The sequence below is a fragment of the Anastrepha ludens genome, chromosome 3 (genome assembly GCF_028408465.1).
Source record: "Anastrepha ludens isolate Willacy chromosome 3, idAnaLude1.1, whole genome shotgun sequence".
Lineage (NCBI taxonomy): Eukaryota > Metazoa > Arthropoda > Insecta > Diptera > Tephritidae > Anastrepha > Anastrepha ludens.
In genome coordinates, this window is record NC_071499.1 from 50,389,079 (window position 1) to 50,459,314 (window position 70,236).

The 70,236-nt window shown below is 38.6% G+C and overlaps 8 protein-coding genes across 11 annotated transcripts; 4 read left to right on the plus strand and 4 right to left on the minus strand.

Annotated features, from left to right (window-relative positions):
- Positions 1-22,542: 22,542 nt before the first annotated feature.
- On the minus strand, positions 22,543-26,515 carry LOC128856432 (uncharacterized protein CG1552). Of its 2 annotated transcripts, none has more exons than XM_054091735.1 (3): positions 26,248-26,515; positions 23,056-23,170; positions 22,543-22,908 (listed from the first exon to the last, which is right to left on the minus strand). In XM_054091735.1, exons 1-3 carry the CDS (start codon positions 26,378-26,380, stop codon positions 22,683-22,685), a joined length of 474 nt encoding a protein of 157 aa, XP_053947710.1. In that variant the 5' UTR covers positions 26,381-26,515; the 3' UTR covers positions 22,543-22,682. The 2 variants fall into 2 exon arrangements, with proteins under 2 accessions (XP_053947710.1, XP_053947709.1); XM_054091734.1 differs by having other exon boundaries at positions 23,017-23,170.
- A 15,532-nt stretch (positions 26,516-42,047) lies between these two features.
- On the plus strand, positions 42,048-44,179 carry LOC128857917 (coiled-coil-helix-coiled-coil-helix domain-containing protein 10, mitochondrial). Its single transcript, XM_054093761.1, has 3 exons — positions 42,048-42,279; positions 42,646-42,823; positions 43,212-44,179. The coding sequence occupies exons 1-3, from the start codon at positions 42,233-42,235 to the stop codon at positions 43,470-43,472; spliced, it is 486 nt and encodes a 161-aa protein (XP_053949736.1). The 5' UTR covers positions 42,048-42,232; the 3' UTR covers positions 43,473-44,179.
- A 7,470-nt stretch (positions 44,180-51,649) lies between these two features.
- On the minus strand, positions 51,650-57,225 carry LOC128857918 (protein xmas). Its single transcript, XM_054093762.1, has 4 exons — positions 57,001-57,225; positions 56,360-56,943; positions 55,324-56,297; positions 51,650-55,258 (listed from the first exon to the last, which is right to left on the minus strand). The coding sequence occupies exons 1-4, from the start codon at positions 57,054-57,056 to the stop codon at positions 51,821-51,823; spliced, it is 5,052 nt and encodes a 1,683-aa protein (XP_053949737.1). The 5' UTR covers positions 57,057-57,225; the 3' UTR covers positions 51,650-51,820.
- A 2,355-nt stretch (positions 57,226-59,580) lies between these two features.
- On the plus strand, positions 59,581-61,475 carry LOC128857920 (la-related protein 7). The gene is made up of 2 exons (XM_054093767.1): positions 59,581-59,907; positions 59,966-61,475. The coding sequence occupies exons 1-2, from the start codon at positions 59,673-59,675 to the stop codon at positions 61,375-61,377; spliced, it is 1,647 nt and encodes a 548-aa protein (XP_053949742.1). The 5' UTR covers positions 59,581-59,672; the 3' UTR covers positions 61,378-61,475.
- LOC128857921 (TM2 domain-containing protein almondex) lies at positions 61,438-62,354 on the minus strand. The gene has a single exon (XM_054093768.1). It carries the CDS (start codon positions 62,264-62,266, stop codon positions 61,529-61,531), a length of 738 nt encoding a protein of 245 aa, XP_053949743.1. The 5' UTR covers positions 62,267-62,354; the 3' UTR covers positions 61,438-61,528.
- Positions 62,355-62,639: 285 nt separating this feature from the next.
- On the plus strand, positions 62,640-63,124 carry LOC128857923 (migration and invasion enhancer 1). The gene is made up of 2 exons (XM_054093770.1): positions 62,640-62,792; positions 62,852-63,124. Exons 1-2 carry the CDS (start codon positions 62,767-62,769, stop codon positions 63,111-63,113), a joined length of 288 nt encoding a protein of 95 aa, XP_053949745.1. The 5' UTR covers positions 62,640-62,766; the 3' UTR covers positions 63,114-63,124.
- Positions 63,125-63,321: 197 nt separating this feature from the next.
- LOC128857922 (uncharacterized) lies at positions 63,322-63,737 on the plus strand. The gene is made up of 2 exons (XM_054093769.1): positions 63,322-63,408; positions 63,466-63,737. The coding sequence occupies exons 1-2, from the start codon at positions 63,374-63,376 to the stop codon at positions 63,722-63,724; spliced, it is 294 nt and encodes a 97-aa protein (XP_053949744.1). The 5' UTR covers positions 63,322-63,373; the 3' UTR covers positions 63,725-63,737.
- Positions 63,738-64,131: 394 nt separating this feature from the next.
- On the minus strand, positions 64,132-68,079 carry LOC128857919 (molybdenum cofactor sulfurase). Of its 3 annotated transcripts, XM_054093765.1 has the most exons (5): positions 67,974-68,079; positions 67,499-67,739; positions 66,555-66,699; positions 65,935-66,486; positions 64,132-65,766 (listed from the first exon to the last, which is right to left on the minus strand). In XM_054093765.1, exons 2-5 carry the CDS (start codon positions 67,569-67,571, stop codon positions 64,134-64,136), a joined length of 2,403 nt encoding a protein of 800 aa, XP_053949740.1. In that variant the 5' UTR covers positions 67,572-67,739; positions 67,974-68,079; the 3' UTR covers positions 64,132-64,133. The 3 variants fall into 3 exon arrangements, with proteins under 3 accessions (XP_053949740.1, XP_053949739.1, XP_053949741.1); XM_054093764.1 differs by lacking the exon at positions 67,974-68,079 and having other exon boundaries at positions 67,499-67,772; XM_054093766.1 differs by lacking the exons at positions 67,499-67,739; positions 67,974-68,079 and adding an exon at positions 67,168-67,253.
- Between the last annotated feature and the right edge of the window lie 2,157 nt (positions 68,080-70,236).

Below are 70,236 nucleotides of genomic sequence, written 5' to 3' on the forward strand. Positions count from 1 at the left end.
GGATCCAGAGGTCATTTTCGGGAGAGGATTTTTTTTTTCAGAAACAAAGTTATAACAATATAATGTAGTTTTTTTTATTAATGTTTATTTATTGAATTCTGAACTTTTGTTTTGAATAAACATTCTACGTGAAATTATTTTATAAAACCAATCGGTCTTTCTTGTAGCATCGTTGACCTTAGCCACGTTTTCATGCAGCGGAGGGTAGAAAAAGAGCGCTCGGAGCTTGGATTCGTCAGCATGAATAGTCCGGAATATTTCCACATCACAGTTCTCCAAAGCTTGCAATGCAGTGGTTGGAAATTTATTAGTTGGAATTTTCCTCTTCTGCTGCCAATAACATTTCCAGTGGTTCAACTCGCCTTTGAACTTTAAACGTTATACGATGTCATTAGATATGAGTCCTTTGAATCTTTCCATCAAACAGCTGATAAGATTTTCAACCTCAGTCGTATCAAGCGCATATACTTTTAGAGGAATATTGATTTAAGATCTTCGCAGATGGTATCCAACTAAGGAATGTACACCGAAACCCTGTAGTAATCTTTGCAAGTGCTGACGCTGTAAGTCTCGCGTTTCGTTTGTCGTCCATAAGTTCTTGGTTTCTGTTCGGGAATATTAAGTTTCTATGCCCGTCCTTTTGAATCTGAATAAATACTTCTGAAGTTTGCATCTGCTTCTTCTCTTCGATTTTGAAAAGTTGCAAGCAGCGTATCTATCATTGCCGATGCTTTTGCATTATTGATGGAAACTTTCTGAAGCAGTACGCTGAGTGAATGAGTCATAGATAAAATATATTACACAAATAGAAAAGCCCTACGATAAATTCAAATTTGCACAAAGCTGCTATGACAACTGTTGCTTTCCCTGCTGTTTCCTTGTTTATTCACTCATTTATTTTTGTCAAAGCTTTAACAATTAACAACATTTTTGCGGCAAATTGAATAACAGCATCATGCCGTTGAACCCATCTTGTTTCGCATAACTGAATAAGTTGTTCTCCAACTATTTTTGCTAGCGCAGTTAAACGTTTACGAAACGATTTCTTGAAGAACTTGTCAACTTCGTGTATAATGTTGCAAACCATTTCAATCACTCGAATTTTTGCATACTTAGAGATAGTGCTGTTTAGTTTTTGAGAAAAACAGGGTGTTACTACCGCGTTTTCTGCTCCTTTTCGAATTTCGTTAACAGCGCCACGTGCATAACAGCACAGGCATCAGTCCCTATTACGGCGCACAGTCTTAAGTCAAGATTCATCTTTTTCAGCTCCGCCAGAACAATTTTCCCAAGAACTACCCCCGTGAGAGATAATTCCACATCAGTTTGGCTTTCTTCTTCAGTGGTCTCAGTAGAGGGATCTTCATTTTCCACTTCAGAGTCATCGGAGTCACTATCTTCTGCGGTGTCATTCTTTGACAGTTCACCAAAAGCATTAATGTATGTCATAAAATCTTCTCTGATGCAAGGTCCGTTTGCAGTTAAATCAACACATTGTAGGATAAGGCTTACCTGCAACAATGCAAAGTACCAAATTTCTACATTATAAAGATAACATTCTACAAAGAATAATGAGGAATTTTATGGATGTTTAATTATTTCTCCCCTTGGATCCGCCCCTGTTCCAGCCAAGTACTGAATCGCAATATTAGATCATTTGCCTCATTCGCCGTTCGACTTATATTTTTTGACGTGATAACGTCTTATAATTCGATTTAACAGGCTGCACGCACGAAAAAATGTGTCGTTACCTTGCTCATATGTAGTTACCTTGCTCATTAGTGTTACCTTGCTCATATGTAGTTACCTTGCTCATTAGTGTTACCTTGCTCATATTAGTGTTACCTTGCTCATTAGTGTTACCTTTCTCATATTAGTGTTACCTTGCTCATTGCCGTTACCTTGCTCATTGCATTGAATGAACTGCAAGCGAAAGGGCGGAACGAACGACAAAGCAAACAAAGCAAACGAACGGCAACGTTCGACATCTTGCTCTCTCCTACTTAAGTGAGCGTATATATGTATGTATGTATATGCGCAAATGTACATATATAAATTCACGTATTTGTATTTGCATATGCCTTCTTATTGATTATTATTAATTTGATTCACTTGAAGAATTTAAAATAAAACCAAGTTTGTTAATAATACCTGTTGTTTTAATGTTATAATTATTAATTTTTTTATTATATATGAAGGAAAAAATGTATGGTATATTAATATTTACCATATACCTTATAAGATATGTTGTCTATACTAATATTATAAAGAGGAAACTTTGTTTGTTTGTAATGAATAGGCTCAAAACTACTGGACCGATTTTAAAAATTCTTTCAACATTCGAAAGCTACATCATCCACGAGTAACATGGATTATATTTTATTTTGGAAATAGGGCTCGAGATATAGGTCAAAACGTGGACCCGGGTAACCTTCGGATGTGTATGTACAATATGGGTATCAAATGGAAGCTGTTGGTGAATGCTTTAGTCCAGAGTATTTTTCATGCTGCTCCGTGACTAGGGTCTCGAGATAGAGACCAAAACGTGGACCCTAGAATGTGTTTGTACAATATGGATATCAAATTGAAGCTGTTGGTGAATGCTTTAGTACAGAGTATTTTTCATGCCGCTCCGTGACTGGGGTCTCGAGATATAGGTCAAAACGTGGACCTGGGTAACCTTTGGTTGTGTATGTACAATATGGGTATCAAATGAAAGCTGTTGATAAGTGCTTTAATACGGGGTAGTTTTCATACCTATTGATGACTAGGGTCTCGAAATATATGCCAAAACGTGGACCCGCCGTGTCTTTGAACCGAATTAAACCAAACTTACACACATTGTTAAGTAGGTATTGAAGATGATTTCCGTATAGTTTGAATACCTATTGGTAGATAGGGTCTCAAGATATAGGTCAAAACGTGGACCCGGGTAACCTTCGGACGTGTATGTACAATATGGGTATCAAATGAAAGCTGTTGGTGAATGCTTTAGTACAGAGTATTTTTCATGCCGCTACGTGACTGGGGTCTCGAGATATAGGTCAAAACGTGGATTCGGCTAACCTTTGGTTGTGTATGTACAATATGGGTATCAAATGAAAGCTGTTGATAGGTGCTTTAATACGGGGTAATTTTCATACCTATTGATGACTAGGGTCTCGAAATATATGCCCAAACGTGGACCCGCCACGTCTTTGCACCGAATTCAACCAAACTTACGCACATTGTTAAGTAAGTATTGAAAATGGGTTTCGTAAAGTTTGGTTGTAATTCGGAACACTGGCAACGGGTACAGCGTTCTTTTGAACCAGCCATAATGTCGCTTACTTTTTTAACGCTTGGGGCGGAACTGAACTGTCAAATTGACAGTGTGAGTTACAATGTGTCAATATTTCTTTCTGATTTGGATGCCATAAGGAAAAAACGTAAGTGCAACATGTAAAAATTGTTTGTGAATTTTTTTGGAGTGGATTTTGGAACAGTGAATAATTTCTTACGAAATTTGAGAATTTAATGTGAAATCCGAATGAAATTATGTGTTCGTGGAAAAAACAATTTTTTTCGTTTTTTTTTTTTTTGAAAAATATAAATGGATAATGGTTAAAAAAGCTCCAATGCTTAATAAAACATATAAATTGAAACGAAAAATGCATGGATGATCAGGAAAAAAGGCGATTGTTTATTCATATGCGTTGATTTGAAATTTAAAAACAATCTTCTTTTTTCCTGATTTTCAATTTATATTTTATATTTACTCAAAAACAAATAGAAAAACAAAAAATATTGTTTATGCTAAAGCGCTTGAATAAAGAATAAAGAAGTAAATAATATGCAAACCATATATTTTCTGTTCTAAACCATATCTATTCTATTTTAGTGTGCCCAGCGAAGGGGGCCGGGTTTGCTAGTTCTTCATATAAAAAAAATTACGCATTTATTACATGGAGAAAAGGTAACACCGTTAAGAAAAAAACTACAAAAAACCAACAGAATTGTTTAGCAACTTGAAACTTACACTTTATTATACTAAAATTTCATAAGCTATAAAACTGTATACAAAATATCTTTCTAGAAATTTAATTAACTTAATTAATTATTTTTTATTTGCGGCCGCCGTAACCGAATGGTAGTCATGCACCAACCCATTCGGCTACGGTGGCCGCCAATGAACAATACTTTCACGAAAAAAACTAAATAGATATTGATATCTATCTATTTAAATAAATAACAAAATAATTAAAATATGTTTTGTGAACCAAAATCTCGACGGTACTGTCCCAAAATGGCATAGTCCTATGCTAGTCGAGGCAGTCCAATTATCTGCAAGGTGAGAATGATGCTGAAGGAAAAGTCGCATAGTAGATAGCACTTTGAATATTTGACAATGAGTACGCAAATGGTTGAACAGAAGAAACAATAACAACTTAAACTCATATATGCATATACATATGTATACGTAAACTTATAATAGCCATAATGTAAAGTGTCTCTTACAACGGACAGTTTCATGAGTGAGCACTCGACTCAGTGGAAACAAGCAAAATAATTGACCAGCGGACATGGGCAGCCCATTTGAATACAAACTTGAGCAAATAAATAAGAAAAAAAAAATTTTAATGAAAACAATTATTTACAAAGTACCAAACACTGCATATCCCATACTTTGTCAGTCGTAAGTTGAAAAAAATTAGAGAATTACCAAACAGTGGTATTGCTGGCCATTGCATCTATGCGTTGTAAGTTTTTAAATGTTTCTGTTATTTTTTTTTTAAGTGTTCGTGCTGTACATTTGAAAGTATGTACTAAATAATATTTGAATATATGTATGTATACTTGAAGGAAGAAAATGAATGAGTCACAGCCAAGTACTGACGTTCACAAGCTTTTGAACGATTTTTTCTTCCGTGCACACCAGAAATAAGGTTAGCCCTGCCTTTTCCAAACTGGATAAAGAAGCAAAGCGAATGGATCTGGTGGTGAACGAGCAAAAAACGAAGTACCTCCTGTCATCAAATAAACAGTTGCCGCACTCGGGTATCGACACCCACGTCATTGTTGACAATTATGATTTCGAGGTTGTAAGAGACTTCGTCACCCTTGAAATCCAAGGTAGATTCTCTCTTGCCAACAAGTGCTAATTTGAACTAAGTAGGCAATTGAGTAGTAAAGCCCTCTCTCGACGAACGAAAATAATACTCTGCAATGCTCTCTCATGGCGCAGAAACGGGGACGATGACAACATCCGATTAAGCGACGCTTGGAGTGTTTGAGAGAAAGATTCTGCGTAAGATTTTTGGACCTTTGCTCGTCAGCGACGGCGTATATCGCAGGCGATGGAACGATGGGCTTTACGACGACATAGACATAGCGCAACGAATAATGATCCAGCGGCTACATTTGCTGAAAGTATTCGATCCGGTACCAGCTGATGGTAGCAGATGAAGAGGAAAGATCAGGTGAAGAAGGACTTGGTTTTATTTGGTGTTTCCTACTAGCGCCAGTTAGCTCGAGAAAGAAACTCGGCCAAAATCGAGTAAGCGGTTATCGCGTCAATCAAAAAGGAGAAAAATTATTACATCCAGGCTGAACTATGTCGGTAGACATAATAGCCTAATGCTAGCATGGGTCTCGGGACACGTGGGTATCGTGGGTAACTACACCTCTGACTCCTTAGCTAAGATGGGCTCTGAGCTCAACTTCTTCGGCCCAGAGCCCGTTTTGCCACTTCCTTCTGCGGCCATCAAAGCCACGGTTAGCAAATGGGTAACAACAACTCACAAGCGAACTTGGCAAGCTGAGACAGGCTGCAGGTGGACTAAACTGATGTTACCTGTCATGTCCGATCGACTGTCGCAAACCCTTCTGTCATTAAGCAGAGGGGAGTGCAGACGGCTGGTTGTACTGATGACGGGCCACTTTCTGTGGGCGAAGCACATGGAAAGGAAAGTTTGGGCATCTCAGACAGTGTACTCTGCCAAGCTTGGGAAGAGGAGGATGAGACGGCGGACCACTTTTGGGCGTCTGCCCCGCCTTCGCTCGAATCAGGTTTGAGGTCTTTGGCACTGATGTGTTAAGAAGCGACCATCTTGGCTCCTTGGCACTACAAGATCTACTCTGAGATCTTTGGAGATCGGGTAGATTTAAAGAAAATTAAAAGGGAATCCAAGTGTAGTACAATGGACTCAATTAATGTCTGAGTGCTGCACTTGCTAGTTGTCCCGACAAGAATTTTAAAATATACAAAGAATATAACTATAAAAATTAAGATTTATTATTTATTATTTTAAATTCTAATGCATTCTGCATTAGTTCTTATTCTTATAAAGGTCGAAACTATTTTCGCTAAAAAGTCAAACCCGCTTTTCGTTACCAGGTCGAGACTAAGGTTAGGTTAGGTTGAAGCGGTTGTTCACTATGGGACACATTCAGGCAGATACCGCGTAGTGAACTTGTCATCGTCTCTCCTAAAACTAGTGTGAATTTTTCAAAAATTCTAGGAGATCCCTGATTTCCACAGTGCTGAGATCTTCCTTTCATTAAAATTTTCTACCTAAAGTGATGAATCTACGTCTGGATAAAGGAGGACAGAATGTGGGAGATCGTTCCTCATTTAGACAGCTTCGAAGGAATTCATGTGCTTGCACGCCCATCCTCTGGGCGTGTCTGTCTATTAGGCAGTGGCAAATTATAAGGGTATCAATACTATAAAACTAGGCTCAGATTCTTTTCGACGAACACTGAGAGTTGCTGCTCTTACATACTTCTCAAAAATAAGTAGCTTAGCAGTCTAGTCTGTGTACTCATCGGTCGACTTGGTGCCAAGGTTCACTAGTTCATCGGTCCTGTAGTTCCATTCTGATAGAAATGTTGACGAGTCGTGACAAGACTGATAGAAACTGACTGATTTGAGTTCACATATTCAATAACGGCCTCTCGACGTATGTATTACTGAACGGCAACGTTCCGAGAGGAACAACCGTTCGGACAAGAAGAGGTTTTAGTTCGGGTTCTAGGCTTTCGATGCTTTACTCCTACTAAAAAAGACAAAGACTCTGTAGTTTTCTCAATGTCAAAATGGACAGGAACCGAAGTTGTCTTTGGCTGAAATGAATCAGCCATCTCGTTAAGAGATGTGTGGAATTTCATGGCTTCTTTGGAGGTTGTCGACTGCCTTATGAAAGGTTTTATCAACGCCATGTTATTTGTGAAAATATAGATATCTACTCCAGGTATCGCATCCCTCGGTACCAGTGTCACACCTTTTATTATTGCAATCAGTTCAGCCTTAAATACGCTGCAGTAGTCGGGAAGCCGAAAGTCGAGACTTAAGTGTCTCATCAAGTCTCAATAAATGAACCGAGCACTGAAAGAAAAACTGTCACGATATCAAGTGAGATGCGACAGAGTCATCCTCCAATATGATAACACTCCGTCTCATACTGCAAAAGCAGGGAGACATGCCTAGAAACACTGAAATGGAATAGTTGAAGTACCAGATACTTCCCAAATAGCATAAAAGCGCCGTTTTGATGCCATTTTGAGATCCCCAACGGTCAGATATCTACAGCCAACCAGAGCTGTTGTTGTAGTGGAGAAGGTTGATGGAATTTAGGTTATAGCGCTGCCCCAGATTGTCGATGAAAGGAGCACCCAGTGACTTTAATCGTCTAGCTGCCAAGCTCGGACATTTTTTGAGAATGTGTTTCAGTTTCCTTCTCTGAAAGGTCCCCACAGCTTCTGCAATGGGGACTAAATAGTAAACTTAGCTTTTCCACGTGTGTGCGGATCGTCCAAGGACCGGTAAACTCAGCTACGAGTTGGAAGCCACCAAACAATTAAGCAAATAATGAAAACATGATAAAATTATTTATCACCAGTTTTCGACTGTGTTAAAGACTCGTCCATGCTAAATATACATAAAATAATAGGATGGATTAGGAATATGTTTTAGGCTCCAAAAATGGGCAAGAAAGATAAGTTAATAGTTGGCAGTGAAGTATGGACACACATAACCAAAGAGTAGTAAAAATGCATTTTTTATGAACAATAATTTTATGCGCGTGCAAAGATACGTACTTATGTTACGTATACGTCGCGTGATGGCAATTGTAATGAATCGCTAGCTTGGGCGGTTGCGTTTCTACTCGCATTCGCTTTTTTATTTTTTGTTCTACTCAAATAGCTATCGAATTACAAAACGATTTTTAGCTAGAATTTTTATTTGTTTTTAGTTACCTGCCGCATACCTACAATAAATTCACGACCACCTGAGAATTTTTTCCAACAACAAATACTCGTAGAAAATTTTTTTTTTCGTTTTCTTTCGCAGCTAAACATAAATTCAAATGGCTTAAAGCAATAAAACTTTGAAAGCAGTGCCCAAAAATGCAGAGAAAAGTTTGTAGTAAATTTTTTCATTTGTTACTGAATACTAACCAACTGGCTGGTAACTGAAAACTGCAATGACAACTGCGAAAAAATGTTATACGCTGGCCATACGCAGGCGAAGGCTTATAAAAACTGTCAACACCACAAATCGTTACGAAGCGACGGAGAGGGGCAGCAAGCGTGCGCGTACTAAAATTGTTGACGCCGTAACAAAAGTGGCCACGAAACCAAAACAAAATTTGGCTACAGCGCAGCACAACAACAAGAGCAAAAGCAAAATAGGAAAAACAAAAAAAAAAAACCACAAACTGTGGCCAATTTCAGTGGCGCTGAATTCGTGCGATTGCGGCGGCCCATGCAGCGTCTGATTGTGCAGCGGATTGAGTGCGAAAATGTCACTGTAGCAATACCCGTGCATAGCTGCATGCCTGAGGCACAACAATCAATAGCAAAATGCAAAAACAGAACTAAGTAGGAAAATTCGGTGGCTGCCGGCAGCAATCAAAGCGCACAACAGTTGAACGCGAATCGCATTTCCAGCCAATAAATCAAATAAATCAAGTTTAAAGTAATTTGGCCAAGCACCAACTTAGATACGGGCGCACACAAGCCAGCGAAATAAGCGAAATAAAAGAGTTAAGCGAATTTGTGAAAATTTAATTTGGTTAAAAATTTAAAACGTTTTTAACCAAATGCGGCAGCTCCTGGCAATTGCGGTGGCAAATGTTGCCAAAAAATACTTAAATGAATTATTGCTTCGGTGGTTGGTGACTGCGGTTGCGACTATGCGATTCTAATTTTTTACAGTTGTGACACTTGAAATTTGTTGCTTTTTCGTACAATTGTTTTTATCTTGTGCGCATGACTCGCATTTAATTTGCCTTATTTTTAACATTTCCTATACCCAGTGCAAAAATGCATTAGAATGAGAATTTTACTTGTTTCAGGTGTCGGAAGAAGTATCCAATACTGAATGAAAATCGGTGCATTCGGCGTAACGCAAAACGTATGGCTCAATAATAAAAGGTTGTGTTTACTGATGGCTAGAAGTTGGACGGAACAGTTGGTGGGGGAGTATTCTGCGGGGAGCTCAAATTTAGGCTTCCGGACCACTGTAGTGCTTTCCAAGAAGGCGTAGGATTGGTTGCTTACTTCTGTAATAACTGTAAAGGACGTAAATATCTATCCGGACAGCCAAGTGGCAAATAGAGCCTTGGGTTCGTTGCTTGTGCATTCAAAATTGCGTTCTCTCTCTCTCGATTGCATCCAAATACATTGTTGTTAAGCTCATTTGGGTTCCCGGCCACAGCGGCATAGAGGTAAACTGCTGAGCTGCCTAAACGGGGTACCCCGAGACAGCAAAATTAGAGGAAAACCTATGGTTTGCTCTTGGAAAGATAGGCCTTGTCTCAACTTAGCGTGCGCTGGGCTAGTGCGCAAACCTGCAAAGTCGCGAGATCCTTCTGACCACAGTTATATTGTCCGCTAGGAGTCCGTGTGTGCTGAGACTAAGCATTGCTTCAAGTCCTCTCTGCAGAAGCTGCCTGGAGCACGTGGTGGAATTATCTCAGCACCTTCCTCTCAGCTGCCCTACTCTCTTCGGGCAAAAATTCAAACATCTGGGCACTCACTTTTTCGCTACACCTGCGGATATTGCGTGTTTAAATATCACACATCTATCTTTTCCTTCTCTATCTGGTTCTTCTCCTTCCGTCAATTAAAGCATGGACCATCCCGTGCTGATTACAGCATGACGAATTTCGACAGGCATCGAAAGAGCATCAATAAACCACTTCGCCCTCTTCTGACGTGGTTCGATCACGAAATCCATTGCCGAAAAGTGATACACGCAAACTTGGCTCACTTGGTTTAATGCATGCATTACCCAATCTTTTCTTTCCATTTTGCCTTTTGGGACATGAACAAACTTAACGCCCTCTTTTGTCCACGGTTTGTGGCCCAACAAAAACTGTATTGCCTGCTAAATTTTTTGGCAAAAGTTTTCATTTCTATGCTTTTGAGACGTATGGAGCCTAAGCACTATTAAGTCATATTCCTACGATTTCTTCTCATATACACCCCGTTGCAAAATTATAAACACACCGCAAATTAAAAAAAAAATACAAAATTGCAAGTACAAATACTTTACTTTTCCTACTTTTTTGGCAGGATCCTAAGTGTGTTGATGGTGTGAGTGCTTGGCAGGGTGGCAATGATAAATTAGAATCTGATTAACATTAAAAATATGATGTGAAAAATTAATGTCGACAAAAAAATTTCAAAATAATATCTTCGTTTAGGAAAATCTGCAATAACAAATATTTTTAATAGATTTCTTAGCTATAATAATAATTTTTTTTTTTTGAGAAATATCTAAATTTAATACGATTTTCTAATATATGAAATTGAAACATTTGTTATGCAACCATATTACTGAATAGATCGTTTTGGCATCAGATGATCTCAGCTCTATCTCAACCTTCTCTATCCAACTTTTCATTTCTCATCCTTACAAGTGCTCTCTACACTCTCCACACTGAAATAGGGAAATAAATTTAATTTTCCCAACACTAATCCAATATTTCTGAATATTATATTTTTAAACTTGATAGCCACCCTACGATCGGTGCAATCAGATCATGTCCTAGAGAGGCTCTCAACGCACTGACACACGTTATTCCAATAGACCTACATATCAAGAAGATGGCAACAATGAGTGCATTCAGGGTAAATTAAGCGGGTCGCTGGAAAGAAAAAACTGATGGTCATGCCAGTCTATTATAGCGACAAACTCAGTTAACCTCGGCGAGGACTGACTACACATCCCGACAGTAACATTCAATAGGAATTTTGCCACTCTCTTTTCATCTAGAGAGGAATGGAATAAGGGATTCCCACTAATCAACTTCGACACTACAGTCTATACAGACGGCTCTAAAATGGGTTTTGGTGTTGGACCAGGTACATATTCTTATAGACTTAAAATTGAAAAATCTGTGCGTCTCCCTAATACCTGCAGTGTCTTCCAAGCGGAAGGACTTACGATTGAGGAAGCTACAACAACCTCTATGGTGGTGGAACAAAGTAGTAATAGCCTTTCCACCTTGAGTGAAAACTATAATGTTACCTTAATCTGGGTCCCGGGACATCGGAATATTGAAGGTAACGAAAAAGAATATGAACTGGTAAGAGGAGGATCTGCCATAACGCTTTTGCAGAAATGGTAATCACACAATTTCCCTAAAATATCTTCGAATCGCGGATTGTAGATGGAGAGACCAGACGAAATGCAAAATCAGCAGAATGTTATGGCCCACCTATAACCTCAAACAAACGGTAACATTGACAAATATGGAACGAAGAGACGCCTGAAGACTAATAGCAGTCATAACTGGCTTTTGGTCTGTCGGAGAAAAAGCAGTCAAAATGGGCATCACTCACAACACATACTGTCACAGTTGTAAACAACCGGAGAAAAAGGAAACAATCTTCCACTTCTTCTGTGAATGCCCTGCCCTATGGAAGGACAGAATGTTAACCGTGGACCGAGAGTCTCGAACAACTATCTGGCTTAGATGTTAACAGATTAATAAGGTTCTTAAACCGCACAGACTGGATATAGTCTTGCTGTAAATAACTGTTAAACAAGTTGGTAACGAGAATGTGGCAACAAAATGGTGCGGAAGCGCTAATTGAATTGGTGAATCACCACTCTAACTAACCAACCAATAGCCGCCCTTTAATTTTACAGAAAAACTTGAAAAATCTAACACTGGGTTCATATTTTTTTACTTGTCCGATTTTTTTTTTTTTCTGTATTGCATTTTGTATTCTTTGCATTATTTTGTTCTTGGTGCGCGCCAATTTGGCTAGCCACATTTTGGCTTAGCACAAAGTATGTGAAATTATTTAAAATTTGTTTTTCGTTTGTATTGCAGTTGACGATCACAATGACTTTTGACCAAAAAGGTTGCACTGAAACGTGTCGCTACGTCAACTGCTGTTCAATGCAAGAAGTCAAATACTTACTTGGATTGCTCTACGATTACAAGCGCGAGAATTGACCAAACTTTGAAAGAAGCAAAATATTTCGGGTGTATTTGGTGCTACACAGTTTCAATATCGTAAGATGTTCAGTAGATTAGAAATAATTTTGGTTGTTTGTGAATACTTAGTTCATTTCGCATACACCCTTTATTAGGTGTTTGGCCAAATTCACCCCTAATTTGTGGTGTGTGTCTTCATGATGTTTTACAAATGGAGAGATCTGCAGATTCACGGCGCCTATAAATGGCAGATGGTTTTTTATGAGAAGGGTTTTCATGTCAGCAATGCCCTCGATGGTTTCACGGCGGCCCATGAGTTGTCAACTTTTTTCAATGGTGATTGGTGTTTTATTTAGGTTTTTCATGTTTTAGTACTTTTCCTTGAAAGGTAGTTTGTTTGGGAGTCAAGATTTTTAGTAATTTTTGATTTCAATGTAATTTCTTGTGTTCAAAGTATCCTTTAGAATTTTTGTAGCTAAATTTAGTTTTCGTTTGTCGTCTATGTTTTTTTTCAACTTTTTCTAACTGTCTCTTTTCAATAATTTGCTTCTTAACCGTTTGAGTGCTAAGCGATTTTCTTTAATACATACGAAAATTGCGAAGCAAAATTTGGTCTAAGAAAACTGAAATATGATGGCTTTACAAATATAAGCATAGAGAACACAAAAAATTACATATTTCAATAATTTTATTTTTATTTTGTAGACTAAACTATTAGTTATGATTATAAGAAAAACTTATTTACATTTTTTTAATATCATCTTTTTTTTTTTTTACAACAAGTTCCGGCATTATTATTCAAATTTTGGCACATTTGTGGTTCCCCACACATGTACCATGCACACCTTTTTTGCAAATGTTGCATATTAGCCGGGAACGCTTTGGATTTTTAGATCCTTTTACACTACATACTACACATTTGCGCAATTTATTTTCAAAATATCGATATTGAACGAAAAATAAAAATTGTTTTTAACGGTCTCAACTAATTTATACTTTTATATGACATACATTTTTTATAAATATCGCAAAAAAATATTCAACACGTTCCTAGCCGAACGCCAAATGCACAGTGATGCAATCGTCGCTATAGCAACGCGCCGCAAATTTGGAGTAATTAGTTATCGTCGCTATATCGACGAATCGCACTCAAACGGTTAAGGGGTTATATACCTTATAAGCCCGAAAAAATGGGCGATGGTCATAATTTTTTTTAAATATATTTTAGAACTTTTATTCAAATGAGCCAGTTGTTGCTGACTTGATCTATTTGCTTGCTTCTGATCTGTTGCTCTAGGGCTACGTCGTTGAATTGGATAATGTCACGCTCAATGTCAAGTTGCGCTTTTAATATCAGATTTGATATAAGTTGATCATCAATATGGCCGCGGAATTCTTTCCATTTGGTTCTGTCATTAAAGTGATGTATCACTTAAGTTGTCAACTATTATCGGCGAATGACCAGAATTATTCATTGGTTATGGCTTATGTTTTTGGTTATACAAAAATCGATCAAATGTGGAATTTTCTTTGTGTCAGTAGATTCTCCGGTACTTATAAATCTGCAATTTTTTTGCTAATTGCATTAATGAGAATGCGTCCTTTTTTGTTGGTGAGTCTTGAGCCCAAATCAATGTGCTTTGCATTACGATCTTCCAGCTGCAATAAATCTATTGTTTAGCGACCTTATGTAAATATTTATCATATTTATCCGAGTTTATTATATGTCTAGGAGGGCAACACGCATACTTTAAAGGCAAATCTACGGAGACGGCGCTTCACGAGGTTATCGGAACAATAGAGGGCTCTCTAGAGAGCAAACATTATACCATGGCGGCATTCTTGGATATCGAAGGCGCCTTTAACAATGTTAGCACAGATGGCATCCAACGGGCGTTGATAGACCAGGAGGTGGACAGTTGCATTAGTAACTGGGTCATCTCCATGCTAGAAACGAGGATCATCAAAGCTAATATGGGTAATATCAACATAACCAAGAAGGTCCACGGGGGCACTCCACAAGGGGGAGTATTATCTCCACTTCTTTGGCTATGTGTGATCAGCAAAATCTTAACAAAACTTGACGGAGGTGGGGTAAAAGTGGTGGCGTACGCTGATGATGTGGTGTTAATGATGTCAGGACTGTGTCCAAATACGATCAGTGGGATCATCCAAAGGGCGTTAGGCGAGCTTAACTCTTGGGCCACAGGATGTGGGCTAAGTTTAAACCCGCGTAAAACAGAACTTATGCTTTTTACCACCAGATACAAGGTACCAATTTTTACCCTACCAAATATCAACGGACAAACTCTGTCTTTATCAACCAGTGTAAAGTACTTAGGGGTAATTTTGAACTCCAAACTTAGCTGGAAGTTAAACGTCGAAGAACGGGTAAGGAAAGCAGAAATTGCTTTATATGTCTGCAAACGTATGCTTGGAAGAAGATGGGGTCTTCAACCTAAGCATACATTATGGCTGTATAAGGCCATTTTATCGTATGGTTCGGTAGTTTGGTGGAAAGCTCTAGGGAGAAAGTACAATACCAAACTACTCGGCAGAATACAAAGATCAGCCTGTGCAATAACGGTCGGTGCAATCAGATCATGTCCTAGAGAGGCTCTCAATGCACTGACACACGTTATTCCAATAGACCTACATATAAAGAAGACGACAACCATGAGTGCATTTAGGTTAAATGAAGCGGGTCGCTGGAAAGGAAAAACTTATGGTCACGCTAGTCTATTATTGCGACAAGCTCAGTTAATCTCGGAGAGGACTGACTACATCGTCCCGATGGTAACGTTCAATAGCAATTTTGCCACACTCTTTCCATCTAAAAAAGAATGGAAGAAGGGATTCTCTCTAAACAACTTCGATACCACAGTCTATACAGATGGCAGTAAAATGGATTGTGGTGTTGGAGCTGGTATATATTCTCATAAACTTGGAATTGAAAAATCTGTGCGTCTCCCTAATACCAGCAGCGTCTTCCAATCGGAAGTACTGTAGGTTACTAATCGCAGATTTTTCTTTTAAGGGTAATATCGCTATTCTTTCGGATAGCCAAGCCGCAATCCAGGCGCTGGACGCGACTATAACAACCTCTAAAGTGGTGGAGAAAAGTAGGAATAGCCTCACCAACTTGAGTGAGAACCTTGATTTGGGTCCCGGGACACCGGAACATAGAAGGTAACGAAAAAGCTGATGAACTGGCAAGAGGGGGATCTGCCATGAATAGCGCTCTTGCAGTACCAGTATTCACTTCACTAGGTGCGGTCAAGAATGCAATTTCCCTAAAATACCTTCGAATTGCAGATTGTACAGGGTGGGGCAAACTCGATTCCCTAATGTAAACTGGCCATAATTTTTGACGTAGACGTAAATGCGGCTTAAAGTATGACATTTTAAAAAGTAGACGTCAGTAGAATTCTAACCATGTCGCAGTATACACCTGTCGAACGTTCTGAAATCGTCGAACTTTACATTAAGAATCAGAACTCAATTATTCTGACTCAACGCGCGTTTCGTGCAAAATTTCCTCGGAAAAAAGCACCTGATCCTAAGACAATTCGTGCATTATATGCTAAATTTAAATCTACTGGTATTCTCAGTAATGTGCCACGTCCAATTATACACCGCAGAGCTAGATCAAACATCAATATCACCATTGCACAGGAGCTTTTACAGGAAAATCCAAATCTTTCGACTGAACGCGGTGCTCAGGCTTTGGGCATCAGTAAAAGGTCAATGCGACGTATTTTACGGATCGATTTGAAGTTGTTTCCGTACAAGATTCAAACTGATGGCGCAACGGCCCATACAGCTCGCCTGACTATTTATTTATTGAACGAAATGTTTCCAAGTCGATTAGTGTCAAAAAAAGGTGATTTTGACTGGCCGCCGCGTTCACCTGACTTAACTGCTCCCGACTTTTTTCTGTGGGGATATTTGAAGGGAAAGGTTTACACTAACCAGCCGAAGACACTTACAGTTTTAAAAGAAAATATTCGACAAGAAATTGCAGCCATAGGACCAGATACATTAAAAAAAGTCATGGAAAATGCAAAAAAACGAGCTTAACTTTGCGTTAAAGAAAAGGCAAACATTTGCGTGACATCATATTTCACACATAGTGTAATCGAATTCTATCGATTAACATTAGTTAACAAAACCGATTAAACTTAAATCTGTTGTATATTTTTCACATAATATGAAAAAAAAAATAGGGAATGGAGTTTGCCCCTCACTGTAGATGGAGAGACCAGACGAAATGCAAAATCAGCAGAACGTTATGGCCCACCTACAACCTCAAGCAATCGTTGACATTAATAAACATGAAACGACGGGACACCTGCAGACTTACGGCAGTCATAACTGGCTTCTGGTCTATCGGAGAACAAGCCGCCAAAATGGGCATCCCTCACAACACATACTGTCATAGTTGTAAACAACCGGAGGAAAAAGAAACAATCTTCCATTTCCTCTGTGAATGCCCTGCTCTATGGAAGGACAGAATGTTAACCCTGGGCAAACCGCTGTTCGAGAGTCTCGAGCAACTGTCTGGCGTAGACGTCAACAACCTAATAAGGTACCTAAACCGCACAGACTGGATATAGTCCTGCTGCAAATAACTGTTAAACAATTTGGTAACGAGGATGTGGCAACAAAATGGTGCAGAAGCGCTAGTTAGATTCTGGATGAATCACCACTCTAACCAACCAACCAACCAGGAGGGCAATAAATGGAGCAGATAGTTACTAGTCCGTTTTTGCCATAGGCTTCTAGTGTCGTGGATTGAAGATAAGGCGCCGAATACGAGAGTTGTTCTATGTGTGTTATGCCTAATTTAATAATTATAGCAGTCCCTCCATGGGCTCTTCCCTCAGGATGCTTTGTCACATACCGTTTATAATTAGGAACTTAGAGTTATGTTTGTGCGTTTGCTAATGGCAACACCAAAGAAACAAAATTCTAATGAAGAAAGTTATTAAGTATTTTACATGTTTATCCAGATTAATGTGAAAAAATTAATTTCAATGTAAAAAAAATTATAAAAAAGAATTTTACAAAAATAATTACAGGATAAAAACAAAACTGCGCATAAAAAACTTCTACCGGTCAAAGGCTGAAGCTGTAGATACCTCAATTTTTGGAACAACATCAAGATACGCACCGTAACTTGAAGGGGAATCTTGGCTAAACACCCATACAGTTAGAAGGCCGAAAAAAGCGAATTTCCCAGAATTTTTTGTGAGAAAACTTTTACATTTATTGATCTAAAAATTTGTACACATATTATGTTACCTTTTAATTGTATTTTAAGGCTTAGTATTGGAAAGGAGCTACAGCTGATCTCCGGGAGCTCCTCTCAAAATAGTCGTTTTGAGGTGGCTCAAGACTCAAGTATTTTTTTCATTCCATATTCGGATGTGCATACATACATAGCATACATGTACAAACATACATATATATTTGCATTCGAACGAATCATACCAAATAATAAAATCTGGCAGATTGAGTAGTTAGGCAAAAAGCAAAATAATTTTCCTGAAACTTTAATACATCAGAAAATTGTCAATTCTCACTAAAAGTTGTGACCAATTGTTCCTTCTTTCATCTAAGTACATATCGTCCCCTTAGTATTAAAATAGCCTATACATTTTTTGATGTTTTGAGAAAATGAATTTCAAACTTTTTGTCGAAAGTAGCTCTCACTCAAATCTCGTTATGTCTGTAAATATTTATTATTTTTGACTGACGTTTTGACCCACTTTCTGGAACTAGAATTTGACCAAAATTTGACCACATATAAAATCGACGATGGAGAATCCAAAAATTCAATAAAAAAATAATAGCCTATGAGCACATAGGCTATTGTTATACTAAGGGGACGATATGTATGTATGAATACGCAGGTATGCAAGTAAATGAACTACATAAATTGCAGGATTTAAATTTTTGCTGGAATAGTGAAGTGCGCAATATTTTGCTTTAATTGACTTGCACGTGATTTTATTTATTTATTTAATTGCAAATATTAACTAATTTATTGCGTAATATATCAGACATATTAAGTTTGAACTTACCTTGTTGCTTTATCATAAAATTGTAAAATACATGAAATTATAATAAATAATTTACAATATAATATGGCACTTTATGACCAATACAGTTGCGATCACATATGACTGAGCTTATCGGTCAAAAAATATCTAATCGGGTGTGCATTAAATTATTCATTTATTTTCTGACACTTTTAGTTTAGCTTACAACTTTAATAAGTACTAATTTGTATGTGTGCGTCTTTTGAAATTATCTCTTTTAACTTGTTGCAGTGATAATATTTATATGGCAGGCATTTCATACATATGTATATATGTACATACTATATGCAGATACTACGTATTAGGATTGCCCTATAAATTAATTTCTTTAGCAAATTTGTTTTATGGCCAAAGGAGTTAGTTATCCATATTTTTATTATTTAATATTTACCCCTACCGCCAGCACTTTAGAAATTACCATTGAATTTGCATAGGAAAAAATGTTTTTCCCGTAAATTTGGTATAAAATGTTTAGAATTTGATATTTTTTAATATCTTCTTTTAAATTACCTTCACAAACTTCAAGAAATTATACCCCATGTATGTATCAAAGCCACAATCAGACTGAGGTGCTTGGGCTATAAGCTCAATCTCACATATGGGTACTCAAGCATCCTCTGAAACTTTGAGTTCATCCCCTCATCGACGGATCAGTGCGTTCCTTCACTTAGTCCAAGCGGAACTTTCTCCAGCCATATTCCATCAAGGGAGGAGTGGACCGGGAGCAACACCTGGGGACAGGGCCTGGTTAACCTGTTCACGGATGGCTCGAAGTTGAACGGTAGGGTTGGAGGAGGAGTATTCTGCAGTGTGTTCCAAGCAGAGATGGCCGCAATTAAAGAAGCAGCTGACTGGCTACTTACTTGCGTAATAACTGTTAAGAAGGTAAATATTTACTCCGATAGCCAAGCGGCAATTAGGGCTCTAGGCTCTATTATGGTGCATTCGAAACTGGTCAGAGAATGCCTGGTCTCTCTTTCGATTGCATCAGAATTCTTCGATATAAAGATAATTTGGTTACCTGGTCACTGTGATATTGCTGGAAACTGCGAAGCCGACGAGCTGGACAGACAAGGGACCTGTGAGGCGGTGTGCCCGCGAAACACTCAACCCTCCCCACCCCTTTCCCTTTCGTTCTATCGTCCTTTTTCTTCAAGTCAAAAGTCATAGAAAATTTTGACACGCGCATCCTGTGTTGCCAAATGAGTCGTGTTGGGAATTTAACGGATATTGCACTTTATTTATAGGAGTAAATGCCATAGGCTAGAAAACACGATGAAGTTTTATTTATGAAAGAAAATCAACGGTCTTATTAGTACACCCAATATTTGATATGGAAAATCATCATAAAGAAGAAATATTATATAAAAGCGGGATGATTAAAATCTCCAAAAAAATTATTTTTTTCAACAAAATATTTTCCTCTACATTAGAAAAGCCAAAGAAAGGAAAATATTTAAGTGCAGTTACTATGAGAGCCCCTTGAGAAGCACAAAGTCATGGCGCGCCAGTCGTTTCTTTTTCGAGCTAACCGGCGCCAGTTGGACACACCAAGTGAAGCCAAGTCCTTCTCCAACGTAGACAAGCTGATTTGTTTTGTTTTTTCTTTCTTTCGCCGTGTATATTACGAGTAGTATTGTGCAACAAAACGAAAAGTCGTTCGATTTACACCATCGTCGTATGCTTCTAACCCCTACTGCATCTCGACTATTCTTCGCTCGTCCTTTTCTTTTATATTTTCTTTTGTTCTGGCATTCTAATATACAGAATCCGGCACTCGAAATGTAACCGATTAAAGTCCATAAATTTACAATACAAAATTAAGAATCAATTTACTTTTGCCCGATAATTACCACCTCTTGCCTTGACTATGGCCTTGAGACGGTCCAGAAACGAATCGTAAGCTGCCCGAATGTGACTTGCAGGTATTTTGGCCCACTCGAGGACAATGGCTTTTTTCAGCACCTCGAGACTGGTGAGACTTTTAGTTCGGACCTTGCTCTCAAAAATGGATCAAAAAGAATAGTCCAACGAATTCGCGTCGGGTGAATTTGAGAGCCATTGTGTGGACATTATGAAGTTCGGAAAGTTGTATTTTAGCCATTCTTGGTTCACTCGAGTTTTGTGAGACGGTGGCGAGATGTCCATGGTGTGCCACCGAAATGTTTATCTGCCCACGACTTCAAAGCAACCTCCAGAATACTTTACCGATAATATTTCGCATTTACCTTGACGTCAGGCTCGATGAAAACGATTGGAGAGTGCCCATCTGCCGTTACCGCGACCCAAACCATTACCTGTGGTGGGTGCGTCCTCCTGGTGGCCAATCGATGACTTAAATTCTCGTATGAACGGTCGGTCAAATAAACTCTAACGTTTTGGGAGTTTACGAATTGCTCAATTTGAAAAATTTACTCATCAAAAACACAATGTTCGGAAATTGACCGCTTTCGGCCAAGCGAAGCAACTTCTTCGGTCTCTCAAGTCTGACTTGTTGCTGCTTTAGTGTGAGAACACGCGCCTTTTGGATTTTGTAAGGCTTGACTTTGAGATCATCTGTCAGTATGCGGCGGATCAGATACGGGCAGATATTTTCAGTTCTTTCGCCATTTGATTGGCACTTTGTCGGGGATTTCGCTCAAGCCGCTTTTCCACTTTTTGAACCATTTCACGTGACGTTGCAGTCTTTTGATGACCAGCTCCGTGACATTTCGCGATGCAACCAGTATCATTGTAACGAGTAATGGGGCGATAAACAAAAATTGTATGTACTTTAAGCTGCTCGCACTCACGAACAATCGCTGGTTATGCATCAGCCCGTGCAACAGCTGCGCGAGCGGTCTGAAGTTGGTTACACTTCGAGTGACGGACCCTGTGCAAAGCGTCGTCTCTCTCTAATAAATGCGCCTTGCCTCAAATGCTAGAAGAACTTAAGCTTAAAGGTTTGCAATAAAACAATTTGCATAAAATATTTAAAGATTTTATAAGAAATTATCCGGTGATGAGACAACCTACTGTGCATCTTTGTCTAGACAGTGGCACCAAGAAACCATCAAATATACTTTTCAAAGCCATTGATGAAAAATCATCATCCGATTTGCGGATTTCAAAATTAAAATTTTTCTTCGGATCTTAGTAGAACTTTTCATGCTTGGCTCTAATGGATGAGGGCACAGAGATCTAAATTTACATTTATGTTCTGAGTTCAGTGAAGCTCTTTAAATAAAAATATTTAAAAATTATATTTTTAATCTTTGCTAGTAAGAAATAATGTTGATTAGCACCTCACTGAAAACAAAATTGTCGATCCGCGTGCCTGAATGTGGACAGCCCTGGTATAGGTCGCCACATATCACTGAAATGAGTGCACCGCGTAAAGCAAACAAAGCTAAAACCCAAAAACAATAACAAGCAAATATTTTTTGAAATAACCTTACAAGCGGGAAGTTGATTATCAGATTTTTCTTGGAAGGAAATAATCGCCAAAAATTACACGTGGGTGGTCAAATGACTTCATTTCAGCTTATTTTTCTGACATGTATGTGCATGTGTGTGTGAAAAGTGATATATGTACGTGCTACAGTTGGAATGCTCTCATTGTAATTGCTAAAATGGCAAAAAAGAATGGAACTTAATTTATGCGCGTATGCGGCCAAAATTCCACTGGTGGGCAGTACGTCGCGCCAGCGCCAACACCATGCCAACTTACGAGCTCCACACGTACATACTCCTATGTTTAGGTATATGCCTGCGCATAAATGATATTTGCCGCCCGAGCATGCGCATGCGCACCTCAAATGCACACTAGATATGAGTTGTTGATAACCAATAATTAAGTCATAAAGTATATAAATCGAAGGTGTCATTGAATGAATCGAGTCCATTGAGATTGTTATCAATTAATTATGGGGGTTATCACGTGCGCATACGAATAAGTTGTACGAATAAGAATAATAAAATACCACCGCATGATTTGATTATTTTTTAAGTATACAATATTTTTTTTTTCTTTTTATTTTATTCTCTTTAATTTAAATTTACTTTTAATAAAGCAAGGAATACGTAAACTCATTGCCACTTGGCACGCGCTCACTTTTTACACCATGCGATGGTGCGTGCACATCATTTTTGATTTCCATTCTTATCTAAAACTTAGATCATCCACATTGTAGTTGCCCAAGATCAAGTCTGACTGTGCTTGTTGGTGTTGCAAATTCAATAGCTTACGGTGCCTGTAATGCATTGTTTTCAAACGTTGCATGCGACGCTTCAGATTGCAATAGACTGGACAGCAATCCGGAAAGGGTTTATACATCAACTCCTCCTCATCGCCTTGCTCGCATTGTTCGGGTAATATATCCAGGCAGCTAAATTGCAAATAAGTGATAGAAATAAATAGAGAAAAGCAAAAGGATATGGATTAGTGATATCACATTAGCAATATTGTGGGGAATGGTGCAACTACGAATATCTACTCGTTGGGTCTAGACATCTTTTCCACTACAAAAATAGACCTGGAACGTGGTACGATTTGATTATTCTCACAAAACAAATTCGCACACAAGCTGAGCAGCACTAGACGGCGTGGTAGGAATTTCGATTGCTCCCACATGCAACGGCGATATGAACCTGAAAAATAAAAGTTTTTTTATTATAATTAAGTGCAGTAGGACAATTATATGCATACATATATTATTAATATTATTATTTATTAGGAAAAATATATAGATATTAAACCTAATTGCTTATAAGAATGCAAGCTACAACGGGGAAAAAGAAATCCTCTATTTTTATTTTTTATTTTGCGCAAATGTTGTAAAACTGATTTCTGGTCGATCTCTAGCTCCTGAGCGATGGTACGACTACTAACATGCCGGTCAACTTCGATTATTTCTGTGATTTTCAATGACGGACCTGTCTATGCAAGACGCATCATTAACATCAAAAATACCTGAACGGCATCGACGAAACCAAAATTGCACGCAATTAAGTGTTACAGTATCGGCACCATAAACACCATTCACAATTTCAGCGGACTGGATTGCGTTTTCCCCTTTCATCATCATTAATAGCACCAGAGCCTTGTGCAGACCATTGCATCCGCAACTATGGTTGTCCACTCCGATTGATCCTCTGCTCCGCCTTTCTAGTCTGCGAACTCCATTTTCCGCAAGTCGGCTGTAACCTCATCAATTTCTTTTTGCAGACGGTGTTGGAGGTTTTCTTCCATTTGAAAAAATTTCGAGCATTCGTTACAGAGTCCGGCACTCGAAATGTAACCAATTTAAAAGGCCATAAATTTACTTCGGAAAATTACTTTTATTCAATTCAAAGTAAAAAATGTGTGAAAATAATACAAAATTAAGAATCAATTTACTTTTGCTCGATATGACCACCTTTTGCCTTGACTATGGCCTTGAGACGGTCGACGAAACGAATCGCAAGCTGCTCGAGTGTGATTTGTAAGTACAGTAGGTTCTGTTTTTATGCGGCTTTTTTTTATGCGGTTTTGAAATAGTGCGGTTTTTTTTAAATTACAAAATGCATGTCGACCTATCGGGAATTGTACATATAAACAAGATTCTAAACCAGCTAAGCAAAAACTCATCACAGATTACATCAGAAATGCTAACCCTACAAGTATGGAACCGCCTGCATAATTATCTAGATCAGACGTGTACATTTCCTCAAGTGACGAAAGTGATTTTATGCCAAATCCTAAACGAACGCGCAACATGTGGGTATTGTCTGATTCTATTTCTGACTTAAATTTATTTTTCGATTCTGACGTTTCTTAAATAAAGATATAATTTTCAAAAATACAATATTTTGCTTATGCGATTTTATTACATTATTTCAGATTTATGCGGTTTTAGCACTTTTGAAACGTATCTATAGTTTTACTATAGAACTAGTAGCTTTTTTATGCTGTTTTTTTTTTATGCTGTTTCTTGCGGAACGTATCTACCGCATAAAAACAGAACCTACTGTATTTTGGCCCATTCGCGGATAATGACTTTTTTTCAGCACCTCGAAACTGGTGAATCTTTTAATTCGGACCTTGCTCTCCAAAATGGCCCAAAAGATAATAATCCATTGGATTCATGTCTGGTGAGTTTGAGAGCCATCGTGTGTTATGAAGTGTGGAACATTACGTTTTAGCCATTCTTGGTTCACTCGAGCTTTGTGAGACGGTGACGAGTCCGGCTGAAATGTCCGTCGTCTGCCACAGAAATCTTTGTCTGCCCACGGCTTCAAAGCAACCTCAAGAATACATTCCCGATAATATCTCGCATTTATCTTTATTTACTTTAAGGTGCTCGAGCTCACGAACAATCGCTGGTTGTGATTTTCCAGCCAAATATAATGCAATCACACGATTGCGTTTGAAATCCATTATCGATTTTCTTTTTTCGCTATTACCCTCGGCAAAATGCTTCCGCGCACTTGTAAACAATACTCTGGGCTGTCATTTAGGCAACTAACAGACAGCTGACGCCCGGGCACGTTTCGAGAGACGGATCCTATATATGAAAAAATGCAAACGGCCAACAGCAAAAGAAAAAAATATTTTCAACTGCTTCTATTGCACCAAAATTCAGTGGGATATAAAACTGCCTACTCGAAATTTTTTTTGAATTCGATTGAAAAATTTGTAATTTTGATGAAAATTTGTGAATTTTTTTTTTTTTAATTTGCGCCCAGTTTATAACTTCAATTCATATGGTTTTTATGGAAGAAAGCACTTAAAAAAAATTATTAAAATTAAATAATAAACAAATAAATTGTAGAAACGTGTTAATAAGTCCTAGTGATATAGTTATTTAACTCAGTGTATGCAACTGGAAGGTATCTCAGATGCAGTAGCATGATAAACCACTTTTCTGTTGCCAGATCCAAGGACTTTCCGAAAATTATGTTATTCGCTTTTACACATCGACTCATCTTACAATTATTCATTCATTTACGGAAATTTCACATTCGATTTTCACACAATTGCGACTTAATTTATTTACATAAAACAACTGAGTATCACCTTTGATTACTTTAATCTCCACACTTCATCTTATCCGTAAAAATAAAATATTATCTTAGCTCTTTACCAAGGAAAAAAATTTAGATTGCGACATTTAGGTGGTCTACCGGAATTTTCTTTTTGAGAAATAACTCGACCAGCAAACTTTGCACGAAATAACACGATTTCTATTCCTGGTTTTTTATATCCTGTTGAAAATGAAATGCCGTTTCTTGTCATAGAAGTATTTCCTAAGTAAGCCACCATTCACGGTGGTATGCACTTCATTTCCAAATGAAAAATGTTATCCTATAACGGCAAACTTTCCCCTTTGTGGATTTTTATTGGTACCTTGACGACAAATATATGTAAGTAGTAAATTGAGAATTGCCAACGAGAAAATGTCGTATTTTGAGCAAATGCAGAACGAAGTCTTTACCAAGATTTTAACCATTTCAGGGTTTTACAAATTTGAAAATTTGAAAATTCTGCTATTTCCATAGGTAATTCAGTCCCATTTTCATTATTGACTGTATACATACATATATTTATACTAAGTACTCAAACGAGCGCCTGATTATTTTAGATTATTTTAAAATTTATTTATTTTTTTACTTTTTTTTACTTTTATCATTTTATTTTGTTTTTTGTATTTTTCAAAACTTTAATTTCTTTAATCTATAATACTTACGCAACACTGAATTCCTGTCATCTTCCTCGCTAGAATCCACCTGTCGGCTGTTATAGTGTCGCATGTGATATTGACCAAAGGCAGCACAAGCGCCAAGAAACATTAAAATTAGTAAACAACTAAAATATTTCATCTTTTTGAAGATATAAACGAAACTTTAAACTTTATTTTATTATAAAAAGCGAACTCTTCCCAAGGTCTTTTTCGTTTTCAGTATGAACAGCGTCTGATGAGTGCCATCCGCGCGTGTTACCCAAAACGCACTAAATTTACACGGTCCACAGAATAATGATCGCCTTGATTCATGTATTCATTCATAAATTGCATAAAAGTATAAATTTATGTACACTGTAAAAAAAGCGGAAAAAATGCAAAAGCGTTCTAAACAGCCTGAAACGCAATGGTCAGCAGAGTGGCAAAAAGACCGGAGGAATGATGACTTCGACTTAAGCTTGACGAAGCTTTATTGCTGTCAGATATCTAATTTACTTGTATATATTATCAAAGGTTAAATAGTAAGAGTTGTTAAGATTAGCTTGGAATCAATTCTTTTTAAGGGGTTAGCGGTAGTCAAAGACCCGAAAAACATCATGATTCGACTTGGCTTTGCAAAATTTCAAAAAACAAAAATTCATAATTGTAAAAGCTATCGCTGTTTGTATGGAGCCCGTTTCTCCAGAAGTCCCTTGCGGTGACCATCACAAGTTCTTGGAGATTGATCTAAAATCTATCGGACAAGAGAAATTAGTTTTATTAATAGATAATCTTGTGCCTGATCGAAGCGTTTTTTTCAAAATTATTCAGGAAATATTTTTCAGATTTTCGAGAAAAAACCGACAATTAATTGTAAAAAAAATCGTAATTTTTGAAAAAAAAAATCCTTCGATCAGGCACAAGTTTTTACGTCTTTCAAAAGCAGTATAAATTTTATTGAAATCTACCAAGCGGTTTTTAAGTTATCGCGATCACCAGTTCAAAAAGCATAGTTTTGAGAAAAACGCATTTAAAGTTTTGCTATCTACTCCGGAGCGCCCGAGCGCCCTTTGTTAGTTGTTGAGTAACCCGAAAAGTATTTGTCGGATTCACTTAAAATTCTCACATAATATTTTTAAGATATTATACTAAGAAAATGCAAAAAAAAAATCAATTTTTTGAAAATTCTGACTACCCCTAACCTTCTTCTTCTTAATTGGCGCGATAGCCGCTTACGCGATTTTGGTCGAGCTTAACAAAGCACGCCAGTCGTTTCTTTCTCGTGCTAACCGGCGCCAATTGGACACACCAAGTGAAGCCAAGTCCTCTTTCCTCTTCCCCTGCTATCACCTGCCGGTGCCGCATCGAATACTTTCACAGCCGGAGCGTTTGTATCCATTCGAACGACATGATCCAGCCAACGTAGCCGCTGGATCTTTATTCGCTGCGCTATGTCTATATCGTCGTAAAGCTCATACAGCTCATCGTTCCATCGCCTGCGATATTCGCCGTTGCCAACGTGCAAGGGTCCAAAAATCCTGCGCAGAATCTTAAGACGGGCATGATGAGAGTCTTGTAGAGTGTTAGTTTTGTTCGTGGAGAGAGGACTTTACTGCTCAGTTGCCTACTTAGTCCCAAGTAGCACTTGTTGGCAAGAGAGATTCTACGTTGGATTTCAAGGCTGACATTGTTATCGGTGTTAATGCTGGTTCCTAAATAAACGAAGTTTTTCACAACCTCGAAATTACAACTGTCAACAGTGACGTGGGTGCCGCTACGCGAGTGCGCCGACTGTTTGTTTGAAGACAGGAGATACTTCGCTTTGCCTCTTTATGCCTTACCCCTTAAGTATAAATTTGCTAACATATATTATTAAATTTACATACATTTGCAATGGAATAAACGTAAAAAATGTTGCATTTGTTTAAAGAAAAGCTAAAAGTTCAAATTCAGTGAAAAGATACCTTTTTTAATTAAAATCATATCAAACCAGAACCCATGGTGGGTTTCCTACAAAACTTTTTCTTACAATTAAGCACAAAATTAAAAACTATCACCCCTTTGACCCACCCTAACACATTTACATGCTACATAGTGACACTAATCAAGAAAAGGGGCTCCGTTTGAAGCTACCGCAGGAAATTCGCGAACTCCATCCCTTTCAAAATGCTGCTCATCTTTGGACCAAGTTTATATTTCTTTAAATCAGTTTTTGATAAAAAAAGTAATATCAAGTAGCTATGACTCGTTAATACAGCTCGTGCAGCAAAATTTCCCAAACATTTTTAAATATTTATCAAGATTTTTTTCCATATCCGAGAACAATAGGGTTGCCAACAATTCAGTGAATAGTCTAAACAAATTGTGTGATTAAAAAAGAATTGAAAGAATTGCTATATAAAGTATGCAATACGAAGTCTTACCGTTTAGTAACGTCTTTTAGAGAGACACAAGCAATTAATCTGAACTGCACGTCATCCGATTTTTTAAGAGTGGGTGCACAGATTTTTGAATACGTGGATAATTTTTGCTACTTGGGATGCACGATCGTTGCAGATGGAGGAAGTGAGACTGACGTTGAAAGCAGAATTACCAAAATCAAGACAAAACGTGGAAGGTCACCACAATGATCACAATGATCCTTATAATGTGAATTTTTCAGCTTCGAACTATATCAAACACCGAATTACTGAGGAAGCCTAGTCAATCCGCAAAAGGAAATGACAATGGATTGACCACACCCACGAACCACCTAACGCCGTTCAAAGGAGCGCTTATTTTCCTTTATTTTTTTTTTTACTTTTATTTGAATAAAACTTGGAATGAACATAGAGCCTTTGCACAAAACCAAGTTCGATGATAAAGAGGAGTTACTGATGCCCAGTGCTTTAACTAGGAGTTAGAGGATTTTATATAACTAAATATGCAAATATATTATAGAGAGAGAGGCCAGATTCGTCGCATTTTCTGCAGTTTCTTGAACTAACCCCTAGAATAGGTTTTCTTTCTCTACCTTTTTGATAAACTGACAACAATCGACGACTGAAAACTTAGCACGACAATATGTCCTACTCTACTTTGTCTTCACAACGCAGTGGATGATGTTCTCGTCCTAAAGAGTAAATCATTCTGGAGTTGTGTAAGAGCGACTCTGGCAAAACAATATTTTCATTAGAATTTCAATGTAACATTATTTTGTTTATACTCGCTTCCTGTGTGAATTAGAAGATCTAAGTTCAGTTTCATATTTCAGACTATACTAGAAATGAAGGAAATTGTCGCCACTGAGGCTTTGTTAACCGGAAGCTTGGACCATTTGGGAAACAATTTAAAATTAAACTTTCTAATCCATAATCCAACATCCTGTACTTTTTTGACCTGTTGATCTGCTTACACCCTTTTTGGGACCTCTTCCCATGGCAGAAATACACTCGAAGGTTTGTCATTGCCTGCCGAGGGGTGACCGCTATTAGAAAAAAACTGAAAGGAAATACAGTAAAGTTGTTGTTGTTGTACCAGTAATACAAGCCCTGTCAGTGTAGGGTATATTGCCGGTCGTCTTCGTCTAGTTCATCTAAAGGTAGGCCCAAGAGACATGCTGTTTCGACAGGTTGGGTCCAGAGGGAGAGGGGTGTTAGATGAGTAGGTTTTAAAGGGTATGTGAAAAGGTGGTTAGTGTCGTGCTGGACATATGTTTGGTATGTCGGGATCAATTCTGGATAAGTAGGAGTTTAACCTGCTACAATATCCAGAACGTAAGTGTCTCAGTGTTACGCGAGTCTCACGGTGAAGCTGGAGCTCTTCATCTGCTGCTAATTGACTATTCTAAAAGTGACACTTCAAGATTAAGCCTCTCTGTGTTCCCTGATTAGGGACAGCGTTGAATTGGACAAAATTATTTGCAAGGTGGCGCAAAATTAATCACCCTATCGGAATATGTATAATTTGTGCAAACAAGATAAGCAATGGAGCGCGTAAAAGTCACAATAAAGATTTTCATCACTCAGAATTTTTATTTTTATTTTTTTTTAAACGTATTCAAAAACAAAATTGGATGATTAAGTTGGTGCCACCTTGCCTAAAGTCTAAATTCAACCCATCGGATCTTCAAAAAATAACTTAAATATAAAAGAATGATTTTAGTGTATGTATATATTTAAAAAAAAACATTGCGAGCATTCCTTTCATGGAGAAAATGCACAAAATTGCCAGCCGAAAACAAAAACAAAACTGTCACAAATCACTGCAATTTTTGAGCCACATCAAACTTGAACTTTGCGGGGCCACCGTAGCCGAATGAATTTGTGCGTGACTACGATTCGGAATTCAGAGAGAACCTCTGTTCGAATCTCGGTGAAACACCAAAATGAAGAAAAAGTTTTTTCCAATAGCGGTCGGCCGTCGGCAGGTAATGGCAAACCTCCGAGTGTATTTCTGCCATGAAAAAGCTCGTCATAAAAAAAATATCTGCCGTTCGGAGTCGGCTTTAAACTGTAGGTCCCTCCTCACGCCACAAAAAGGAGGAGGAGCTCGGTCAAATACCCAAAAAGAATGTACGGCGTGTAGGGAATACCCGCTGCATTTAGAAAACAGCATTTTTCGATAAATTCTGATTAAAGGGTTGGAAATTTTGCAAAATATTTTTTAAGCCACCGTAGGACGTCTTTTTTAATTAATTCGTAGGGCACTCGGATTTTTTTTGTCCTGTTTGATGATCATTTTTGAAAGGTTATATTCTTAAATCGATAGAAAATTAAATTTTTTTATACCTACCTGGAAGCCCAAGCTATGATAGAAATATGTCAAATTTACGTCCAAAATCGAAAAAGTCAGTCCAGAAAAGCCGGGATTCATATGGTTTTTGAAGGAAACTGAACTATAAAAAAAATTAAAATCAAATAAGAAACAAATAAACTGTCACAACTTGTCAATAGGTGTGCAATGGTTATTTAACGCACTACAGTTACAGTTTGTAAATTTAGAAATATATTCTTCGTTTGTAACTTTTTCGTTTCTCTCTGTGTTCGCACACTTTAGCAATTCACTTATTATGTTATTGTTATACTTGTGTCATTGTCGCTTTTGATTAATACAACTAAGTATTTATTGTTATTGTTGATGTTGAATTGCACTAAACTAAGCTGATCTCAACGCCATTCAGTGATTTACCTAATGAACCCCTGCCACCCGAAGTGGATCAACGCCAGTTGAAAAAATCACTAGATGCATAATGTTGTTGCTGTTGTTGGTCAGCGTTGAATTTGCATGAATTTTTACTTGTTTAAAAATGTTTTTTAAAAAGCTAATTTAAATCATTTTCAATGAAAATACTTTTTTCGGTAGACTGGAAATATTCCTTGAAAGCTATTGTAAATACAGGGTGGCTAATGAATTTTGCTACATTAAGAAATTCAAATAACTTTTTTTTTAGTGTATGGAATTCATTTGTTTTTTTTTTCAAGTTGAAGGTCATTAAATTTTATTAAATGTAGCTTAACTAGTTTTAAAAATAATTGAATTTAAATGCCTCCCATGCTCGTTGACACAAGTGCGGCATCTTAGTAAAAAGTTGTTCATTGCTGCTTTGAGAGTTGCGACAGGAATAGCCGCAATTGTTGCCCGAATGGATTGTTTTAGTTCATCCAAATTTGTTGGCTTTGTTTTATAAACTTCTTGTTTACATAAACCCCATAAGAAAAAGTCAGGTGCAGTAAGGTCAGGCGACCTGGGGGGCCAACGAAATTCGGAGTTTCTTGAAATCAGTTTATTGGGAAATTTTCGTCGCAACTCTGTCATAACAGTCTGGGCTATGTGAGACGTTGCCCCATCTTGTTGAAACCACACAGAGTTGAAAGGAATTCTCTTTCGGCGTAGTTCTGGATAGAAAAATTCTTTCAGCATTTTCAAATAACGGTCTCCAGTAACCGTAACGGTGTGACCATTTTCTTCAAAAAAATAAGGCCCGACAATACAGCGTGAAGGAACCGCACACCACACTGTCACGCGAAGAGGATGAAATTCCGTCTCGTGGAGTATCTGTGGGTTAGAAGTACTCCATATTCGACAATTTTGTTTGTTCACATTGCCGTTTAAATCGAAATGGGCCTTATCATGAAAAGGCAGTTTAACATGTTTTGGTCTTCTTCCACCATTTGCAGGATCTTCTGGCAAAATTCCAAGCGAATCGGCAAGTCTGCTGCATTCAGTTTGTTAACCATTTGAATTTTGTTGGGAAATAAGTCTAAATCTTTGTGCATTATTGTTTGCAAAGACTGTCGGCTGACACCAAGTTGAGCAGATAAGCTTCTTGTTGAAACCCTTGGATTGCTTTGTATAGCTGCAGCTACAGCAGCGATCGTTTCCTCCGTCCGAACTGGTGGGTTTCGATGATAAGGCCTTCTTGCGACTGTTCCTTGCTCAGCAAAATTATTCACCAGTCTCATTATGGTCCATCTGCTCGGGGGATCGCCGCCAAACATCCGCATGTACTCTCTCTGTACCAAAACTACGGACTCCAGTGCGTGATAGCGGCGGACTATCCAAATTCTTGTTTGCGTGTCGTAGTTATCCATTTTAATAAATTTTAAAGATCAATCTGCAAATTAAAACAAAAATGGAACAGATAACTTAAAAAGAAAAAAAGTGATTCAATTTTTTTTTGGTAGCGGCTTTCATCAGCCACCCTGTATATCAAGAGAATAAGAAATCGGTTAAAGGTTTTAGAAACAACACAAAATGCACATGAGACTTATCAGGCATGATTTACATTATGTCAAAAAAGTACCGGGAATTGTTCAATAAAGCGCAAAATATTTGCTTAATCATCAAAATAGCAAGCAATGCACATATGCCAACGATTAATCCAGTCTTCAAAGCACCTTTCAAACGCGTTTGAAGAGATCTTCTGCAGCTTCTTCAGCGAATTCTCCCTAATGGCCTCTATAGACTGAAAGCGGCGTCCGCGGTGTGGCAATTTAACTTTTGGGAAAAGGAAAAAGTCACCGGGGGCTAAATCCAGTGAATACGGTGGTTGTTCGATGATATTAGTCGAGTTTTTGTTCCAAAAAGTGATCACAATATGAGCCTTGTGAGACGGTGCATTATCATGGCACAAGATCTATGAGTTTTCTTTCCACAAATAGCGCCGTTTCCTACGCACATTCTCACTCAGACGTCGCACAACTTCCAAATAATATTCTTTATTTACCGTAGAACCATTTCGAACGAATTCCGAGAGCACAACACCATGATAATCAAAGAAAACGAGTAGTATGACTTTCACTTCTGGCCGACTTTGACGTGGTTTTTTGTGTTTCAGCTCATGTGGATAGTGCCCTTTAGCCGCCTGTTGACTGGTTAGCATGTCAAACTCATATAACCACGTCTCATCACCTGTTATAACTGTTATGATGCGCTGGCTAAACGTTGGGTCCGCATTCACTTGTCACTTGCTCAAGCAAGTCTTCAGCCACCTTCCTCCCTATGATTTTTTTAAAGCAATTCAACTCTCTTGGAACGAGTCGAACAGCCACGCCTCTCATGCCCAATTGATGGTGTAAAATATTGCGAATTGATTCGTGAGACACGCTAAGATCACGAGTTACCTCCCGCAAACTTAAATAATGGTTTTCTAGCAGCATTTCCTTTGCTTTGTCGGCGGTTTCATTCGTTGAAGGCGTTGATGGGCGACCAGATAGGAGCAAATCTTCCACGACTTCACAGCCTTCTACGAAGGCCTTTTCCCACTCATAGACCCGTGTTTTTTGATAAAACGCACTCGCCATAGGCGATTCGCACACGAAATTCCGTTCAAAACACAAAATTTAGAATAAATTCTTTGCTCGATATTTTTATCCATAGTGAAAATCGCAGAGCACACCTGCGGTGGACTGATATAATTAAATGCCAAAAACAAGCTAATTGACAGATTGACGCTCAAGCTCTGCGGCACTATAGAGGACAGTTGTACCAACATTCCAGCAAAAAAAAATTTAGACATTTTTAAATGAACAAATCCCAACATTTTTTTGACAGAATGTGGTTTAATCAAATATTTTTATATAGTACATATGCATATGTATGTATATAACTGAGGTCTTTTCCATTTAACAGTAACTGCGACACATAATATATGCAGCTTATCTTAATTCACCATATGAGTTCTTGTCCAAGGTCGTCTGTGTAATAAATGACAGGTATTTGTCATAATCAATTTTATTAAGGGCTATTTTATGTTCACATATACATACGTATATGCATATACATAAGTGTGTGTTTAGAGTCATTTATTAGTCAGCAGTTTGTGCTGCTTCCTTTGACACAAAAAGGTAAACGTCGGCTCACCAGAAAGCGGCGCCAGTGTCCAAAGCCATTGGTTCGTTGGTCATATCGTACGATATATCATTTTCCCAGAATTGAATCTCAAGTTTTTTTGTTGTTCTAACATCATAAAATATTCCTCATAAATTTATGGGAAATACTGCTGAGGGCCCGATATACATACATCCGACTGCCTTGGGAACAACAATTTAGCTTATTTACTCGGTCATAATATCTTTAAATTTGTACGGGCAAATTCAAGGCTCATTAGCTTGTTTTACGTTTTTTTCTTTCAAGACGAGTGGCAATTTTCCATCCAATTGACTAGTAGCACTTGCCGTGAAGCAGGAATTCTAAGTTGTTTCCTTAACGACGACATCTTGATTATGGGAGTGCTTCTCAATTTGACAAGTCGTACGTAAATATAAACAAATTGAAAGATAAAACTTGTCGCTTCCATAAGTTCTAGGCGAAAAGTTGAAAACCTTCAAACAAAGGTTGGTGGTCACAAATAGTGATCGACAGATACCATAAAATATTTAGGCCGTCGTACAAAATCCAAAGGACGAATGATCTGTTAGGATGCTCTCGGCCAAACATCTCACGCGTCACTGCAACCCTTACAGGACATTGGAAAGTAGGGGATCATGCAGCTAGACTCAATCTAACCTTCAATCCTATCTGTAGAAGCTGTCAAGCGGAAGAGGCGAAGGAAAGTATTTTCCACTATTTATGTGAATGTCCGGGACTAGCCAGGGCACGACTCAGATCCTTCGGTAAGCCGTTACTACAGCAAATTAAGGAGATCTCAGACATCGAGATAAAGAATTTGCTGCTATACTTGGACCTCACTAAATGGATCTGACTTAAAACAAAAAAAAAAACGACAGCATCACACGAGGACAGTGGTCGTAAAACGATGCTGGTCACTAATTAGGATTATTTCCGTGAAAATACCCAACCTCTTCAACAACAACAATAACCTCCTTATAATAAAAAATGTATCGTGCAGCATTCGCAAAACTCGTGCCACAAAAGAAGTCGGACATCTGGCATTATCGCGATTGTTTGGCACTTTAAAACGATTTGCTCTCGGTAGAACAGTGCAAAAAAAGAACCAAACGTAATAAATTAAAATAAAATTTCAGTCGCGTTTTGTTGAATAAAAATCCAAATTTTAAATATGAGTAGACAGCGTGGACAAAGCTCAATTGAAGTCAGAAATTTAATTAATAGTAATAATGAAAAAGGCAAAGAAGAGGAAAGTCGAGAGACGGAATTCGGAAATGCCTGCATCCTCGACCCAATCCAAGGCAGACAAACCTTTGCCTGACAAGGCAGAGGCTAAGGGGCCTCAAATGTCGAATGACACTCTTCCGTCAACGTCTGGCGAATCATTCGCGAGAATGGCAGCAAAGGCAATGACGGTGGAGATACATACCGACAAACAAGATGGTCTACTGTCCAAAGGGCAACAAGACTATCTTGACAGCTATCTTTGGAAAGCTATCGGTGAGTCGAAAGACGCGCCGACGTTCGAGGGGAAAAGCATGGTGGACGGCATCGTAAAGGTGCACTGTTCCAATGCTTTTTCCCGAGAATGGCTAGAAAAAGCGATAGCAAAGATTCCAGCCTGCGAAAACAGCAAGTTCATTCTTGTTGAGAGTAGCAAAGAAAGGCTGGTACGAGCGAGTGTCTGGATTCCGGGTCCTTCCTGTAATTCAGCAGAACTCCTCAAACGCATCCGTGTTCAGAATAAGGATCTTGACACGACTCTCTGGAGAGTATACTCGTGCACCAGGCAGAAATCCGCTACCACTTCGGAGGCGGGTTCCCACCTGGTACTGGGTATCGATCTTGGGTCCCTCAAGTCGAAGTACGGGTGCCGTCCTCACCTACATCTGGGGCGGATCCAGTTCCGTGTCCAGGATAAGGTGGAGGACAAAGCGTAAATATACTCAGTCTCATGACTGAAGTAATATTTACACAGATAAATCTGCAGCATAGCAAAGCGTCTACGGCTCTCTTGTGCCCTAGGCATGCAAAACTGCAAACAAACCCACACATAATACTTATACAAGAACCATGGGTATGTCACAAGCGTATCTGTGGTCTAAGTGCTATGTCGTGTGGACAAATACTTCATTGTGAAGGGAATGTGAGACCGCGAGCATGTATTATCATGCCGAGGTTGATCGAACACTCGATGTTAAAAGAGCTATGCTCCGGAGATATCGTTGCTGCAAAAATAAAGTACTTGAAAAGTGGGAACAGTGTCGAAGCTATCATAGTTTCGGCCTACCTACCCTAAGACTCTTTACAGCCACCTCCTTCGAGGGAGCTAAGAGAAGTGGTCAAGTACGCAGAATCCAATAATCTGGGGCTAATAGTGGGCTGTGACGCAAATTCACAGAACATTGTGTGGGGAAGCAGAAAATGCAACCCCAGAGGTCTCAAGGTACTGGATTTTATCCTGTCATCCGATTTGGTCATCCAAAACACTGGTAACAAACCAACTTTTGTGACCAGAAGGAGACAAGAGGTGATTGATTTAACACTTACCAATAGGTCAGTTGGAAATCAAATCAACCGGTGGCGAGTTTTGGAAGAGGACTCTCTTTCTGATCATCGTCTTATCGAATTCCGACTGGGAATTGACACAATATCAATACCTTCCGGTAGGAATCCTCGAAATGTGGACTGGGACAGGTATAGTGAGCTTGTAACAGAGCGATTACCAAACCTGAAAAAACTCAAATCAGCAGAAATGATTGAAGATGCTACTAAGAAATTACAATAGAAGGTACTTTAATCAATTGCTTTGAGGAACTGTGTCCACTCAGGCAAAGCAGACAGGGGAAAGCGGTTCCTTGGTGGAACCCTGAACTGTCGAAGCTTCGTGTACGGTCCAGGAAACTTCTCAATAAGGCCTTGAAGACCAAAACAGAAGAGGACTGGGCCAATCATCGACTTACACAGAGAGAATATAAGAAAAAAGTACGGCAAGCCAAACTTGAATCCTATAGAAATTTCTGCAGTAACGTCAAAGAAATGAGGGAAACAGCGAGACTTTGTAAGGTCCTTCATTTAGACCGCTCAGTAAGGCTGGATTCCATTCGAAAACCTGATGGTTCATACACCATTTCCAAATCGGAAACGTTTAATGCTCTACTCGAAACCCATTTTCCGGGTAGTAGAACTCTCTCTGAAGCTGAGAGTGGCATGAACAATGACGGTGGCAACGGTGGAACCTCTAGGTACAGCTGGTATATTGCTAGTCGGATAGTGACAAGGGAATCGATAAGGTTTTCCTTACCTTCCTTTGAGAACTTTAAGTCCCCTGGACCTGACGGAATATATCCAGCAATGCTTAAAAAAGGAGGAGACAGGCTGATTGAGGCCCTGAAAAGGATCTTCACAGCCTGTCTTGCATTTGGTTATATACCATCCCAATGGCGACGCGTAAGAGTAGTATTTATTCCGAAACCAGGAAAAGATGACTATTCCCTAGCAAAAAGTTTTAGACCAATCAGTTTGACATCGTTCATGTTGAAAAGTCTGGAACGAGTGTTGGAGAAACATATTCGAGTGGGGGTATTGCCGAGAAGTCCACTTAGTAGAAATCAACACGCTTACCAGAGTGGAAAATCACGTGAATCAGCCTTACACGATCTTGTTAGCAAGATTGAAGCTGGGCTGGAAGCTGACGAATACACAATGGGCGTGTTCGTGGACATTGAGGGGGCTTTTGATAATGCCACTTTCGGCTCGATATGTTCTTCTGCCGAACGACACGGAGTTAATCAAGCCATTATAAAATGGATATACTCCATGCTCTCTGAGAGGCTGTTAACCGCTGGTGGGAGCGATGACGAGCAAATCACAGTCAGGGCCAAGCAAGGATGTCCCCAAGGGGGTGTTCTTTCTCCGCTGCTGTGGTGCTTCGTCGTAGACTCCCTATTAGCGGAGATGCAGGAACTCGGCTTTCACGTCCAAGCATATGCGGACGACGTCTGTGCGCTAACATCGGATAAATCCTTAAGGAGGCTTTGCACGAAAGTGCAGAGGATTCTTGACAAAATCGATGATTGGTGCACGAGACAAGGTCTTTCCGTTAATCCGAACAAAACAACCATAGTCTTGTTTACGAGAAAACGGAAATTGGATGGACTCAGTCTTCCAACACTGAAAGGTGTGACACTTGGTCTTTCCAACGAAGTTAAATATCTAGGAGTAATCTTGGATAAGAAGCTCACCTGGGAGACACACGTTTCACTGAAGGTGAATCGTGCATTGAAGATTTTTCAGCAATGCCGTAGAGCCTTTGGCAAAACTTGGGGTCTGAAACCTGCTGTGGTCCTATGGATATACACGGCACTTATCAGACCAATCATCACTTACGCTTCTGTGGTCTGGTGGCGATGGAGCATGGTTAAGTCCACAATCCGGGAACTATACAGGCTGCAAAGAAGTGTATGTTTATGCATCACGGGTGCCATGAGTACAACCTCTGGTGATGCCCTAAATACTATGCTTGATTTGCTCCCCCAGGATCTTAAGATACAACAGGAAGCAATAAAAGCAATGTGTAGACTCCATAAATATGGTTTCTGGCACGAAGATGGAACTTCGGGACACAGAGAAATCTTTAAGTTGCTGTCGGAGCAGTATCCACTGTTTTTGGCACCTAAAGATAACCTGATACCCACAGTTTCATTCGGAAGGAAATTTGATGTCAGATTTCCATTGCGTGAGCAATGGAGCAATCCAGAATGCATGCAGGGAGGTTTGACGGATATTTTCTTTACCGATGGGTCCAAGACTGAAATAGGGTCTGGAGCCGGATGGTACTTAAACGATAGTAATAAGTATCACTATGCTATGGGGGGAATGGCAACTGTTTTCCAAACAGAAGTTTTTGCCATCCTAAAAGTAGCCGAATGGATAATCGAGAGGAGATGGAGCGGGAAACAGATTGGAGTCTTCAGTGACAGTCAGGCGGCATTGAAGGCCCTGGAGAACGCGAAGCAAACCTCAAAGATTGTTCAAGAATGTAAGAAGAAGCTTAATTCTGTCGCAAGACAAAACAGGCTTGTACTTATATGGGTTCCGGGACACTCCGGTGTTCAAGGAAACGAAATTGCCGACGAATTGGCCAACCGTGGATCACCGGTGCCCCCACAGGGGCCAGAGCCAATAATCGGAATCAGTCCCGCAGGAATCAAGAATTGGATCAACGATTATGTAGGCAATCTACATAAAGAGCGATGGTCCGGTCTAGAACGCTGCAGAACTGCAAAGTGTTTTGTGACAAGTCCGAACAGAAAACTGTCAAACTTTCTACCGAAACTTAGAAGGAAAGACATTCGGTTGATGGTCGGCATCATTAATGGACACAACCCATGGGGTCAGCATATGACCACCATTGGAATCATCGAGGACCCGGTATGGCTGTCATGCTTGGAGGAGGCGGATAGCACTGAGCACTTTCTCTGTGAGTGTCCTGCCTTTGCTAGAGCGCGACTACGAGTATTGGGTTCCGATGTCATGGGAATGAGTAATATTCGTTCTCTAAAACTGGAGGATATTTACAGATTTGCCAAAGAATCTGGAAAATTCTCACAGGACTAACTATCTCTCTCTCTGTCTCTACTCTTTCTTATCTCTTTCTCTGATACTTTCCTCCCTCCCTCCTTGACTATCTATCCCCTTTCCAGAGCTTTAAATACAATGGGCTTTTTAGCCTGAGTGTTTTAGGAGCCACCAAATCTCCTGGTGCGCCTTGGCCCGACCTCTTCAAATTCAATACGGGTAAAACCGTTCGGAAAATCCCAGAAATAGTGGATAGACCCCGTTTAACTGTATACGACGTGACAAAGAAACAAAATCCGTGGAAAATAAGAAGAAATGGGGACGACCAAAACTGTTTTCGAATGCAGATGAACGGTGAATAGGGCAACAAGTTAAGAAAAATCCAAATTTGAGCGCTCTTAAGCTCGCAAAAGAAGTCGCCCAACACCTTAATATTGACTGAAAGCACGAAAGTATACGTATAGTGTTGCGAAAGAATAATTATGATGGAAGAGTTGCACGAAAAACACCTTTCATCAACGAGATTAACCTATACAAGTGAATTATATTAAAATCGCAAAGCGTCATGGGGATATGGATTTCGAGTTCTGGAAGCACGTTTTATTTGCAGATGAAAGCAAGACTAACATTTTTGGGTCAGATGGACAATCACATGTGTGGAGAAGACCTAATGAAGAGTTGCTGGAAAAAAACTAACGTCTGACAGTTAAACTTGGGTGTGGGTTGGTAATGGTATGGGGTTGTATGTTCGTTGCTGGTACTGGAAATGTATGCTTCATTAACGGCAATATGGACCACAAAAAATATCTAACAATTATGAAAGAAAATTGCGCCCAAAGTGCTAGAAAGTTGGGAATTAACGATAATTTCCAGTACTATCATGACAACGATCCCAAGCATAAGGCACCTGATGTCCGTCTATGCCTTATGTACAACTGCCCTAAAGTGCTTGAAGCACCTCCATAATCTCCAGACATCAATGTCTTTGAACATCTATGGGTTCATTTGGAAAACCAATTGAAAAGCTTGTTATTAGAAATAAGAAAAATCTAGAAGTTGATATTTAAGAAGAGTGGGGGAAAATAGATCCTTTAACATGCAAGAAGCTAGTCAAATTCCTGCCAAGAAGACTGAATGCTGTGAGAAAAAATAAAGGCTTGCCGGCTAAATATTAATTATATTGTTTTTTCTCAAATATTATTTGCCTAACTCTACTTTATATAAATGTCCGAGTTCTTTTTTGTCATGTATTTTGTTAAATTTTGATATTTGTATCTTCTATGTACGAATGAATTGAAGCAAGACGCATTCATTAAAGGTGGTGGCACTAGACCAACAACACTGTTCTGTACGTTTAATTGTCAAAGCAAAGTATTGAGAAACTAGAAAAAAAATAATGAATTCGTTTTGTTTCATTCTGAGCAGACAGCCACATGGACACGACGAAAGGAGAGAAAAAAACAACTCTGCTGATTTACCAATACCACCTTTAATAGATTCGGCTTGAGTTTAAGTTTCTTTATGTTTTTTATAGTTTTGAAAAATACGCTTGAAGAACGAAAAATATGGTCTGTGAACACACTAATTTGGACACTACTGTCAGTACTTCAACTTAAAAAGCTCGACTGCGCCTGGCATTTTCTGCATGCTTTTCGTTTCTATGTAGCTCATACTTGGTATGCTATTAAACAAAATTGATATAGTACACAAATACTTTACTGCCTATTTCGGAATTAAAAAAATAATTGGATGTGAAGCACATATTTCATATAAATTTTAATAATTTAAGTCAACTTCCGTTTCCTAAATTCTAAAAACGAAAAGTAATTACCGAATCTATTACAAAATTGGACTTTTTCGCGGTTTTGACATTTTTCTTTGTGTGACTTTTGGTGCAAAAGCAATAGGAAATTTCTGGCAAATCAGAATTTTTATAAAAGCACGCGAGCTGTGAATAAAACGTCAGTTTAAAACAGAAAAAGCAACTTAAAATATATCAAAGCGAAGGCTTTAAGCAAATAAACGCGACATTAAAGCGAACAAAGACCCTTTGTGCAATTTATTATTCAAAACGTGTGATTATTAAAGAAAATAAATAAAAATGGTACGACGTGGACGTTCAGCTAGCCCACCACCAGCCACCAGGAGGTAAGTGCAAAAAAATGTTCGATATGGAAAAATCGTGTGCGAGACGATAACAACCGCATGAGTACAAAGTGCAAAATCATACGTCAGGTTAATTAACATTTTAAAGTAAATAAATACGCTTACCAAGTAAGGCAGTGCATGTATTGTGCACCAAAGTGAAAATATGATATTTGTGAAATTTTCATTTACGGCCTATACAGCTGGTTGTTGCGTAACTGCTCTACAACTTTCTCGAACATTTAATCGAAACAGCGTTAAAATGCAATTTGTATGAAAATGGAGGAAATGTCATAAGGAAAAATCGATAGTAATCTAATAAACAAAAAAAAAAAAATTATGTAACCATTCCTCTTTTTCTAATAACAGGTCTGTGCCTACACATCATGCGCCGGCTCCAACACCAAATGTGCCAGCACGCACTGCTCCGGCTGCAGCACCAGTTCCTGTGCAAGCAGCACCCAGTGCCGTCGGTGCACCACAACAGCCCTCAATGTTCCAGCAGATGGCAGCTACCGCTGGCGGCGTAGCTGTTGGTTCAGCAGTGGTAAGTGATTGCGACAAATAGCAAATGAATATGTTTTATTTGGAATATCCAAGTTGAAAAGAAATGAAATGCTTTAACATGAGGCCTCTTCTTATCGCCAAGCGTTAGCAAGTGGCGAATAGGTTATGCAGCTGGTATAAATAAACATATCTTGACAGCGCTGGTTTAGAGCTGCCTAAAATTACTTTTGTTTGTAAAATAGTGAGTTAAACCAGTTTTATGAGATATAACCATATTCGCTAGCGGCGAATCTTGCTCGATAACTTTGTTGTTGCTTTAGAAGAGGTCTTATATTTTACTATGCATTTTAAAGCTACTTTAAAAAGCTGTAAATACTGCCCTTATGCATTGAACTCATTGATATTGATCTAATATAAATTACTTTCAGGGTCACACCATTGGCGCTGGTCTAACTGGACTGTTCAGCGGTTCCGGTGATAAAGAAGCAGCTGCTCCTGCTGCCGCACCAGCTGCTCCAGCCCAACAACAATATTTTGGTAATGCTGCTCAGCCCAACGAGCCACAAGGGCCATGCACTTGGGAGATTAAACAGTTCCTACAATGCGCTCAAGGCCAATCTGACTTGACACTCTGCGAGGGTTTCAACGAAGCACTGCGACAGTGCAAGACTCAACATCACTTGCAGTAAACTATTGGAATGGCCTAAACAAGCAAACAATTATTCAAATATTCTTCTTCTAATAATAAATTATTCAAATTAATTATTGCAATTGAATGTAAACAAAAACAAATTCATATTTTAGACGTTTAAAGTCCTAGCATAGCAGGACTGATTGTTTGAGAATGGCAGGTCTGATTAATGTTTCAGAATATTTGAAAGCGCGCAACAATAACGGTAACAAAAATTGCTATATTAAATATTTCTAGAAACATCTACGCAACAAAAAAATATTCGTATTACGAGAATGTGGAAGAAAACGTTAATTGGCAAACAACTAAAAATAGGAAATCATTCCACTGTGAAAACAAAAAGAATACCATACCACTCACGTGCTGATGCAGACACGCTGAGTAATCAAAACAACAGCAATTGCAGTTGTTGCTGCAATAAAGGAGAATAACTAAAAACAACCAAAATAATTTCGACTTATTTTCCTATACAATGAATATTAGTTTTATTTTTAGTTACTAAGTTTTTGCGTGTAATTATGAAATCAAAGAAGGCTCGTACTAAGAGGGAAGGTGGTAAAACTAAATGTATTTTAGAGTAGTATTGTTGTGAAATTAGTGCCAAATATATATGTAATTAATTCTAGCTCGAATGAAATTAGCAAACTTTTGCTGAGGCGCTTAAATTCTAATAAAAATTAGCAGTTCGGCATCATGAAAAAAAAATTAATTATTTTTTTTTTTGGACATGGCAAAAACATGTTTGTTTACATATGTGTTGCACTCAAAATAGATTTGTTGACCAGTTGTTGATAAACATTTCACAAGTACGCTTAAGATTTTGTTTTCGGCAATGATTCATCAAGTTTTTATGCACTTAGGTAAAAAGCTTGAATAGGAATTTTGGGTCATTATTTTTATGCAATAGAAAGTTGTGAAATGAAATTAGTGTAGTTTTCATTTTTCTTCTATAAATAAGTTTGAATCAGATAAGTGTAGAAAGGGCCTATCAGTATATTCAAGAAGTGATTAGCATTTACGAAAATATGTTATTTACTTTTCTGTTATTATCGCACAATACAATAGGGTTTAAATGCTTGGATATCTATGCCATGAATGGTATTCCCCAAGCTCTCCTCATGTATTCGATATATACACAGGAGTATCTATGTATGTAACATAAATAGATATATTCTTATTTTATGTTATTTATTTTTTTAGCTGGCCTTGTTGTTAGCAACTTTTATGCGTAATTAGCTGATTTTTCAGCCTCTTATCTGGTCAAAAACTGCCACTCCACCAGCATTCAAAAAAATTTCTGAATAATCCTACAACAGCAATTTAATGTAATGATAGGTTCACATATTATATTAGATTATCTCGAGCTTAACTACCAATCCGTAATTTAAGGGGACAGATACCTGTAAACGGCCATATTTTCACCGATTTTCAATAAGATTTGATTGATTCAATAAGAGATGATTTTCAAGAAGTCAATAAATTTTTTTCAAAATCGGCATACAGTTTATTTATACATTAAAATAATATTATTTTTTTTTTTTTAATCATTTAAAATGGCGGATGTACACTCAATTCTTCCAGGAAGGTCGCAGATGGGCTTCTCAATCGGCGGGCATTGTAGCATTGACGTTAGTGACCTGAATACAGAAAACCAAAAATTTTTTCTGTTTACAAATGTCATAATTTCTATATGAATTAAAAAAAATGGAAAAAAAATTCGCGGAATAAAATGCTTAAAAAAAATGAATTTTGGGGCGAATTTTCCTACTATTTTTGCTTCGAAAAAATTTTTTTTCGAAAAAGTTTCGAAAACTTTAGGTTCACATTGAAAATAATATCATACAAAAGATGTGTGCAAAATTTCAGGGAGATCGGTCAAAACTTTTCGTGCTATCGTGTACGCCAAATCGAAAGATATAGTGTTGAGAAAAACGAGTCTAAAGTTTGAATACATGAAAATTCCTCTCCCAGCGCTCGACCGCAAAGAATAGAATCGTAACGGTTGATCCATTATATAAGAAATACTTAAATTTACGTTCTAAACATTTCTTGACATATTCTTAAAGGATTATATTAATATTTTATGAAAAAAGAAATGCTTTTTTTTCGAAATTTTACAGGTATCTGTCCCCTTAAAAGCGATATTACCCATTCAATATTTCTCTCCCGAAGTCGGAGATTATTATTCGCAAACTAATTGGGGCATTAGACACATAGATCTTTGGGCTACGGTACACTAGATAGGGCTAGTTTACTGCGGCGGCAGTCTTTGATCGGGAAAAATCCGAGCCATTCCGGTAACGTAGAACCGGCTGTCATGGATACTGTAACAGGTTAAACTGCTACCTATCCAGAATTGACCCCGACATACTAAACATATGTCCGGCACGTGAAAGCACCCCGCACGACACTAACCACCTTTTCTCATGCTCCTTAAAACCCACTCATCTAACACCACTCTCCCTCTGGGCCCAACCTGTCAGGAAGTTTCCTGGGCCTATCGTTAGATGAACTAGACGAAGACGATCGGTGATTTACATTATACTGACAGGGCAAGTTACTGCTACAACAACAACACATAGATCTTTCTGGATCTGCTTGAATAGAACTAATAGTAATTACGCAAATGCCTTACAGTGGCTTAAGATTGATTAAAAACAATCAGGACTTATATGGAGGGACGGGATCAGAGAATTTTAGCGAAAATAGAGAAAACTTAAGAAAAACTTTTTTCACACGCAAATTCTATTAGTGCATAATTGTTAATAAGGCCTCCAACGTTAGGTTAGATATATCTGGCTGATGTGAATAAATCTCACATTGACCACAAGGGTCCGTAGTGTTACCAATATTGTTGGAGTCGTGTTAAACACAGTTCTTGATACATTTCTTGGCGAGTTTCAGTAAACAGCAATATCCTTCAGAGATGAAAAGTATACCGATCCCAGGCAATGGTAACGAGTTCTGCCTAGAACAGGTCAGTGACAAAGGAGGTGCTCTAACATACCGCTTTGTTCTTCGCATGAGCTACAAGCATCGTTCTGAATCAATCCCATTTTAGCTGCGTAATATGGAGCGAGACAATGTCCCATCAGTACTCCAACAAATATTTTACATTCCTTACTTGGCAGCGATAGAATACAGCTGGTTGCAAGTTCGTAGCATTATTTTGGCAATCCTGTGATAGGTCAAAGCTTCCTATATAGACTTTGCTTACGAGGTTAATTTCTCACATAGTTCTGTCTTCAAAACTGAGAGTGAGGGATATGTGTTGGACGTACTCATCCTAGGCAAGCAGGTGCCTGCTTTAGCAAGCTCGTCCACCCTCTAATTTTACTGTATTCCGTAGTGCCCTGGACCCTGTAAATTGTGACCTGTCTATTTTCGCCTCCACATGAACGCTACTTATTCTAATCTGGAACGAACGAAAGCAGTCAATAATTTTAAGGCATAAAGATCCAAAAAGTTTGACCTATTCCTTCTTATGATATCTAAGACGGCAAACGAATTTTGGATAATAAAGTCAATATGATTTGCAAACGCAAATCGAAAACAATGTCCAAATCCTTGACTTCATCAGCCTATTGCATTATAATTGCCGTTTTCGATGTACCACTTCTCTGCCCACTAGAGAATTCCGCCGCTCGCCAAGCAAACAATTTTTATGTATGTGAAAACAACAACAATTTAGCGATGATCGAGCTAAGCAAGCCGCTTAACGCACAAACGATATGCTTAGGCAAGTGCTTCTAAGCATAAATTGGGATATTTTTCTTATTATAGGGTGGGCCATGTAAAATTTGCTTTTTGAATCGGCTATAAAAAACAAAACTAATCAATATTTTTTGAAACTTTTTTTTTTTTATTTTGAAGATTGAATATTGTAATTTATGAATGAAAAGTAATATCGTTCAAATGACTGCTACGTCTGGCTTTACAGTAGGCCATTCGATCAACCCAATTTTTAAGCCTTCATACCGAGGTCTTTATGCTAAATTCTCCTCAAAGAAGTGCGTAAAATGTTCAATTCTTGAGAACGATGACTAGTAGGAGCACGTTCAAGTGTTGTTTTATCCATTAACGATCCACTTTCACGAACAGTTTGAGTAGAAGACTCACCACTTTGGAAATAGGCGTCCCATTTTGTAAATGTAAAACCTTTAAGTAAATTATGAACACATTTGACATGCCATTTGTGTTACCATTCTCAAAGAAATAGGTGGTTGAAAAAGCAAACGCTATATGTAAATGTACATTTTGCATACTTTAAGAACAATGCTTTGAAAAGCAATAGAATTACATAACAGTTTGAGCGACATGTGATAAGAAGCAAGGCGCTTGTCCTTTGACCGTCTTACGACGCACAGTGTAGGGCTTTACGAATCAAAGAGAACTTAATCCCGTTTAAATCATCAGTTTTGTTTGTAATTTGTAAAAAATGTTATAAAGAATTTGCAGGTGAGAAAAACAGCTGATCGCAAAGTACAAATAAAAACGAATTCAAATTTGAGAATTGAGTCAAAAATCTAAATTTAAATAAAAATGGTGATTAAAATGGAGAATGTAAGTACAGTGCACTCGCGATAATATAATATTAATACCCTAATATATGAACACCCCAAAATATGAACACTTTTTCGCTTCCATTGAGTACTCTAAAATATGAACATTATTGATTTTCAAATTTCTATCGAATTTCATGAGCCTAATAAATCGGGGAATCCTCTAGTTAATAAATTTTAAAATAAAAAAAACCGTCGCTGAGAAATGCTTGCGTTCACTCGCAGACCCATGTACATGCTTTGCCTTCTCCTATGTTCAGTCGTCAATACAAATTTTCAACGTAAGTTGGTCATTTCATGCGAGCATAATTAATGCTTCATTTTCTTCTCAAAAAAGAGGTTGTCTGTAAAGTTGGTTTACTGGCGATAGTTTAACGTGACAACGTCATAAGAAAATATTGATGGAATGGTTGCAATTTTCAAAACAAAATTTTAATTTTATTTGTTTGATAGATATTTTGTATGGATATAGAGGAGGAGGTAAATGGAATTGCAATGGAATAGGTCAAGTTACATTTACACAAACGTGAAAAATGACGAAACATTTATCAAATTCATGAAAGATATCTTCAATTTCGATTGTGCATCAGACGTTAATAAGTCAACAACACTAAGAGGCAACATCATCGATTTGCCTTTTTCAAGACACTTTACACTCGAAACACTCCCTTTCATTTCCTACTTTTTCTATCATCGTCCTATTCTCAACAGAGAAATGATTAATTACCATGCACACAGGAAGAAGGCATATGCAAATACAAGTATGTGAATTTATATAAATACAAATGCGCTTATACATACATATATATGCTCACTCAAGCAGGACAGAGCCAGATGTCGAACGTTGCCGAACGCGTTCCGCGCTCTCGCTTGCAGTTCAAGCACATTAGCTTACATTTGCATGCGTACGGAATACATAGATTCGTATACATATTTGATATGTCCATATGACTTGTATGCATCTTTACATATAGATTTGTTCTTTTTGAAAATTGCGCGAAATTGTATATGTATATGCATGTTTATATACATATATTAGTATACAACATATCTTATAAGGTATATGGTAAATATTACCATACATTTTTTCCTTTATATATAATAAAAAATTAATAATAATAACATTAAAACAACAGGTATTATTAACAAACTTGGTTTTATTTTAAATTCTTCAAGTGAATCAAATTAATAATAATCAATAAGAAGGCATATGCAATTACAAATACGTGAATTTATATATGTACATATGCGCATATACATACATATATACGCTCACTTAAGTAGGAGAGAGCAAGATATCGAACGTTGCCGTTCGTTTGCTTTGTTTGCTTTGTCGTTCGTTCCGCGCTTTCGCTTGCAGTTCATTCAATGCAATGAGAAGGTAACGACAAATGAGCAAGGTAACGGCAATGAGCAAGGTAACGACATATGAGCAAGGCAACACTAATGAGCAAGGTAACGACATATGAGCAAGGTAACACTAATGAGCAAGGTAACGACACATGAGCAAGGCAACACTAATGAGCAAGGTAACGACATATGAGCAAGGTAACACTAATGAGCAAGGTAACGACACATTTTTTCGTGCGTGCAGCCTGTTAAATCGAATTATAAGACGTTATCACGTCAAAATTTAATATTAATCAGTTTAAAAAATGCACACAAAAAAGCATAAGTTTTTGACCTTAAGAAAAAAATCAGATATTGTAGAATATTTACGAAAGGGTTAAATTGTTACTAATTTATCGCGTAAATATGGAGTGACAAAGTCTACAATATGCGGAATTAATAAAAATAAAAATGATATCTCTAAATGTGTCAACAATGCTTTTATCGGTCCTGGAAAGAGGAAAACTCTACATCATTTAATGTACCTAAAGATGGAAAAATCTCTGTATTGATGGTTTTTGAATATGAGGGGGCAAAAAGCTCCCGGTTAGCGGGTTTATGTTGAATGGAAAAGCAAAAGACCTTCATTTTAAAATTAAACAAAATTGCCTTGAATTCAATGCCAGTGAAGGATAGCTTCAAAATTTTAAAAAGAGATATGGCGTTCGGTTGCTCTAAGTTTCTGGAGAAAAACTGTCTTCACAGCCCCAGTTAGTTAACCCATTTAAAAAGGCGTTTTGGTAAAAAATCGATTTGTTTTTTTTTTTTTGAGAAACCGCTATTTTGTCAAAAAAAAAATTATTTTGCTTATTCCTTCGATTAATTACTAGATTTAACGTTACTTTAACGAAATCTGTTTGGTTTTTTGATTGCAGAAGATCCGGTTCAGAGATATAGGGGTTACCGCAAGAGGTCTTTTTTGAGAGGAGCTGAGGGAGATCAGCTGTAGCTCCTTTGCAAATAAATATTTTTACTAATACTAAGTTGTTGTTGTTGTTTTAACAGCATAGGTAGCCCTGTCTGTGTAGGCATATCATCGGCCGCCTTCGTCTAGCTCATCTAGGGGTAGGCCCAGGAAACATGCTGTTTCGACAGGTTGGGTCCAGAGGGAGAGGGGCGTTAGATGAGTCGGTTTGAGGGGGCATGTGAAGAGGTGGTTAGTGTCGTGCGGGGTACCTTCACATGCGGGACATGTGTTTGGTATGTCGGGGTCGATTCTGGATATGTAGGAGTTTAACCTGCTACAGTATCCAGAACGTAATTGTTCCAGTGTTACAAGAGTCTCACGGGGAAGCTGGAGCTCTTCATCTGCAATAGGTGGTGGTTGGCCTCCGATTACGGCATTCACAGGACGGGAGTTCATGAAGGTGGTAACGGTCTCCCGGTGGATGTCGTTTATTGACTGTCTAAATACTGTCCGGTCCAGTAGGTTGCGGTCAGTTTTGTCCTGGAATTCGTCAGCGTGGTCTAAGAGGTGTCTGCTGACGTGCCCGGGAGGTGGCTTAGGGTCTAGCAGGTGTCTGCAGGGGTAAAACCTGCGGTAACATCCCAGCAAGAACTGCTTGCTGAGCAGTTTGTTGTGCTCCGCTACTGGGCGCATTTGTGCCTCGTTATGTAGATGTTGAATCGGGGGCATCAGGAGGCACCCAGTCGCTGTCCGAATGGCGGTATTTTTACATGTCTGTAGCTTTGTCCACTGCGAATCACTAGTTCCAGGCGACCAGACAGGCGCAGCATAGTTTAGAACCGGCCGGCCAATTGCCTTAAATGTCGAAAGCAACAGTCCTTTGTCTTTGCCCCAAGTGCTGCCGGCCAGCGATTTGAGGACCTTGTTGCGATTTTGCACTTTAGTGGCAATTGCGGTTGTGTGCGCAGAGAAGGAGAGCAAGCTGTCAAAGGTTACACCCAAAATTTTGGGGTTATTTACCGTCGGAATTGGTGTGTCATCGACTTTTACCTTAAGGGACAGCTTGACCTCCTTTGTCCAGGTGGTACTAATACTAGCCCTGTCTAGTGTACCGCATATCACTAATACTAAGTCTTAAAATACAGATAAAAGATAACATAATATGTGTACAAATTTTTAGATCAATAAATTCAAAAGTTTTCTCAGAAAAAATTCTGGAAAGTTCGCATTTTCCGGCCTTCTAACTGTATATAACCCCTTAAGTATCAACGCAATTATGCTCATTTCGACGCCTGTTTTAGTTAATAACAAAAAGACTTTTACTAAATAAAACCTTACAGTATCAATTTATTTTGATGTATAATTTTTTTTGTTTTTTTGTAATTATAATTTAGCATCCATCCACAGGACCCCCCAATAAATTATGATACGAATACTGTCCAAGTTTGTAACAAGGCAGGACATTTTAAAACATTTACTCCACACCTTTCATTCCAACTCCAGCATAGCCATCTTGTTGAAACGTTCAGCGCGATCTTGTCCTGCCTCAACCTTTTCAATGACGTTAAAAGCGTGTGCCATAACTTTTTTCATTTCATTGATTTCTTCATCAGCATCTCCCGCGTGCCCGCGTTTTCGCTGACGTGCGGTTTTGGCTAAGCCGTCCCCTCCACCACGGGTATTCTGCTTTGTACTTATACCGCCAATCGCGCCTTCCAAGTCGCTATCAAACTCCCCCATCTTCGCCACAAACGAAGTGTCATAGGATCCTATTTGTTTTGTCAATTCAAATTGATAGATGCTGGCATCCAAGTCACGTGACAACTCCACTATATCGGCGCTGATTGTTTGCTTCTTCAGTGAATTATAGTTCTCCTCTGCTTTGCGCGAAACCTGTTCGGCTTGTTTTATAATTTCGTCAAACATTTCACTATTCATCGTCGTCTGTTCATCAAGTAACTCCGTATCCTGTGAACTCGTCTCCTGGTCTTCGGTAACTGTGTAATCTATTTTCACTGCTTCAACGGCCTCGTTATTCAGCCACCAAGGCACTTGTTGATAATCCTCAAGCGCTTGGTGATGATAAATGATTTCTTTAGGCAATTTGTAATCGTCGGCATCAGCGTTTGCACTGTAGTCCCTAAGCACAGCATTAATCTGTGCGTAGGCAATAGCTTTCACGACAGGCAAATAGTTTATCATTTGGAAGCGTTTTGCCACTTCAACGTCGGCTAGATCGCACCGATTAAGCTGTTCAATTAGTGCTTTAATGGATTGATAGCTAGCTGCGGTAGCAGCCTCTTCATCGTTTGGTATGCAAGAACTGGCATAGTTCAGCAACCACAATTCCCAGTCTTCGAGTTCTTGGAATTGTACCGCCTCGACAATGGGCGCTAATAGCAAACGTTGCAAAAAACTTGAAATCTGTTGTTGGCGTTGCGGAGATTTCCAATCCTTTGGGAAATATTCCCAACCGAGCGGTATATCGACCTCAAGTTTGGGCACAAATTCACGCAGCTCCTCCGCAAACTCCGGTGCATCGCTGAAGTCTTCTGACGTCATTTGTATCACGCGTTGCACTGCATCATTATAAAGCTCCACCAGATGCTGTGGTGCGCCACATATCTTCGCGAAACACGGATTATGTTCGGAGGAATGCTGCCAGCGCTGCCACAACTCTTCACCCAAACATGTTTCCAGCCAACTTTGCAACTTTTGCATCTCCAAAGCTTCGGTTAATTTGTTGCAAAAACTGCTTTCTCGTGCCACATAACGCAATGCGCGTCCCATATAGTGCAAGAAAGAAAATTCGTTTTTGGTCTGAAGACAACCATAGAATTTGTAAGCCGATATCTTATCCTCCTCCACCAAGCTCTCCATTTGCATTATGTCGCTCAGTTCCAACTCATCAGTGTACTGACCATCGTAGACGAGAACAGCTACCGGTACAGACTTCTGCATGCGACTCAGTTTGATAAGGTGATGCATGCGTTTGCGTGTGCTCTGTATGCTGTCGCAGCTCATCAGGCAGACAATCGCGTCTGCATTGTCGCACTCGTTGTGCACAACCTGACCCGCCTCGGTTAGCGGCGGAATGCCGCTGACCTTTCGCACACACAATGCCACATCGCGCTCCATGGCGCAGATGTATGGCGACGCGTTTTCAGCCTCATCACTCTGATCCTCCTCTTCTGTGGTGTTGCTGATGCGTCGTACGTACTTCCGCAGCCACTTGTGGCAAAGGCTCCCGAAGCCGGCCAATTCATCGTTATCGGTGGGTAGCGTCAGCACCAGCTTAAAGTACTTGTTCCTTTGCATGTGACCGCATTTTACCGCCTGCTTTCGTGTCGTATGGGCGCGCACCACTTCGAAGATGTCGATAGACGCGCGCGGAGACGACATGGCGTCTGGATGTTTCCAAAGTAATAGTTGGAAATTACACGGCTCGCCATGGCGATATCTTTTTATCATCTGCAAATTTTTCGACTGATTTGGATGCATTAGCTTGGCGGTTTGCTCGGCGCGTGTGTCCATGGTCACCCATATGGGCGTGGACTCTATGAGCGCGCGTTGCTTTTGTTTCTTGCGCGTATAGCGCAGCCAACACGCAAAGTAACGACTAAGCAAGAGTTGGTCATGGCACATCATAGCATATTCCTCATTAGCCAACTCATTGAGTTGCATGACGACACATTGGTCGAGGAATGATTCAGCAAAGCTTTTGCAATCGCGCTCAAAATTCTGATATGTAGTTAGTTCGGTTTGTGCAATATCAGCCACTTGCAATGTAAGCACGCTTTCTAGCTCATTGGCGCTGACGTATTCGGCGCGCTGTTGCAACACTTTCAGAGCTTCTTGGTGTTTTTTCTCCGCTTCTTCGCGTTGACGTTTAACTGCTTCCTGCTCTTTTTCTTTTGCGAGCCGCTTTTCTAATTCCTGTTGTTTGCGAAGTTGTATTGCTGCCTCAGCCTTGGCTTTAACTAATTCCGTATTGGTCTGTGGCACAATTTCTGCCGTTGCTGAAGGTTGCTGCGTGAAAGAGACGTTACCAAAAATGTGTTTCGCCTGATCCTTGGCACCCAAGTCGGGTGCAGCAAAGCCCGCTAGTACGGGCTGCGTGTTAAAATGTTGGAATACACTATCATTAATCATAGCGTCGGGCTTTTGCGTGTGCGTTTGTTGGAAAACACTAGCTGTCGATTTGACGGCATTACTAAAAATGTTATCGCTGTGAACTCCCTTGCTAGAGCTGTCGAATATGAAACCGTCAGCAGGTGATGGTTGTGCAACTGCTGTAGCGTTACCACCAAATATAGAGTGACCAAGTCCACCAGTTGTCGAAGTGACTGTTTTAGTCGTGGCGGCAGGTATTTTGAATAGCGAACTGCTAGCATCCTTTTCTGGCGCTACAAAAACACTACCACTAGTTTTGGATGCAATGTGGGAGCTTTTTGGAGTTTCAAACTTAAAATTGGTCAACGGCGATGACTGAACTTTCTCCTTCGAATCCGTAAACAGATTTCCGCCAAAGATGGATGGTTGCAGTGGTTTTTGTACTAATTGTGGAGCTTTGAACTGTTGCTGTTGCTTGGATGAGATAGATGAAATCGATGGCACTTTAAAAACAGTCGCATCCGTAAGAACCGAAGGCGGCAGCGCAATAGGTGGCAGCGAGAGTGGGGGTGAACTAGAGCGTTTCTGCGGTCTTACAGCTTCCTCTTGTTGCATTTCCAATTCGCGTTGTCGCTTTCGCTCCTCTGCCGCTTTACCGCGCAGTTGATCGTCCGCTGCCCAGGCAACTAATTTCAGTACACCATTCTCATCGAAGCTGTTATGCGGCACATGACTTTCAAAAATGTCCGCCGATTCCATCACATGCCCACAAACGCATTCACCTACACTAGCAATGCGCTTCGCTTCAACCAGCTAAATAGAGCAGAAGTTAAGTTAATTGAAATTTCCTTAATGCTTATAACCACTTCATAACTTACATTCATGGCGCGTTCCATAGAATATTCAATGTCTGGACGTTTTAAACGATCCAACACTACTCGCTGTCCATCACATTTCAAGCCATGATAGGTGAAGTATTGTCGGGCAGCCTCTTCGTTTTCAAACCCAAGGATCCTTGTCAAATATGTCAAGGGTATAAGAACGGCATTCTTTCGCCAGTTGTGCGACTTATTGATTGCCTCCATAGCACGCCAACGTAATTTGTTGAAATAACCAAGTAGTATGCAAGCGCTCAAATACGATGTATCACTTTCACGTATCATGTTGAAGAAACGTACATAGTTATTATTTTGTAGGGCGTTATAAAAAGCAATAGCCCGCTTGATTTCTTGTGAATGTTGGATGTGTTCTGGTAGCTGCTTTAATTCCCATAGAAAATTCGAATCACCCAAATTTAGCAAGACAACATAGCTACGAAATTCAGCTTCACATGGGCAGTGCACACCTTTGATGCGCAAGTCATGGTACATATATTTTAGCGATTGCAGACATTTGGTCAAATTTTCTGCATTAATTTTTTTATCGAACACAGAAGGATCTTCAGCCACAAGACGTGCAGCACAGTGTATGTGAAATCGTGCGCATTGCTCTACTAGTTGTACAGTACCCAATGAACACAGTTCCTGTTGGGTAATATCTTTGCGTATAGAACGCGTGCGGTCCCATACAAAGTGAAACCAGTCAGCAATAGATGTTTGCGGATCATCGCACAGATCCATTATTCGGTGCATCAGGTACAACATTGTCATTTGTAGCACGCTTTCAGGTCGTAGTTCATGTGCCAGTGGCACTTCTTGGTCGGCGCTACTACGTGAATATTCTTTTATAGCGCGTTGATGGGAAATTGAGGAGCTGTTCTCTCCCGCTTCGTTAAACATCTCAAATGCCGATACTTGTCGTTGAAATTCGCGCATTAAACGCTCTTTCTCGGGACACATATCCGGACAAATGCCTAAAGAAAAATATCAGCTGTATTACAACATCCACTATTCATTCAATAAAGATTTCGTTTACCTTTCGTTCGCTCAACTTTCTTAATATCCGTTTGACGAGGTCTTAACAATCGCATCAATTTATCTCGCGCATCCAAAACGCGGTATTTTTCTTCGTCAGTAAACGCTGGTCTTCGTAATACAGCCTCATACTCTTGTCGCAAAGCAGTATCTATTTTTGGTATCTCTGATATCGACGCCAACTTCGCAGGCTTTGTTGCTGGTAGCGAAAGCGAAGTCATAGCTTTTTGAGTACGCAACGGCATTGGCTTCGGTGGAGGTAACATTGCCGTAGATGGTATCCTATAAGCAGGGAGACTCTGTCGCAGGCCCATTGCGTCTAATTCAGCCTGTACTTCGGGATTAACCCATTCTTCTGTATTTTGCACGTGCGCTACTTCGCGTGTAGCATATTCTATTTGAAATTCATGCCCGTTGTAATACCCCGCTTGATCCAGAGCGCGTTCCGCCTGGGCTTCCGTTTCATACTCCACTGTACAACTCTGCCGGCTTGGACGCAATATGAACCGAGTGATTTTTCCAAATTTGCTGAAGTGGTTCTTGGCTACTAATTTGTCCAAGAAAAGTTCAGGTATTTTTTCGCATCTATTAATAAAATAATATTTATTAAACCTTTTCAATTACCGGTTTTGAAGTACTTACGAAATGGCCTTGTAATTGATGCCATCATCCCAACCGGTTTCGGTGTCGCCCAACATCTCAGAATGCCAATTTATATTGTGATCTAATTTAACAAGTTCCAATAAGTAATAATTTTAATATAATAAATTAAAAATATGGTGTTGTATAAATTTCTAATTTGGAAAGAAAAGGTCGAAACCGCGCTCGAACAACCAATTTGTATGTCAGTGACAGCTGTTTGAATATCGCACAGAATTGCTTGGCATACTAATGGTTAGTGTAAAGCATTGATTTGTTTACTTCTCAATATTTCTTATACAATATTTCTAGTACTATTCCCAAAATATAAAACTTGGTTGCGAGTTGTAGGCCCTGGCAGCTAGTACTCGTTCTTGTATTAGTTTTAGTATTATATATTAATTCTAATAAATAAATAAATAAATAAAACTTGGACTCCTTTGACAATTAAAAGTTCAAGCAATTATTTCACAATACATTTTAATGGTTAATACGTACAGTGTTGCAAATTTTTTCTACGATAGCCTACATTAATTTATAAGTTTAATCTTTGAATTGCTAAATAAAACGTGAGAAGTTTTAACTTTTACAATACTTTACAATTTTTTTTGGTAAGAATTTTGGAAAAATATGTTTGCCTTTGATTTACAATAACTCTGTATTTTCAAAATTCAGTGACGGAAAAATAATGTAAAATTAACATTTTAGGTATGAAATACTTATTTTGGGTCATAAATGTGTATTCGTCAAAGAACTTTTAAAGAAAAAAACAAAAGTGTGTATAGCGTTGTACACATAACTGAAGAGAAACTTTCAAGGCAGACAAAGAAAGAGGGAGAGGCCCGAGCGAGAATGAGAGAGAAAGAATATATATCTAAATAAATTCACAACATTTGCAGAGAATGCAAATAGACAAAATTTACAAAAAACGGAGGAGGGTCCGGGACCGGTGTAGGTAAACGCCAAACACAAACTGTGGCAACAAACGCAGCGATTACAGGACCGCAAATCCAACGCCGGAATGGATAGCACTTTATAATACGCACAAGCCCTAGCCAGGATATGGAAATAAGCGCCAAAAAGTAGGCACAAAAAAAAATTCCAAAAAAATTGGGACCAATAAACGCCCCAAACAGTAGGCACCAAGGAAATGTAACGCCAAAAACTAGGCACCAAAAATATATTTCCTACAAGTTTGCACCAACAAACAAGCGCCAAAAAGTAGTCAGTGTTATTAATAAAATAAAATAAATAATTGGCGCGTACACTTCTGTTAGGTGTTTGGCCGAGCTCCTCCTCCTATTTGTGGTGTGCGTCTTGATGTTGTTCCACAAATGGAGGGACCTACAGTTTCAAGCCGACTCCGAACGGCAGAAATTTTTATGAGGAGCTTTTTCATGGCAGAAATACACTCGGAGGTTTGCCATTGCCTGCCGAGGGGCGACCGCTATTAGAAAAATGTTTTTATTAATTTTGCTTTCACCGAGATTCGAACCAACGACCTCTCTGTGAATTCCGAATGGTAATCACGCACCAACCATTCGGCTACGGCGGCCGCCAGTGTTATTACTCACTAGAAATTAGCACCACAAGGAAAAACTCAGGAAAAAAGCCTAAAGTGTATGTAAGGGATATATAATATAAGGTATAGCTCTCTCTCTCTCCTTTTCCTCTACGTAATATCTTTTTTCTCTCTCGCGGAACGAAAACGCCCAAATCGTTGCATGGCTTTGAAATTTTACTCTCCATTCCCGCTCATCCATCGACGCCTAAGAAATTTCACTTCAAAAACTGAATGCTATGTTTTCGATAACAAAATTTTTATTTATTAAAAACTCAAAAAATAGTGAAAGCAACAATAATATAACGTTATTAACACATACATGTATGTATGATAGAATACAAAATTGCGACAAGTGCTTTGACGTCAGTACAGAGGGGAGGGCGAGTGAGCCATTTTCGGAAGGCGCCACCTTCTGTATTCTATACATCGTGCCTGTGATTACCTTCATGTCCAGGTAATAAAACGAAGTTCTGCGTGTTAAATTGTGAAAGCCCAAATTAATATAAAGCCTCTTAATGCATTTTGGGCTTTTATGCGGGTAACGCCATGGTATATGAATATATATGCATATCTCTTACAATACAGAAACATCAAGTAAGATAAAGAGAAATTAAATCTGAAATTAGCACTGGTTTTTTGTCTAAAAATATTGCTTTAATATGACCTTTTGTGTTTTTTTGTTGAGCTCATGAAGATTACCCAACAAATAAGTTTTCTTAACTTCTCAACCAGTGCAAGTTCGTATGTTTCGGTCATTACTTCGATGCGTTAGTTTAATCATTTCAGTTCCAATTATAATATTTAACGTCCTTCTTCAATAATGAGGCCTTCTCTATATTCAACATCAGACCAGTGCAATTTATTTTTTGTAGAAATTTTGCAAATAATAGATGCATTTCGAATAAGTCTAATTTCATAGTTTCGGCGCTATAAATGAAATACCCACAAAATAGTCGAATAAAATATTTGTAGATATCTATTTTCGAATCCACTTGAAAATGAGCTGGCATCCCTGAAACTTTCTGTTAAAAAAAAAGAAACAAATTAACGATACATTCAGCATTCTTTTTTAAGCATGGAAGACGAGCTAAAATAAATTTATCTTTCAAAAATGGAATTGGATGCAGTGAACGCCTTAACTGAAGCGGAGGTACAAAAAAACAATCAAAAAGCACAGAAGATTCCGGCTGCTGCTGAAGCTGCTGACATTGCCAGCGCACCCAAGAACTACAGGAAACGCAAACGCCATCACTACAATGCTATACGTAAACAAATGGAATTCTACTTCGGTGATGCCAATTTATTGAAGGACCGGTTTCTGAAGCAACTAATCGACAAAGATCCATGTAAGTAGCTTGGAGTTTCCTGTGAATTGTATATATAATTTATTATCGTTATTTACAGATGTGCCGCTGGAGATATTCCTAAATTTTAACAAGTTGAAAGCGCTTACCACATCAGTGGAAGAAATCTCCAAATCCCTATCAAACTCTGAATTGCTCGAGTTAGATGAGAAACAGTTAAGAGTTAAGCGCAAAACTGCACTGCCCGTGGAGCGTAATGTCGACAACAAGACACTCTACGTGGAAGCTTTACCTGCTGCAGCTGATCACGACTGGGTGCGTCAAGAATTTGAGCGTTTTGGTTCAGTAGTGTATGTGTCGCTGCCGAAGTATGCCAAATCACGGAAAATCAAAGAATTTGGGTTTGTTGAGTTCGAACAGGAGAGCAGCGTTGAGAAGGCTATTAAAGCATTTCAAGAATTCAATGGTGTACTGAGAATGCAAGAAACTGATCCAGCTGAACTACAGAGTGTAAAGTCGTTCATTAAAGAACAAAATGAAGAAATCGCTGGTGAAAAAGTTGAGACTGATGTCGAGCAGAAAAAAGCAAAAAAACTAAAACGCGGTTCAGATGATGCTCCGGACTACGGAGGAACTGAAATAAAAAAGGCAAAAATAGAAAATGATGAAAACTCCACAGCAACCGAAACAGGGAATACTACAAATGATGATACCGAAAATCAGCAAAATGAAGGCGAGGAGGGTAATAACAAAAAGAAACGGCGCAAAAAGAAGAAAAAATCAAAAACTTTAGAAAAACGAAGAAAGGAAACCGATTTAAATACTGATGCCTCGTTTTATGAGTTAAAAGTACTTCCAAAACGCGATTGGAAGCGGCTACGCAACAAATACTTGAATTTGCAACGAGAGAAGGTTGCAGAGCTGAAGCGCAAAGCATGGAAAGAGAAGCAGCAGCAACAAGCTAGTGAAGGTGCTGGTTCAGAAACATTAGACGCTTCAGCACCGCCTCCAGTAAAGAAGCCGAAACCAAATGAACGAAAGCTCCGAAAAATGAATATGAATTTCTACGGCGCCGGCGAAGAGGAAGCCAAATCACAACAAAAGGAGTTGAAACATAATCCAGCATTGGAGCGCGCTCCGCTCTTCAGCTACGCGGAAGGACTAATAGTGGAAATAGGCTTCTTGAATCCTTGCGTCAACATTAAGGAATTTAAGGCTGATATGCGCCAATACGAGACAGTGAAGTATGTTGACGTCAAAGAGGGTGCCATGCATGCGTATTTACGCTTAGATACTGCCGATGCGGCAACTGATTTTGTGGGACAAGTTAGTTGTGCGGAATACAATTGCAAGGTGCTCAGCGGCGAAGCAGAACTAGAGTATTGGAAAAAGATTGAGGCAGATCGTGAAATGAAACTGAATAAACAAGTAAAAATTCCACAGAAAAGGGGAAGAGAAAAGGTTAAAAAGCTAGTAACGAAACATATTCGTTTCGGCGAATTTGATGAATAAAGTATCTACGCGGTCTATTTTAGTTCTTTTTGAAAGAAAATATAACTGAATTTAATGAAATTTTATCAAATAAAATACTAATATACCATTAAATCTAATTATTACAGTCTGTTTTCCTAAAACTACACAATATCACTTATTATTATTACTACTATATGTATAAGGAACCATCAGCCGGTCCCAAGTAATGCAGCGATATGAGCAGAACGTCAATAATAGTCCATACGCCCAAGCCACCAAAACTGAATAACTTTCCGATTCCTTCTTGCCAGTGCCCGAGATAAAAGCGGTCGGCGCCAAAGCCACCTAATGTAATACTGATAATAAGTGCCGTACTCCAGCGATATCCTTGCGTCCAGTTACATTTGACATTGCGAGTAAAAGACCGATTACCGAGACAAAAGACATCCGAATGAACTGTGCAATTGGTGCGATAATAATGAGCGTTGACAGAATTGCAATTTCCGCGCAGCATGCACGACTGTTGCCACATCCCCGTTTGATAGCAATAGCGACAATTCATCTGCTGTATGAACGTGCGATTACCTTGACATGGTACATGGTCCAATGCTGTGCATGATACGTTAAGATCGCGACCATAGTGGCATGAGTAGTTGTAATTGCAGCGTATACAAGGAAATGGCAACGTCGAACATTCACTCTCGGGAGTCCCTGGACAAGATACATTGGTGTCATTGATGCTTTTTATTGTGAGCGGTATGGCGTCGTTGTTGTTAGTGACATTTTTTAATTGACCTTCCAGTTTAGTTTCAGCTTCCATGAGATTACCACCAGCAGTCTGACTCTGCCTTATGCCACTAAATATAAATATCATGATAAGCGCTAGGGCTGAGCGCATATTTATAACAATGCAACGCCGATGAAACATTTCGTTAACTTAATGATAAACGTAAATTTATTTCGAGAAAATAATGTGAACTAAAACATTTGCGTACAAACTAATAAACAAAGTAATAACAGCTGATAAACGCTGAAGGAGGCTGACATGTCACATACAAAACCAGAGATGGCTTTTGTAGGTGCAACTAATTGTTATTAAAATTTATTAAACAATTGCTAAATGTGAACCAATGATAATGTGAAAAGGTGTAAAATTTTAGATAACATCATGATCTACAATAGTTTCCTTAAAGAATTTGTATAAACAAAAAATAACAGTCGTGCATATTTGATAAAATGTAAAAACTATCACCCTGCAACTCAAATTCTTCTTCATTTGACTGCTGGGAAAAATATGGGTGCGCAAACATTTATTAAACAGAGGGCCCAAACGGCGCCGCCAGCAACAGCTGATCTCTTTGTTTTATGTAAACAATGGATATTTTCTAACTATTTACTTTTAGATGCAGATATTTGTAAATAATTAAAATGGTTAAGGTGGATGTAGAATATTGGTAAGTACCGAGGTCCAAGACATAAATCATAACCACTAATTTGATACATTCGTTTTCAGTCCGAAATGCAATTTCGAATGGCAATGCAAAATGTTACAAAATTTTCTTTTGCAACAACAACCAGATACAGAAGTAGTTTGCTTTAAAGGCCGACAGGGATCTTTTGAAGTAAAGATTGACAACAATTTGGTACATTCCAAATTAAAGACCTTTGCCTTTCCTGATCACGAAAGTGTGCTAGAAAATGTACGCAAAGCAGAAAAAGGTATACCAGTAGAAAGAGTGAAAGAGCAACCAATTGAAAATTGCGTACTTATGTGATCCAAAATTTAAATGGCCTACAATTTTTATTAGTTTTAAAAGCTTGGAAGTGAGATGTAAATTTGTTGTATAATGGAATCATATGACACGAAAAAAGGGTAGTAGATATTTAAGTGTTTTGAAGGCACTTGCCAAATGCGATATGAAAGAAACACTGATAAATTAAAATTTTAAATCAAATAAGAATGGTGTTTATAGAATAAAATTTACATATATATTTTTTAAGAAGGCACAAATTGCACAAACAAGGCAATAATATAATGGGCAAATCAATACACATCGAGGTGGAACATTGGTGAGCGCATATTTCAATATTTAATAGCCAAATGATTATCTTTGCGTTTATATATAGCGGCCTATGTGCGGCACATGCTCGGCAGTGCAGATCTCTGCAAAAATACATAATGAGAGAAGAGCCAGATACGGATCTAGTTTGTCGTAGTGGCCGGCGCGGCTCATTCGAGGTGGTCGTTAACGGTATGTTGGTGCATTCGAAATTGAAAACGCAGGCTTTCCCATCACAAGATGAAATTTTACAGCGCGTTATAAATGTGCGCGAAGGTCCGACTTCGAAGTACATGGGAATGGAAAATTTTTGCTCATTAATGTAAAATGTATGTATATACTTGTATAATTTAGTAGACATTCATGGTAAATATTTCAGTTTTCCAATTTTTTGTACTGCTTGTATTTATTCAAAATAATTTTAAAATACATCGCAATATCTGTATAACCACAAAGATAGTAGGCTAGTTTAATTAATGCACAACTTTATATTGAATTAGATATAATTACAGTTGTTTTAAAATTACTAAGTACTAATAGACTGGCAAACGTTTGTGTGAAGCGTTTAGTTGAATACATCCATACGCAGGCATATGTATGTATATACTCATACATACATACCTACATATGTGTGTGAACACAGAACAATTGAAAATTTAAGAGTGCATGTTTTGCGAATTATTATTTGAATCAACTCCAACAATGGCTTTAAATCAGTTTTTCAACTATTGCTCTTTATTTGTCGCAGTTCCCGTTATTCGTTTCTCTTCTTTTAATTCTCACTTCTTCGCAGCAAGAAACAAAGGAATTTTCTTCGCGCAACCCTTTAAGTGATAAATAAATGCCGAAACGTATTTTTCCACCAAACTCACGTGCAATAGTACGCAATGGCTCATTGGTTTTTTGGCCACTATGCTGATCAATACAAATCATTTGGCATCGAGTACAAAAGCCATTCACTTTGAAATCCACATCCCCTATACTTATCTCTTCAAATGAATTTTCTTCAAACGGGCTTGCAGTTTCGATTATTAAATTTCCTCTAAACCGATCCACCGTCTGGTCGAGCGACTCCTTCTCAGTTTCTACTTTATTGGCTAACCAACGTACCGATGCCCGATTTATTAGTAGGAATTGTGCCTGATTTGCCAAGCTAATATCTTTTGAGACACCATCTTGTGTGCGCCGTTCGGCGTTTTGACGAACTAAACGTAGGCCTTTCGTTTCCAAGCAGTCGGATAACCATTGACCTACTTCTTCCCCACAATCTATGCCCTCCACTAAGTCATTGCACACTTTGCTTTGACATAATGAAGTTTCGATATGTCTTGTAAAATTTAAATCGTCTACTACTAGTGGCACCTGCACTGATTCCATATCTGGAAACCGCAGCTCCAAAACTCCTTCTTTCAATTTCACAATAGGTTTTATTAAACATAATCTTGTGAAGTGTTTTTGTGTGATAGCCATGCCATTGACGTCAACAATCATCCAGGTGCGATCATATTTAAAGCCACAGCTGGTGAGCTGCCATGCGTTCGCCACCTCAAAAGCACCACATGACTTGATCGGATATATGCAAATGCGTTTTAATTGCGGCCTCAACCGCTGTGACACATGACGTAGTGCTGGCGGTAATAACGTTCGTTCCATGAGACGTAAACGTTCAGCTGCTGTAATTAAATAGCAATCACGTATCATTGCCACCGCTTTGTCCACATCAGTCACCCGAGTCATAAATCCAAAAGACATACGTATAGCACCGGTTGGCACACCATCTACAATATCTGTATAGTCACTACAAACATGTCCAGCTTCGAATTGTTTCCGTATATCGGCATTTGACAAACGTAAGTGCCATTGACAAGCACCAGGGTTGCAGAAACAGCCGGTGCGTATTTGCACATTATGCACTGCAGCGATGCAGGCAACCTCGGCAAAACCTACATATGAGCCATCGTCGTGCAGTACATTAAAAGTAACGATGCCGCCTTGCTGCGCTATATCATCATAGCCATTGTGATTGTAAAATTGTATTAGCGATGTACCGTTAGCGTGATGTAGTACGGCAAGTGAATCATGACAGTATTTGGCCAATCGGTAAACATGTGTGCTAATACGCTGTACCGATAACTGTTTCGGGGTAGCGGGCACAAGACGCTCCAACACTCGAAATGCTTCAAGTACCGAAGTGATGGTGAGGAAGGGCAAGGTACCATCTTCGAAGCGTGTAAGAAAATTAGAGCGTTTTTGGTGAAAGTTCTCACGGGTCATAGCAATATTTATGGTTCCCCCGCCATAGTAACGCTTATGTAGAACAGATTGCCCGCGCTTACTAACCAGTAACGCACCAACGCCCGTCGGAAAGCTGTTCGGATTGTAAGTGAGAATCATTTTAATATATATGTATAAGTACACATATAATTATAAGTGATATTGAGCATACCGTCAGAGATGAAATTAAAGAAGAAAAAAAAAAATTTCCATATGTCAATTAACCCCTCACGATATGCTCACATTCTTCCTCTTCTCTTACCCAAACATTTTATAAAATGATATACAACAAAAATCAGGTTTGTACTTTTGTAAATCCAGATAATTGGTCGCTACGAATGAAGCTGTATCCAGACAAATGTAAAAATTACTTTTCGTCGTTTCGCACTCATTTTCCACTCCTCTAATTTGCTTTCCATTAACCGCCAAACCGTATGTTTGAATAGCTTCAATAGTTTCTAGAGGTATTTTATAACCACTGAAGTTGCACTGTGCTGAATAAGCGACAAGGGAATTGTTCCTTTGCTCGCTAATGTCTCCTGTGTTATTTTCGGTATTAGCACCATTCTTACTAATGTGACTTAGATTTTTCAAAATTTCGTCTTTGGTTAAAACATAAAGGCGATTTGTAGACACTATTTCACGCATTCCCAACACGGATGTGTGATTCTCCTGGCAGTAGTAGAAGGCACCTTGGTTGTTTACTTGACCACCGAAATCAAAACATTCGCCCACAAGTCGCAGACCAGCGGTGGCGTTGGCAGTAAATACCACAGCATATTCGGTAGCGTCTGTGTTAAAGCACTGAAGTATCCTAAGAAAAAGGAAAAGATTTTTTGTAGATATTGGTTGCAAGCATTTAATAAATATGTTTTTGTATACCTATAGCGGGCCTGGTCTATTAGATCACCGGTTACGTTGCAAGTATGTGGATTGCAAAATAAATTGTCTTTCAGCACTTTGCCCGATGTTTCTATTAAACTTTCAGCATAAAGAGTGGTGCCGGCATGATCAAGATAGATATTATCTATAAAGCAATATTTTTTATTTAACAGTAGAATAAGCAAATGGAATAAAATATAATATTTAAATAGGTTTTTAACTTTCCAGCTGAACTAGTTTTCCAGCCATTCTAGAACAAAATGTAATTTCGTTGAAAAATGCATCTTTGTTGAACAAGCTCAAAAAAAAAATAAATAAATAAAATAGACTGAATCACAATAGCTAAAAATGCAAATTAGTTTTCTTATGTTTACTAAAAAGTAATAAATAAATAATTTCAAAAGGAAGTGTCGAATTGCTAAATAAATGAAAAATACCTTCCTCGAGTTATTCTAGCAATAAAGTAAACACAATGACTGTTAACGATAAAAACAAGAAAAAAAAACAACGAACTATGTCACAAATACTAGCGCGTTTTTGAGTCTAAATATTAAATAGGCATGCAATAATCAAGATGAACAGCAAAGTCATTGCAACAAAAATATGCACTTACTTTCGTTAAATACTTGAAAATGCCTCCAAGTACATATGTACATATTCATATGCACATATGTAAATGCTCAAATAAGTATTAATTGGATGATAGATAAGAAAGAAATACGTAATTTGATTTGTATCTATTACCAGCTGCGTGAAGTCATTTCACCATTTTTAAAAAACACCACTTAATTACTTAATGCACTACCGAACGCGATATGTATAGAGTTTGTATGTGTGAATGAATAGCTTAATATATTTAATGATACGGCAATAGCTTTTCTATGCCAGCATAACGCAATTAAAATAATTACATGAATAAGGTTTACAATTGTCAAAGTACTTGCCTTTTACACGATGAAATTCACTCTGAATAGCCTTTGTTTCAGCAGGCGTAAATTCATCCTGAAACTCCGGCATTCTAGTTATAATAACACTGGCTATTAAAAATTATTTTTGAACATATATTTTTTTCCTCAACTCTTTAAACTGCCCTGTTCTATTGACAATCAGCAATGAAGTAAATATTGTCATTCACATTTACGACGGTTTGGTCGTTGCAAACTTATATTTGGCGCACTCCACTCACTACCTTGACGTCAAGGCGAATTTATTACAGGTGACAGCAAACACATATAAGTAAAACGCAACATGTATTTGTTGTTGCGTTTGGTGCAAGCATCATGTCAAAATCAGCAAGCAAATGTAAACATACGAATGTTAACATACCAATACATACAAACAAAGCATATCATTTTGACGTAAGCCATACCTACGGCGAAAAATTCAGCTGGGTGAATGCTGTCACCTTATTAAATCCACCTTGCTTGACGTAAATGTTGTAAAGCAACCGGTTTTAATAAAGTGTCATCTAGAGGTATGATGTGTCTATGATAAAGCGACACTGAAGATAAAAAAAGTTGGTGTAAAAAGTAAACAAACTTCTACAATTATGACAGCTCAATATCTGACAGTCAAATTTATCGCGAACAGTGCTACGGTATGTGCACAGCGTTGCCAACCATACCATTTTAATGGTATCTATACCATGAAACTGAGTCCCATACCATATACCATGATGTCTATCATGTTATCATGGTATAACATTTCTTCCTCAGGAGAAACGGAATGAATGATTTGGGGAAACATTTTTTTTCGATGCGTTTATTTAAAACTTTTATCTTAGTTTTTGGACAATTTTATCGATGACACGGCTTCAGTCCGTGACTGAATCATTTGTATACCGTTCGTTCGCAGCTACAATTGAAGTGATCAATCGGTTTATTCTATTCTATTTTGAATTGTTGTTAGCTATATTCTGGCCATGAAAGTAGAGGTGTAAGAATGGAAAGCTAGATACTAATCACATTCCGAGAGCGCCACAAAAATTCACTAGAACCTCCGGTCGATAAAATCACATCCGTCCAATTGAAAATTTCAACGAATCACGGGCAACGCGACGAGAATTCTACCAATCACAGAATTCCTTCCGATAGAGATGATTCTACTTTGTTCGTCTACCACAAAACTCATATCCACTCATGGTGTAACTTCAATTACTCGTTGTAACATTTTTCTGATACACGCCGGCCTCCGTTTGAAGTTTCTACACAATCTCACAGGAATTTTATGCATATAAATTGAAGGATTCAGAGTACGAGTATAGTATTTTGCAGGTCATAACTCAGGTAAATATCGATGAATGACAATAACCTTTCTAGACTCACTGAAAAAATCACTGTAGGTGCCATGGAAGACGAAGAGGATACTCATCGTACTCCTCCCAAAAAAAAATCGAGAGTCGAGAAAAAGAAGACTAAAATCGTGCAAAGGTTCCGGGATGATTGGCTGGAGAAAGAGGAATTTAAGATTTGGTTACAACGTGTACCTGGTAATCTGTGTAAAGCCAGGTGTAAACTCTGTTGTCATGAGTATACAGCTGACATATCAGTATTAAGGGCACATGGACAAACAGAGAAACACAGAGAAAAAGAAAAACCGCTGAAAGACAAGAGCATGAAGATGACACAGTTTGTTCAACGTGGGAGTGGCATAGAAGAACCTTTGAGCATTGCAGCAAAAGCGCAGAAATTAGGATAGCTGCATTCTGTGCCGAGCACAATATTCCCTACGCAGCATTAGACCACTTATCAGACTTGCTGAAATCATCTTTCCCTGACTCCAAAATTGCCCACAAAATTGTTCTCAAACGCACTAAAGGAACTGCCATTGTCAAAACTGTTATTGGTGAGACTGAGAAATGCAGGCTAGCGGAGAAGTTGAAAATAACTAAATTTAGTGTGTTAACGGACGAATCAACGGACATTTCAGCAACTAAGACAAGTTGTTTGCTGGCGAGATATTTCGATGAAGAAGAAGGTAAAATTGTGTCGAAATTTTGGGACTTAGTACAAGTATTGCAGCCTGGAAAAGTGACGAGTGCAACAGCTGAACACTTATACAACAATATCATTGCAAGTTTCAAAGAGAGGGGGATCCCAATGGCGAATATCGTTGGTTTTGGGTCTGATGGTTGCAGTGTTATGATGGGTGTGCATAACTCTGTCGCTAGTCGTTTGAAGCGAGATTTACCACATATCACCATCATGAAATGCATCTGCCACTCATTGCATCTTTGTGCAAGCGAAGCATGTGAACAATTACCACGTACGTGTGAGGACTTTGCTCGCAATATTCACAATTTTTTTAACAGCAGTTCTAAACGTCAAAGTGAATATGTTGAGTTCCAGATGTTTTCGAATGTTGAGGTTCACAAGCTTTTGCATCCTTCCCAGACACGGTGGTTATCATTGGCAACGGTGGTTGACAGAATTCTCGAACAGTGGCCTGCTCTGTTGCTGTATTTCACTGACCAATGGCTGACAATCAAGCTGAAAATGGCACAGTCCATTTATGAGTGTTTGAATGATCCCTTGAACAAACTGTTCTTCTTCTTCCTTCAGTGGGTCCTTCCTAAATTTACTGGAGTCAACAAGTATTTCCAATCTGCTAAAGTTGTGATCACCGATCTGCATGAAGTAATGATTGACTTATACAAAACTCTCCTGTATAGCTTCATGAAGAG

What these genes read in the sequence shown, in the direction of transcription:
- LOC128856432 (XM_054091734.1), bottom strand. Translation starts at nt 26,380, where the DNA reads ATGAAATATTTTAGTTGTTTACTAATTTTAATGTTTCTTGGCGCTTGT. An exon ending in TGACAGGAATTCAGTGTTGC is followed by an intron (nt 23,171 to 26,247) that starts GTAAGTATTATA and finishes TTTATTTTTCAG; the next exon opens with GTTCATATCGCCGTTGCATG. An exon ending in AAGATGTCTAGACCCAACGA is followed by an intron (nt 22,909 to 23,016) that starts GTAGATATTCGT and finishes TTTGCAATTTAG; the next exon opens with CTGCCTGGATATATTACCCG.
- LOC128857917 (XM_054093761.1), top strand. Translation starts at nt 42,233, where the DNA reads ATGGTACGACGTGGACGTTCAGCTAGCCCACCACCAGCCACCAGGAG. An exon ending in CCACCACCAGCCACCAGGAG is followed by an intron (nt 42,280 to 42,645) that starts GTAAGTGCAAAA and finishes TTCTAATAACAG; the next exon opens with GTCTGTGCCTACACATCATG. An exon ending in TAGCTGTTGGTTCAGCAGTG is followed by an intron (nt 42,824 to 43,211) that starts GTAAGTGATTGC and finishes AATTACTTTCAG; the next exon opens with GGTCACACCATTGGCGCTGG.
- LOC128857918 (XM_054093762.1), bottom strand. Translation starts at nt 57,056, where the DNA reads ATGTTGGGCGACACCGAAACCGGTTGGGATGATGGCATCAATTACAAG. An exon ending in GAAAGTTGAGCGAACGAAAG is followed by an intron (nt 56,298 to 56,359) that starts GTAAACGAAATC and finishes ATTTTTCTTTAG; the next exon opens with GCATTTGTCCGGATATGTGT. An exon ending in CTATGGAACGCGCCATGAAT is followed by an intron (nt 55,259 to 55,323) that starts GTAAGTTATGAA and finishes TGCTCTATTTAG; the next exon opens with CTGGTTGAAGCGAAGCGCAT.
- LOC128857920 (XM_054093767.1), top strand. Translation starts at nt 59,673, where the DNA reads ATGGAATTGGATGCAGTGAACGCCTTAACTGAAGCGGAGGTACAAAAA. An exon ending in ACTAATCGACAAAGATCCAT is followed by an intron (nt 59,908 to 59,965) that starts GTAAGTAGCTTG and finishes CGTTATTTACAG; the next exon opens with ATGTGCCGCTGGAGATATTC.
- LOC128857921 (XM_054093768.1), bottom strand. Translation starts at nt 62,266, where the DNA reads ATGTTTCATCGGCGTTGCATTGTTATAAATATGCGCTCAGCCCTAGCG.
- LOC128857923 (XM_054093770.1), top strand. Translation starts at nt 62,767, where the DNA reads ATGGTTAAGGTGGATGTAGAATATTG. An exon ending in AAGGTGGATGTAGAATATTG is followed by an intron (nt 62,793 to 62,851) that starts GTAAGTACCGAG and finishes ATTCGTTTTCAG; the next exon opens with TCCGAAATGCAATTTCGAAT.
- LOC128857922 (XM_054093769.1), top strand. Translation starts at nt 63,374, where the DNA reads ATGGGCAAATCAATACACATCGAGGTGGAACATTG. An exon ending in CACATCGAGGTGGAACATTG is followed by an intron (nt 63,409 to 63,465) that starts GTGAGCGCATAT and finishes GTTTATATATAG; the next exon opens with CGGCCTATGTGCGGCACATG.
- LOC128857919 (XM_054093765.1), bottom strand. Translation starts at nt 67,571, where the DNA reads ATGCCGGAGTTTCAGGATGAATTTACGCCTGCTGAAACAAAGGCTATT. An exon ending in TGAATTTCATCGTGTAAAAG is followed by an intron (nt 66,700 to 67,498) that starts GCAAGTACTTTG and finishes ATTGCTTTATAG; the next exon opens with ATAATATCTATCTTGATCAT. An exon ending in TCATTTTATAAAATGTTTGG is followed by an intron (nt 65,767 to 65,934) that starts GTAAGAGAAGAG and finishes CAATCCGAACAG; the next exon opens with CTTTCCGACGGGCGTTGGTG.